Below are 72,089 nucleotides of genomic sequence, written 5' to 3'. Positions count from 1 at the left end.
AAGTCGAAGAGATTTCCATTCTCGGTCCTATATTTCTACACAATATGTTTCCCTTTGAGAGGTTCATGGGAGTATTAAAGAAATATGTTCGTAACCGTGCTAGCCCAGAAGGAAGCATCGCCAAGGGCTATGGATATGAGGAGGTAATTGAGTTTTGTGTTGACTTTGTTCCTAACCTTAAGCCGATTGGTCTTCCTCGATCACGGCACGAGGGGAGACTAAGTGGAAAAAGCACGATCGGAAGGAAATCAATGATATGTATGGATAGCCATTCTATGACTGAAGCACACCACACAGTTCTGACCAATTCCAGCTTGGTGGCTCCGTACTTCGAGAGAACACAAGAATATTTTACGCTCGGACAACCCGGGGAAGCCTGAATCCTGGATTAGAAAGACCCACATGGAGACTTTCGGCAGTTGGTTGAGAAAACATTTAATGAATGACAATGATGTTGGAGATCAGTTGTACATGTTGGCCAAGACACCATCTTCGACTATAACGACTTTCCAAGGGTACAAGATAAATGGGAATATATTTTACACGATCGCCGAAGATAAAAAGAGCACCAACTAAAACAGTGGTGTTCGCTTTGATGCGGCAACCGAGAATGGGCAGAAGCTCACATATTATGGTTACATAGAGGAGATATGGGAACTTGACTATGGTGGGTGCAACCGGGACTAAAGGTGGTTTTGTATCATCTAATAAAACTGTCGGTGGGATAAGGATGTTTGGGTAAGCTTTAGTCCCGGCTGGAGGGTGCAACCGTGACTAAAGCTATCGGCAGGATAAGGACGCGTGGGTGGACGCACTGCTCGATGAGATAAAGCATGTAGCTCACGACGCCATGTCGGAGGAATAAAACAAAGCAGAAGCGGCGCCGTGCCTATAAAAGGAACATCGATACGCCTTGGCAAGCAGACCAACAAGCCAACCTAGCAGGTAGGGAGAGTTTTATCCCCATGGATGGAGTAAAGGGTTGGAAAATCTCCCGTGGCGCAGCTTCTCGAAGATGTCTTCGGTGCACACGCCCTACGACATCTTCAGAAGTTGCTCCTCGGAATTTTTTTCCTGCAAGCCCGTGAAAGAGGGGGCAGGAAGACAGAGGCGGTCGGGAAGAACTGGCGGGAAGAGTGGGCGGGAAGACAAAGGCGGGAAGAACTGGCGGGAAGAGGGGGGCGGGAAGACAGAGGCAGCCGGGAAGAACTGGTGGGAAGATGGGGGCGGAAAGACAGAGGCGGGAAGAACTGGCGAGAAGAGGGGGCGGGAAGACAGAGGCGGCCGGGAAGAACTGGTGGGAAGAGGGGGGCAGAAGACAGAGATGGACGGGAAGAAATGGCGGGAAGAGGGGGCGGAAAGACAGAGGCGGGAAGAACTGGTGGGAAGAGGGGGTGGGAAGACAGAGGCGGGAAGAAATTTATTTTTCTGATTTTTGATATATTATTTGTATTTTTAAGATTTTGAAATGAATTAGTTTTATTTTTCTGAATTTTTTGATATATTATTTGTATTTTTAACAGTTACAAGTGAATTAGTTTTATTTTTATGAATGTTTTGATATATTATTTGTATTTTTAACATTTAGAAATGAAAAGATTTTTGAAAAAAGGCCTTTAGTTGCAGTTGGCCTCGCTTACCGCGACTAAAGGTCCTTTCCGCGGGAAGAATTCGGGCGAAAATGTCTCTAGTCGCGGTTGGTGTGGCCAACCGTGACTAAAGGCCCGACGGTATAAATAACGCGTGCCGCGGACGGCGGTTCATTACCGTCTTCTCCGTCGATCTTCTCGCCCTGCTCGCCCTACTCGACGACGCCGTCAGGCTGCCCGCCAGCCCTCTACAAGCCACCGCCATCGACCACTCGACGACTGCCGCCGCCCTCGAAGACCGCGCCGCCGCCGGCCCCGTACGTCGTCGATCTCTCTGCGCGCTGACGCCGGCCGCGCGCCGACGCCCGGGCAGCGCGCGCCGCGAACGCCTCCGGCCGCCTCAATCTCCGCGCCGCTGCACACACGCCGCCACACACCACGCGCGCGCCGCAGTACATGACCACCACGCGCGCGCGCCGACCGCCTCGATCCGCCGCCGCCCACCCTACCGCGCCGCGCGCGAGAGAGAGACGGCGGGGCGCGCAACAGAACACGGCGCCCCTGCATCTCTCTCGTTTTTTTGTTTTTTTTTCTAACTTAACAAATAAATAACATAACAAAAAATAACTTAACATGAATTAGTTATTTTACTTAGCAAAATGTCAGCAAATTTATAATATTAACAAAAATTAAACTTAACAAAAATGTTAAAGCAAGCGGAATCGGTACCCCGCGCTTATACGGAGGGGGTGGGGGCGGCGAGGCGCCGCCCCCGCCCCCTCCATATACGCGCGGTTTTTTTTTTTTTAGAGATAGAGAGAGAGACATGCATGTACACACCGACCCCGCGTGTATACGGAGGGGGTGGTGAGGGCCACCGCCCTTTCACCACCGCCGCCCCCCTTTCGCTACCGCCCTTTCACCACCGCCACCACCCCCCTTTCGCCACCGCCAGGATTAATTAGTTTTTACTACATGTTTTCAGGAGTGACACATATGGCGGACGATAGAGCTGACCCGATTAGGGAAAACTATAATGCGGAAGCTGAGGCACATCTTTTCGGCATCATAAACGGCGACATTACTTATGTGCCGACCGAAGAAGAAGAAGAGTATGTCTCTTCTTATCTGAACCTTGACGGTGAAGGCGAAGGTCGTAAACAAGGTGATGACGAAGGAACGGACACTGTCGATAGAGATCAACCGTCGACAAACGACGATGGAGATAAGCAATTAGCAACCACCTTCGGCGAGGTATATATATACATTGAGCTCCTCTGGTGATACAAATTTACTGATTTGAATAAATATGTGTATTAACGCAACTCTCTTTCTTATTTTAGCCCTCGGCCGGATCGTCAAAAAAATCGGTGAAGACAAAGCGTGGCAAAACCAAGACGCTGAAGCAAGGAGTAACATTTAACATCGATGTTATTAGTGCAACCGGCAGGCCGCTGGAGCCCGAAGCGACATATACCAAGTTCATCAACCAATGCGGGGTCATTGAGACAACGTCCCGATCACCGTCCAGGAATGGCATGAGCCAGTGAAGGCACGTGTTGGTTTCAGTTTTGTCAGCAAGAGAACGAAAAAGGAATGCTGGAGAAAGCTTATGGAGCATTTCATTCTACCTCCGGAATTCAACAAATACGATGAACAGGGGAACGAGGTAGAGGGAGGACGTCAGAGGAGGATGGTAGTCAAAGAGTTCGCTCTTCAGAAGATGGCCGAAGCATTCCGGACCTACAAGAAAAATTTAGCGGATAAATATGTCAAGAAGGGGAAGACTCCGGATTTCAATGGACAGTATGAGAATTGAAAGATGATTGTCCCGAATTTGTGAGGCAAAAGCAATCGGAGCAGTTCAAGGCCATATCGGAAAAAAATAAGGTAAATGCGGCCAAGAAAACGTACAATCATATTATGGGGCCAGGAGGATACCGCCTTTCGTAGCCTAAGTGGCAGAAGATGGAGGATGACCTGAGGCAGCGAGGAATCCCTCTAGGTACAGAGGGATGGGACCCAAGGCCCAAAAGCTGGTGGTACGGGCATGGCAGATCGCTAGACCCGGTGACAGGGGAGTGTGTTCACCGACAAAGTTAAAACCCACCGAAGCCCTTATTGACGCAGTGACCAAAGCTCAAGAGGGGAAGATCAGGTTCAACAAAGAGAACGACACGCTGACATTTGCCCTCGGGAATCCTGAACACGGAGGACGTGTACGAGGCAAATGCGCCATTCCGTGGAAAGTAGGGTTTTCCCAGGAAAATGACCCGTACAGTTACAGAAGCCGTAAGAGAAAGACGGATCGGGATGCAGATGTTGTGGCGCACTTGGCATCGGAATTCAATGAGATGAAGAAAATGTTACATGTACTAGTACAAGAAAGATCGGCAGCTGGGACGCATGAAAATCATCCAGCGGATATCGGAAGACAGCAGCGAAGAAGCAGCGTGGCTTCCACGGAGGCCCCATCGGCTGATGCTAATGCACCCTTGCTGGCCCCGGCTGGTGCTAATGCACCGACGATCGATATTACTGCACCGGAGCCTCCTCGCTACCCCGTGGACGATGTAAAGGAGATGAAACAATGTGATCTGCATTATCCAATGGGGAACATTTCCATGAAGGTAGCCATCGGCACTTCTTTACCCTGTATACCTGGAGCGCTCCACCACAACAACCCCTTTGAAGATGGTTATGCTCGTGTCACGGTGGAAGACATAGTCCAAGGGTTTGAGGACCTGGAGATTGACATAGCCACACCCGATGGGGAGAAAAGACTTGGAGATGTCAAGCGCCAGTTCATTCTATGGAAAAAGAAGTTCATCAATTTTCCAGGCGAGGCGCCAAGGCCAACAAGTCCACCCCCCTCCGGTGGTGGTGGTGGTGGCGGTGGTGGTGGTGGTTCACCTACACCTCCTTCACGTCAGCCGACGCCGCCCCCCAATCCACCTCCGGCGGGTAAGCAGACGCTGCCCCCAGTCCTCCTCCAGCGGGTATGCCGCCCCCCAATCCACCTCCGGCGAAGAAGCGGAAGCAGGCGGACAACAAGGCTACCTCCTCCTGGACTATTAACCTGGACCTTTATGTACCTAAGACCACAAAGGTACCGGAGCCATCACTGAAGAATCTCCTCCCAAGGCCTTGGGAACATAGTGTCGAGGAAACTGACGCGGCCGCGGCTGCTCAGTATGAGAAATGGAAGGCGGATATGAAGGCGAAAAGAGAGCCTGAGCCCAAGCTAGTATTTTCTGAGAAGGAAAAGAAGTGGGCTAAGTCATTTTTGAGCACACCATCCCAAGCCGAGAAGAATATGCCTGACGACTATGGACGTGAACTTCGTAGGCAAGCACTCATGTTGAAGGAGAAGAAAGACTTGGCGGAGGAGGAGAAGAAAGCCTTGGAGGAGGAGAAAAAGAAAGTAAAAAAAGCGGGAAACAAGTTGCCCAGCTCGGGGAACAAAATAAACAATCGATCCCCCTGCTCATAGTGAAAGCCGCCGGTCCGGATGCTGAACTAATGGACACCACTATCATAGCAGCTGCGGCTGCACATGGAATGACTATAACGGTTGCCAGAGAAAAGGCGGCCGAGATCGGTATGACTCTTCGTGCAGTGTTAGGCCTTGAGGAGGCGCCAATGAGTGAGGTAGCAATTACATATGTGCCGAATGGGCCTCTCGTCGAGCCTGCGCAGGAAGAGGATCTACCAGCACAAATGCAAAATCGGCTACGTTTGTACAAGGGTTACATAAAAAAATAACGCCGGCAAAGAATATATTTGATATGTGTTAGAAAGACACCCCGCCGGCGTGGAGCAAGACCTGTTTGATTTTCTTACAAAGCAGCAGCTCAGAAGTGAAATTCTATTTTCTTACCATTTTGGGTGAGTGTTTCTGTCTTGAGCACATTCTCTTTTGTTTACTCCATTCATGGTATGTCTAATCGATGAGTTGTGCATGTATCGTGTCCGCAGGTTCCACTGGATTCTGCTCATAATTGAATTTCACACCTCCAGAGTTCTCGTCATGGACTCTCTGAATATGGATCCAAAGCTTTGGGTCAACATGAGACATATGATGCAAAAGTAATTATTTTTAATCATTTGCGTTCTATATCGATCGGCCTCTTTCATTCATTTCCTAATATCAAGTAACTAATAACTCCCTTGTTAATTTAATTTTCTTTGCCCTGTAGGGTTTGGAGACGGTTCACAGATGAAACGGTCGGTGAATTCAAAAAACAGCTAGAATTTAAAAAGGTACTGTCTGGGGATGTTCAGCCACCGGGGACCAATCTATGTGGATACTATGTTTGTGAGTTCATCCGGAGATATACCTCTGAGCGGAAGCCGTCGGATAACAATGTCAAGAGGAATAACTTGCGGAAGATGCTTAGTCCAGAAGCTCGCTTCCGATCAATTCAAGAGGAACTAGCAGGATTTTTGATGAGGGAAGTCCTCCATCCTAATGGAGAACACTATTACGAGGATGTAGAACTTCTGATGCCGTAAATTATGTATGGAAACTTGTTCGAAATTGTATATGGTCATCCGAGATTGAATATATATTGTATGTTCCTATTGAATTCTTCTTGGTTCTAATTTCAAACTTGTTTGAAATTGTACATTCATATGCATGTATAAGCGTAGAATATGTGAAACTCCTTCAAAATTAAAATAAAACAAAAAATATATAAAATAAATTAAACAATACAAATTAAAAAGAAACCAGATTTAGGGGGGGGGGGCTAAAACCCTAAACCTGCGGCGGCCTTTAGTCACGGTTGGCTAGGAGAACCGCGACTAAAGGTCCTCCGCCCCGACGGACGGCTGGCGCCCACGTGGATGGGATTTTAGTCGCGGTTCGTAAGCAACCGCGACTAAAGGGGGGGGGGGGCGAAAGCAAGACACGACCTGAAAGTTTTGGGCATCAGGGAAGAGCTTCAGATCCCGGCGGCCCAAGAGGGACAGTCGGAGGAGGAGGCGGACGGCGGTCAGAAGCGCAAAAGGATTAAGCAGCCAGACTATTACTGTCCCCCCTCCTGCTTCACTTTTAGTCCGGCTGAGGTTGGTCAATTTTTCAATTGCCTTCTAGGAGTCAAAGTGCCCTTCGGTTACTCCGGGATAATAAGCAGATACATGGACCCCAAGAAACGAAACTTCAGCGGCATGAAGTCTCATGACTGTCACGTGATGATGACGCAGATTCTTCCGGTTGCAATCCGAGGTATGATGGATGACCATGTCCGTGCAACGCTGACTGAGCTCTGTAACTTCTTCGACGTCATAACTCGGAAGTCGATAAGCGTGAAGAAACTCGCAAATCTCCAGGAAGAGATCGTGGTGATCCTATGTGAGCTTGAGATGTACTTCCTGCCTGCATTCTTTGACGTGATGGTCCATCTGTTGGTCCATATCATGGATGATATCATCAGTCTAGGGCCGGCATTCTTACACAACATGATGCCGTTTGAAAGAATGAATGGGGTCATTAAAGGATACGTTCGTAACAGGTCACATCCGGATGGAAGCATCGTCCAGGGCTGGCTCACCGAAGAGTGCATCTCTTTCTGCACGAATTATCTAGACATCGAGGACCCTATTGGTTTGCCTCAAAACAAGCACCTCCGCAGGTTCGAGGGAGTAGGCCACAAAAATGGAAGGAAGGAACTGCACGTGCACATGTTTGGTCGGACTTCCGACTTTGACAGGGCCAACTTAGTAGCACTACAACACATTGACTTGATCGATCCTTGGTTGAAAGAGCACAAAACCATGATAGAGAACAGTGGCAAGCCGATGATGACAGAAGAAGAAATATACAGAGAGCACAACTCCTCTTTCGCGCGCTGGTTCAAAGACCGCATTGATGCTAATCCCCCACCAATGGATTCTGACAAGGATAAACTAGTATTGGCCTTGTCACATGGCCCCGCGCCCAACATCATGACTTACCAAGCGTACGATATCAACGGGTACACATTATACACGGAAGAAAAAGACAAGAACAATGTTTACCAGAACTCAGGGGTAACGATGGATTCCTGGACGGGTGACGTAAAGACTAGATACTACAGAAGAATCGAGGAAATCTGGGAGCTTAGCTACGCTGGGGAGAAAGTGCCGATGTTCCGTATCAGATGGGCTAAGAGCGTCACAAAAGAAGACCGGTATTTCACCACCATGTTTCTACCCAAAGCCAACAAATCAAAGTCCACGAACGCCACCGCACAGAATGAGCCATGGGTACTGGCAGAGCACGTGCACCAATGCTTCTTCATAACCGACCCATCCAGGCCTAGCCGTGTTATCGTGAGGAGAGGCAAGAGGACCATCGTCGGAATGGATGGAGTCGCCAACGAGGAAGACTTCGAAGGACAAGTCGGAGACCCAATGATGGAAGAATCTGAGGACGAAGACACAACATACACCACAAGAAGAAGCAGGGCCACGCTACCGAGGTCAGGTCGACCCTTCAAAAGAAGAAGTCACGACACGGGGCTAAATTATTCAACGACGAGCAAGAAAAGCAAGAAGAAAGCGAAACACTCTTCTCAATCGATGATGTAAAATTTTATTTGCAATCTATAACTCATATTTTGTGTAATTCATAACTACTCATATGGTCATGGCCAATATTTTATGTATGACTAATTAATATCGTGTTGGTCAATATTTTGTGTATGTATTATTTTGTGAAACACTCTTCATGTTTTTTTACATAACTCATGCATATTTCTTTGTTATTATCTTGAAAAGATAAGTAAAATAAAATAGTATAGCATTTTGGGTAAAATAAAATAAACATACAATAAAGAGAAAAGAAATAAATAAATAAATAAGTATAGGATTTTGTATAGCACGTATACTGCTACACATGTCCCAGGTTACAGCTGTGCCACGCTTATTGCCGGCGCACCACGTCCATGGTTCGCCGGGGGTATACGTGTCCCCGGCGAATGAGGGACCTGGTGCGCCGGCAATAAGCGTGGCACAGTTGTAACAATGACTTAACCGTTTTCTCTCTTCCTCTCCCCAGCCAAATCCCCCTCTGCCTACATCGAGCGCCGCCGTCGTTGGAGAAGAAGGAGCCGCGCGCGCCACCCCAACTCCCCCCTCTCGAGCGCCGCCATTCTGCCCCGCCACCGTCCTCCACCATCCCCTCCACCAGCCCCCACCACCTTCCCTGTACGCCGCCGTGGAGGACCCGAGAAGGAGGCCGCCGCACATCGAGGAGGAGGAGGCTGCTGCACCTCGAGGAGGAAGAGGAGAGGCTACCGTCGTCGCTACCGTCACCATCGGTGAGCTTCTCTCTCTCCTTCCCTCCACCTTCCCCCTCCCCTCTTCCCTCCCTCTCCCCTTCCCTCCACCTTCCCCCCTCCCGGCTAGGGTTCCTGCTAGTTACGGTTCATTGGAGTTCATAGTCTCTGTTTGCAAATTGAAATGCTTTAGGGTTCCTGCTAGTTAGGGCGAATTCTTCCCTCCCCTGTGATACACGTACAGCACGCGACCGTTGGGAACCCCAAGAGGAAGGTGTGATGCGTACAGCGGCAAGTTTTCCCTCAGTATGAAACCAAGGTTTAATCGAACCAGTAGGAGCCAAGAAGCACGTTGAAGGTTGATGGCGGCGAGATGTAGTGCGGCGCAACACCAGGGATTCCGGCGCCAACGTGGAACCTGCACAACACAAACCAAGTACTTTGCCCCAACGAAACAGCGAGGTTGTCAATCTCACCGGCTTTCTGTAACAAAGGATTAGATGTATAGTGTGAAAGATGATTGTTTGCAGAAAACAGTAGAACAGTATTGCAGTAGATTGTATTTCAGTAAAGAGAATTGAACCGGGGTCCACAGTTCACTAGAGGTGTCTCTCCCATAAGATAAACAGCATGTTGGGTGAACAAATTACAGTTGGGCAATTGACAAATAAAGAGGGCATAACCATGCACATACATATTATGATGAGTATAGTGAGATTTAATTGGGCATTACGACAAAGTACATAGACCGCTATCCAGCATGCATCTATGCCTAAAAAGTCCACCTTCAGGTTATCATCCGAACCCCTTCCAGTATTAAGTTGCTAACAACAGACAATTGCATTAAGTATTGCGCGTAATGTAATCAGTAACTACATCCTCGAACATAGCACCAATGTTTTATCCCTAGTGGCAACAGCACATCCATAATCTTAGAGATTTCTGTCACTTCCCTAGATTCACGGAGACATGAACCCACTATCGAGCATAAATACCCCCTCTTGGAGTTAAGAGTAAAAACTTGGCCAGAGCCTCTACTAATAACGGAGAGCATGCAAGATCATAAACAACACATAGATATAAATTGATAATCAACATAACATGGTATTCTCTATTCATCGGATCCCAACAAACACAACATATAGAATTACAGATAGATGATCTTGATCATGTTCGGCAGCTCACAAGACCCGACAATTAAGCACAATGAGGAGAAGACAACCATCTAGCTACTGCTATGGACCCATAGTCCAGGGGTGAACTACTCACACATCACTCCGGAGGCGACCATGGCGGCGTAGAGTCCTCCGGGAGATGAATCCCCTCTCCGGCAGGGTGCCGGAGGCGATCTCCTGAATCCCCCGAGATGGGATTGGCGGCGGCGGCGTCTCTGGAAGGTTTTCCGTATCGTGGCTCTCGGTACTGGGGGTTTCGCGACGAAGGCTTTAAGTAGGCGGAAGGGTAGGTCAGGGGGCGACGCGAGGGGCCCAGGAGACAGGGCAGCGCGGCCAAGGGTGGAGCCGCGCCGCCTGCCCTCCTGGCCACCTCGTGGCCCCACTTCGTTGACTCTTCGGTCTTCTGGAAGCTTCGTGGCAAAATAGGACCCTGGGCGTTGATTTCGTCCAATTCCGAGAATATTTCCTTACTAGGATTTCTGAAACCAAAAACAGCAGAAAACAGCAACTGGCACTTCGGCATCTTGTTAATAGGTTAGTTCCAGAAAATGCACGAATATGACATAAAGTGTGCATAAAACATGTAGATATCATCAATAATGTGGCATGGAACATAAGAAATTATCGATACGTCGGAGACGTATCAGCATCCCCAAGCTTAGTTCCTGCTCGTCCCGAGCAGGTAAACGATAAACAAAGATAATTTCTGGAGTGACATGCCATCATAACCTTGATCATACTATTGTAAAGCATATGTAGTGAATGCAGCGATCAAAACAATGTAAATGATATGAGTAAACAACTGAATCATATAGAAAAGACTTTTCATGAATAGTACTTCAAGACAAGCATCAATAAGTCTTGCATAAGAGTTAACTCATAAAGCAATAATTCATAGTAAAAGTATTGAAGCAACACAAAGGAAGATGAAGTTTCAGCGGTTGCTTTCAACTTATAACATGTATATCTCATAGATATTGTCAACATAGAGTAATATAACAAGTGCAATATGCAAGTATGTAGGAATCAATGCACAGTTCACACAAGTGTTTGCTTCTTGAGGTGGAGAGAGATAGGTGAACTGACTCAACAATAAAAGTAAAAGAATGGTCCTTCAAAGAGGAAAGCATCGATTGCTATATTTGTGCTAGAGCTTTGATTTTTGAAAACAAGAAACAATTTTGTCAACGGTAGTAATAAAGCATATGTATCATGTAAATTATATCTTACAAGTTGCAAGCCTCATGCATAGTATACTAATAGTGCCCGCACCTTGTCCTAATTAGCTTGGATTACTGGGATTATCACAATGCACATGTTTTAACCAAGTGTCACAAAGGGGTACCTCTATGCCGCCTGTACAAAGGTCTAAGGAGAAAGCTCGCATTGGATTTCTCGCTATTGATTATTCTCAACTTAGACATCCATACCGGGACAACATAGACAACAGATAATGGACTCCTCTTTTATGCATAAGCATGTAGCAACAATTAATTTTCTCATTTGAGATTGAGGATATTGTCCAAAACTGAAACTTCCACCATGGATCATGGCTTTAGTTAGCGGCCCAATGTTCTTCTCTAACAATATGCATGCTCTAACCATAAAGGTGGTAAATCTCCCTTACTTCAGACAAGACGAACATGCATAGCAACTCACATGATATTCAACAAAGAGTAGTTGATGGCATCCCCAGGAACATGGTTATCGCACAACAAGCAACTTAATAAGAGATAAAGTGCATAAGTACATATTCAATACCACAATAGTTTTTAAGCTATTTGTCCCATGAGCTATATATTGTAAAGGTGAAGAATGGAAATTTAAAGGTAGCACTCAAACAATTTACTTTGGAATGGCGGAGAAATACCATGTAGTAGGTAGGTATGGTGGACACAAATGGCATAGTGGTTGGCTCAAGGATTTTGGATGCATGAGAAGTATTCCCTCTCGATACAAGGTTTAGGCTAGCAAGGCTATTTGAAACAAACACAAGGATGAACCGGTGCAGCAAAACTCACATAAAAGACATATTGAAAACATTATAAGACTCTACACCGTCTTCCTTGTTGTTTAAACTCAACACTAGAAATTATCTAGACTTTAGAGAGACCAAATATGCAAACCAAATTTTAGCATGCTCTATGTATTTCTTCATTAATAGGTGCAAAGTATATGATGCAAGAGCTTAAACATGAGCAAAACAATTGCCAAGTATCACATTATCCAAGACATTTTAGCAATTACTACATGTATCATTTTCCAATTCCAACCATATAACAATTTAACGAAGAAGAAACTTCGCCATGAATACTATGAGTAAAGCCTAAGGACATACTTGTCCATATGCTACAGTGGAGCGTGTCTCTCTCCCACACAATGAATGCTAGGATACATTTTATTCAAGCAAAACAAAAACAAAAACAAACCGACGCTCCAAGCAAAGCACATAAGATGTGACGGAATAAAAATATAGTTTCAGGGGAGGAACCTGATAATGTTGTCGATGAAGAAGGGGATGCCTTGGGAATCCCCAAGCTTAGACGCTTGAGTCTTCTTGATATATGCAGGGGTGAACCACCGGGGCATCCCCAAGCTTAGAGCTTTCACTCTCCTTGATCATGTCGTATCATCTCCCTCTCTTGATCCTTGAAAACTTCCTCCACACCAAACTCAAAACAACTCATTAGAGGGTTAGTGCACAATCAAACTATACATGTTCAGAGGTGACATAATCATTCTTAACACTTCTGGACATTGCACAAATCTACTGAAAGTCAATGGAATCGAAATATCCATCGAACATAACAAAACAGGCAATGCGAAATAAAAGGCAGAATCTGTCAAAACAGAACAGTTCGTATTGACGAATTTTATTGAGGCACCAGACTTGCTCAAATGAAAATTCTCAAATTGAATGAAAGTTGCGTACATATCTGAGGATCACTCACGTAAATTGGCATAATTTTCTGAGTTACCTACAGAGAATTTTGCCCAGATTCGTGACAGCAAAGAAATCTGTTTCTACGCAGTAATCCAAATCTAGTATGAACCTTACTATCAACGACTTTACTTGGCACAACAAAACACTAAACTAAGATAAGGAAAGGTTGCTACAGTAGTAAACAACTTGCAAGACACAAAATAAAAACAAAGTACTGTAGTAAAAACATGGGTTGTCTCCCATAAGCGCTTTTCTTTAACGCCTTTCAGCTAGGCGCAGAAAGTGTGTATCAAGTGTTATCGAGAGATGGTGCATCGTTATCATAAGCTCCTCCATCTGTAGTGGTACTAAGGGCTTTGTCAATTTTAGGCCTATAATAATATTTCTTTGGTTTGGGCACTTTAGAGACATACATAAACTTTTGCTCCTTACCCACATAAGCTTTCTCCTTATATTTAAGAGAAGAAAATGTTGAACCCAAGGTTCCCATAGCTTTTTCAAGTTCGCCAATCCTATTGGTTTGATCATCATGGACAACACAAGTTCCTAGGATACTAATTCTTTCATCAATTCCTCCTAAGGATTTATCAAGTTCATCAGTTTTATCAAGTAACATTTCCAATTTAGTTTCAATACTTGGAAAATTTTTCTCTAAGGTTTCCAATTTTTTCATAACATCTTCAAGAGAGATTTCAATTTTAACTTCATCAACAGGGGGTATTCCAAATAGACCCTCAATAATGCAGCTAGCTTCTAATGCAGGAGTACTTAGGAAGTTACCTCATGCGAGACAATCAAGAACATACCTATTCCAGCTAGAGATACCAACATAAAAATTCCTGAGTAAAATAGTGGTGGAGCGTTTCTTAGTGCACCTATTATGGGCGTTACTAATTCTATACTAAGCATCTCTTAAGCATTCTCCCCCTTGTTGCTTAAACGAACGAACTTCAACTTCAGGATTACTCATTTTAACAGTAGTAAATAAAGCAAACTAGATATAGTAAATGCAAGTAACTAATTTTTTTGTGTTTTTGATATAGCAAACAAGATAGCAAATAAAGTAAAACTAGCAACTAATTTTTTTGTATTTTGATTTAGTGCAGCAAACAAAGTAATAAATAAAACTAAGCAAGACAAAAACAAAGTAAAGAGATTGGGATCTGGAGACTCCCCTTGCAGCGTGTCTTGATCTCCCGGACAACGGCGCCAGAAAACAGTCTTGATACGCCTACAACACGCGACCGTTGGGAACCCCAAGAGGAAGGTGTGATGCGTACAGCGGCAAGTTTTCCCTCAGTATGAAAGCAAAGTTTAATCGAACCAGTAGGAGCAAAGAAACACGTTGAAGGTTGATGGCGGCGAGATGTAGTGCGGCGCAACACCAGGGATTCCGGCGCCAACGTGGAACCTGCACAACACAAACCAAGTACTTTGCCCCAACGAAACAGCGAGGTTGTCAATCTCACCGTCTTGCTGTAACAAAGGATTAGATGTATAGTGTGGAAGATGATTGTTTGCAGAAAACAGTAGAATAGTATTGCAGTAGATTGTATTTCAGTAAAGAGAATTGGACCGGGGTCCACAGTTCACTAGAGGTGTCTCTCCCATAAGATAAACAACATGTTGGGTGAACAAATTACAGTTGGGCAATTGACAAATAAAGAGGGCATGATCATGCACATACATATTATGATGATTATAGTGAGATTTAATTGGGCATTACGACAAAGTACATAGACCGCTATCCAGCATGCATCTATGCCTAAAAAGTCCACCTTCAGGTTATCATCCGAACCCCTTCCAGTATTAAGTTGCTAACAACAGACAATTGCATTAAGTATTGCGCGTAATGTAATCAGTAACTACATCCTCGAACATAGCACCAATGTTTTATCCCTAGTGGCAACAACACATCCATAATCTTAGAGATTTCTGTCACTTTACCAGATTCACGGAGACATGAACCCACTATCGAGCATAAATACCCCCTCTTGGAGTTAAGAGTAAAAACTTGGCCAGAGCCTCTACTAATAACGGAGAGCATGCAAGATCATAAACAACACATAGATATAAATTGATAATCAACATAACATGGTATTCTCTATTCATCGGATCCCAACAAACACAACATATAGAATTACAGATAGATGATCTTGATCATGTTCGGCAGCTCACAAGACCCGACAATTAAGCACAATGAGGAGAAGACAACCATCTAGCTACTGCTATGGACCCATAGTCCAGGGGTGAACTACTCACACATCACTCCGGAGGCGACCATGGCGGCGTAGAGTCCTCCGGGAGATGAATCCCCTCTCCGGCAGGGTGCCGGTGGCGATCTCCTGAATCCCCCGAGATGGGATTGGCGGCGGCGGCGTCTCTGGAAGGTTTTCCGTATTGTGGCTCTCGGTACTGGGGGTTTCGCGACGAAGGCTTTAAGTAGGCGGAAGGGTAGGTCAGGGGGCGACGCGAGGGGCCCAGGAGACAGGGCGGCGCGGCCAAGGGTGGGGCCGCGCCGCCTGCCCTCCTGGCCACCTCGTGGCCCCACTTCGTTGACTCTTCGGTCTTCTGGAAGCTTCGTGGCAAAATAGGACCCTGGGCGTTGATTTCGTCCAATTCCGAGAATATTTCCTTACTAGGATTTCTAAAACCAAAAACAGCAGAAAACAGCAACTGGCACTTCGGCATCTTGTTAATAGGTTAGTTCCAGAAAATGCACGAATATGACATAAAGTGTGCATAAAACATGTAGATATCATCAATAATGTGGCATGGAACATAAGAAATTATCGATACGTCGGAGACGTATCACCCTGCCATCTCCCTCTCTTCATGGTTAAAATTTGATGTGCTCTGGTTTAGTTCACCATGGTTGAATGCTCATATGTTGATGCTCACTGGTTGCAAATAAAGATTTTGAAATGCTACTGCTCATGCTCATGCTCACCACCAAAAAAGGAAATGAAAATATTTTTTTTATCCTTGCAGTACCTAAAGAATTTGATATATAAAATTCATCAGTTGATATATAAAATGAATTGCTGGCAGTGTAGGTGTTGCATGCTCATGGTCATGCAAAAATGCTGAATCATTTGATGAATACCCTCCCTGGTTTAGATTCATTTGAATACCCTCTGGTTTCATTTGATGCAAAAAATGCTGAATTCATTTGATGTAAAAATGCAAAAATGCTCATGGTCTCTGGAGTAGCAGTACAAGGAAAATGCATGAATACCCTCCCTGGTTTAGATTCATTTGATGCTTCCCTAAAAATTGTAAATGCTGGCCAAGTTGGAGGATTCATTCTCTGGTTCATTTAAAAAAATGATGAAAAAATGGTCATGCTACTCCTACTGGTTGATTTAGTTGGTTAATCAAAATGCTTGGTATCTCAAGTTGAGATTTTGCATGCTTTGGTTCATTTTTGCATGCTCATTTTTGTACAGACTAGAATACATGGTGAAAAAAGAAAATGAAATGCTTGTTGGAGAAGAACTAGGCACTAGGCAGTATGTTAGTTTTTCATTTGATTGCTAAAATTGGTTCTCTGGTTTAGTTGATAAAGTGGTTTAATTTTTTGAATGCTAAAATGAAAAATGCTAGCACTAATGCTAAGTTGTTGCTGGTTATATTTGATGTGTTGTTGCAAATTTCTCTGGTTATATTTGTCTCTGGTTGGAAATGTTGTCTCTGGTTGCAAATGTTGCAAATAAAAATGAAAATAGTTGTCTCTGGTTATATATGATGCATGTGCCGTTGCAAATGTTGTCTTTGGTTAATTTCATTGCTGAAATATTTGAAGTGCGATTACTCTTGCTACTAATTTCTGAAATATTTGAAGTGCAGTTTCTTGCTATTGCAAGGTAATTAATGCTATGCTACTGCTAGCTCATATTCATTAGGTATTTAGTTCATTAGGTGGAGTTCATTGCTGGTTAGTATTTAGGGTTTCAATTTATGTTTCACTAGGCAGTACACTAAAATGAATTTGTTATGCTACTTTGCTAGTTAGTGCTAGGTAATGCTATGGTATTGCTATATTGGCAGAGACTAAAGTGGTCAAGTTCTATTGTCTCTGGTTATATTTGTGATGTTTTAGTTGATAAAGTGGTTCTTCATTTAAATGCCTACTGCCAAGAATTGGTTGATATATAAAATTCACTATGTTCATTCTCTGGTTTTAAATGGATGCTGTCAAGTGTTCACTATCAATGAAAATTGGTGCTATGTTCATTCTCTGGTTCATTTAAAACAAAATAAAAATTAAGATTTAGAACATTCTCTGGTTGTACACTGTTATTTTTATGCTGACGTAAAATGCCACTGTAATGTATATGCTGAAATGCTACTGTAATTTATATAGTGATGGTTATGGTGATCGCATGGTTATGGAGATGGTTATGGTTATGGTTGAGCTCCGGTGAAAATGTATATGTTTGCATTTCTGTTACAGGGATTGAGTTCTATTGAGTGCCGGAATGTCGATTCATTTCCGTTCCGGCAATTCTAGCACTCGGCATGACCAATTTTTAGCAAAGGTCATGCCGAATTTTTCCGTGAATTCTAACTCTTTTTCATCTTCTATTAGTGCAAGCCACCAAGGCGTCTCAAGAACAGTTAGAGGAGCACTACAATAGGCACTTCTTTAGGACGGAGGAGGATGCCGAGGCCGCTGGTGTTGGCGGCGACGAGGACCATGAGATGGAGGATGCCGCTGGGGGTAGTGCCGACGAGCCAAGCGGCAACGAGGCAAGTGGCGTCGCCGGGGGTAGTACCTACGAGCCTAGCGGCGATGAGGCAACCGGCGCCGCCGGGGGTGGCGGCGAGACAAGCGGCGACGATCCTAGCGGCGCTGCCGGGAGTACTGCCACCGGGACAAGTGGTTCCAATAGGCCGCGGAAGGCAAGGCGCCAAAACACGGTCGCTACCGGCAGAGACACGGTCAAAGAGGTGGACCCCGCCAGTGGTTTGTCGGTGGAGCCTAAGGATGTTGCCAAGGGGTACGACAACCAACTGGCATGTATCCTCCGAGAGGTCATCAATCTCAACGAGATGGATCTCCGAGCTGAGAAAAAAGCGCATTTGCGAGCCCAGCTCATTGCGAGGTTGCACTCACGATACAAGTTCCTAGGCGACTATGCTTCCACTCATGAAACCAAGAACATTGTGAACTCACAAGCCCTCCTGAAGTTCACCAAACACCTCAGCAGCTATAAGTACTCGGGGGTGGAGCCAGTGAGCCTTGGTGCGACGGCCACAAGTATCAATCTCTTGTGCATCCTACCTAGCCTCACTGACTCCATCCCTGGATGTTAATATTTGTTTCGACCGACAAAGTATGAGGCACGCTATTTAATTCGTACTACTTGTCTTTTATTTGGAGTTCACCGATGATTAGAATGTTCGGTCACTCGTACACTCGGGGGTGGAGCCAGTGAGCCTTGGTGCGACGGCCACAAGTATCAATCTATTGTGCATCCTACCTAGCCTCACTGACTCCATCCCTGGATGTTAATATTTGTTTCGACCGACAAAGTATGAGGCACGCTATTTAATTCGTACTACTTGTCTTTTATTTGAGTTCGCACTTCTTAATTGCATTGGCCGATGATTAAAATGTTCGGTCACTTGTACACTCCGGGGTGGGGCCAGTGAGGCTTGGTGTGATGGCCACACATATCAATCTATTGTGCATCCTACCTAGCCTCGCTGACCCCATCTCTGTATGTTATTATTTATTTCGACCAACAAAGTATGAGGCACATGCTATTTAGTTCATACTACTTGTCTCTTATTTGAGTTGGCACTTGTTCATTGCATTGGTACTAACGTTTTACTTGTCTTGTGAATGGAGATGCCGATGACATATGTCGTGTACAAGGGGAGGGTTCCTGGAGTCTACGACGACTAGGAGGACTGTCGGAGACAGGTGCACCGTTTCAGCGGCAACAGCTACAAGGGATACCCCACTAGGGTGGAGGCGGAAGGAAGATACGCCCGTTATCTAGCGGGAGAGATGAGGGACATGAGGAGGAACCGGATGAAGACCATGGCCTTCGTGATGATGGTCATCATGACCATGTTGGTCATGTTCTATGTGATTGTAGTTTAGGTTAGGACCTACATTGTGAGGTGTATGACGATACTTGTGACGACTATGTACCGAGACTTCTAACTTTGTGAAACTTCGTCGTTCGGTGTTGCATATGCACATGTCTTGTATGAATCAACACATTCCGAAACGAGACTTGCGTATTTATGCATTGATAACGAAATGAAACTTGGCTCTCTATGTGCTTCTCATATTGCATGTACTGTTGTCTAAATATCTATTGTATTTCATGGATTGTGAAGGTATTGTAATATGCTGGAAAATGCTGTAAAATTTGAAATTTCGGATTATACCGCCGGCGCACCTCTACCCCCTTCTGCCGGCTCACAGCGACGCGCCACTGCTGACAGCATCTACTGCCGGCGCAGCACCACGTGCGCCAGAGCTACAACTCATTGCCGGCGAACACAGACAAGTGCGCCGGCAATAACTGAGCTACCGCCGGCGCACAGGTGTTATCACCAGGATTTGACCGGATCAGAGGTGGGCCGTAATTAAGATGGGCTTGAAGAATATACACGGAAGATATACGTGAATCGGCCTTGTACACGAAGTTTGGGCTAGTTTGCCCCTTGTATCTGTAAATATAGTAGGATACGTGTCGGTTAGGTAGAAATTGGCTCGTACACGGTTGGGATTATTCCCACGTTAGAAAGTCTACGGACTATAAATATGTATCTAGGGTTATTGAGAAAGACAACAATCACGTTCACAACAAACCAATCTAGGCGCATCGCCAACCCCTTGTTTCGAGGGTTTCTTCCGGGTAAGCATCATGCTGCCTAGATCGCATCTTGCGATCTAGGCAGTATACGTTTATTCGTTGTTCATGCGTTGCTCGTGCTGAAGCCTTGTTGATGGCGAGCAACGTAGTTATCGTAGATGTGTTAGGGTTAGCATTGTTCTACCACGATATATGCTTTTATCCATGCTGCCCTTAGACGTCTAGCTGCCTTTACATCTATCTTAGGTGTAAGGGCAGCACCTTCCTTGATCCGTGTTTAGTAGATCCGATCTGTTATGATTGCTCCTTGTTCTTCAAGGATTAGTTTAATATCTGCATAGTTAGGCCTTGCAAACGGGTTGAAGGATCCAGTAGCACGTAGGGTGTAGTTTGCTAGCCCTAGATAAGATGTTCCGGGAATCAACTCCATGTTGGTTTTTAGGCCTTATCTAGGGCTGGCTTATTATCATCTTGCGTGGCTACCAGGATCAATCACGTGTAGGATGTTCCGATTATGTGGTGAAAACCCTAAATCGTCGTAGGTCGTTTTAGCTTTATATTGATCAAGCAGGACCACCATGTGATCGTAGACCTCATACGAATCATGGGTGGATCAGCTCCTTGAGCCGATTCACAGGACAACCTGAGAGCCGATCGAGGCTCGTATTTAATGTTTACGTGTATGCCATGTAGGAAACTAAGCAAAGCAATCCATCACCTTCCTGACCAGGTATAGGTCAGGTGGCACGCCCTTGCACCAGCATCGGGACGTGCGTGCCGGAGCTTTGCGGGCCGTCGCACGAGGGACCAGGGCCAGCCGCAGTCCTGGGAGCCTCCCGTCTCTACGTGTTGCCCGTCGCTACTCGCCGGTGGGTTTCGGACGCCAACACATTCTGGCACGCCCGGTGGGACAGTCTTCGACGTTAACTGCATCGCCATCATCCTCATCAGAGATGGCGGAAGATCCAGTCACGTACGAAGATCTGACTGAAGAGCTCAAGAAGAAGTATGATGATGTCAAAGCTATCTTCGAAGCCGACCTCATCGGCTCTTTCCAGAGAACCCGCTCACACGGCATCAGGTGGAAAGGGTTCTCACCTGAAGGCGCGCTCGATGGAGTGGACTTGTCTACTCCTTCAAAAGAACGCACCAGGTCTCTGCGTCAGGAGGTTAATCACATGGTAGCTCATTCGCTACACCGCCATTCTGAGAGCCTGGTGAACGCTTTGGAGCGTGTCGCGCTTCGGGTGATCCAGGAAATCATGAGACATCAGTACTCTCCGTCAGGACCTGCTCTAGGGACTCACCAAGGAGAGATACCACTCCAGACCCGACCACCGCTGCCGTTCGCGCTGGCAGCACCAGAAGTGCCGAGTTCACCGGCATTCATCGTCTACAAGATCGGTGGCGATCCTAGTGATTACCAGTTCTTGTATGAGGCGCATAAGGAGATCCCTCACGGATACACGTGCACATACGTGCCAGACTGCAGTAATTGGGCACTCACGAACCGCATCGCAACGAGGGACTTCTGGAACAGCAGGAGGGGCTTCTGGATTAGATCTTGAAAAGCAGGCGTGGCTAGCTAAGTATGCCACTCCAACAAATCTTCAAAGCTCAACTCCTGCAGCTAGCTCAGATCTTGAGAAGCAAGCGTGGCTAGCTAAGTATGCCACTCCAGCGAATCTTCAGAGCTCGACTCCTGCAGCTAGCACCGCGGATCAGATCAGTACAATCTTGAGAGACCAGTTCGGCATGGTGCCGAAAAGGAGGGCAACCGGCTATTCCAAGCCGTACCCCAACGAGTACGATTTGATCCCACTACCACCCAAATATCGGCTCCCTTAATTCTCCAAGTTTAGTGGGTCAGATGGCTCCAGTTCAATCGATCATGTGTGCCGATATTTGGCGCAGTTGGGCACGATCTCAGCATCAGACGCACTACGCGTGAGGTTCTTCGCACAGTCCCTCACAGGATCGGCTTTCGGGTGGTACACCTCGCTGCCACCAGATTCAATCCGGACTTGGAAGCAGATGGAAGAGCAGTTCCACATGCAGTATCACTCAGAGGCTTCCGAGGCTAGCATTGCCGATCTAGCACAAGTACGACAGAAGCGCGGAGAAACAGTGTCAGAATACATCCAGCGCTTCAGGACCATCAGGAACCGATGCTATTCGGCTCGTTTGACTGAAAAAGAAGCAGTCGAGTTGGCGGTGGTGGGTCTCGCATCGCCGATCAAGGATATGGCTTCCCAAGCAGAGTACGCTTCATTGGCGCATATGGTTTAGAAACTGTCATTATATGAACAGCGCCACCCAGAGTTGTACCAGGACAAGTTCAAGCGTGCGGTAGTCCTGGTAGAGACAGAGGAAGATGAAGGCTCTGCAGGAGATCAAGAGGTAGCAGTGGCTAAATGGGCTCGGGGGGCAAGCCCCGTGTCCTGCAAGTGGGTTAAGCCACAAGGTCCTCCAAGAGGGTTTGACTTCGACGTGACCAAAGCTGAGCAAATTTTCGACCTCTTACTCAAAGAGAAGCAGCTAAAGTTACCCGAAGGCCACAAAATCCCCATGGGACAGGAGCTGAACGGAAAGCCATACTGCAAGTGGCATAACACGTTCACCCATACCACCAACGACTGCAGGGTGTGGCGTCAGCAGATCCAAATGGCGATAGAACAAGGACGTCTAATTTTCAGCCAGTACGCCATGAAAGTCGACACGCACCCCTTCCCCGCCGTTAACAAGGTGGAGTGCGCTTACCCCAGGAGGTGCCAGCCAGGTTTCTCGTTCAGCATTAACATGGTCGGGCCTGTGCACCACCCTGGTAAGAACAGAGACGAGGGCAGCCGCTCTCGTGGTAAGGACAAGGAGGAGGCCGTTCCACGCGATCGGTCCCGACACGATGGCAAGCGCTACATCACAGAGGGAGAAGTGAAGAATGTGCGATATCAGCGACCTCTCTCTGATCATCTCCTCAACAAATATAAGCGTCAGTACGACCAACGCCGGCGATACAACGACGACGACGAAAGAGATCGTCGGGCTAGCAGGGACGCCAGGAAATATCGTCAGCATGATCGGGATGATGAAAGATATGAGTGCCATGCCAAGGAAAAGTCAAGAGAGCAGGATGACGTGGACAGGCACTGGGATTGTCCCTTCTTCAAACACTGCTGGGATTCAGGAATGAGCCGATTGCCCACAATCGACAACTGTCCAGAATGTAGACAGAAGAAGAAGGGCACAGGAGATGTATCAGTGTTCAAGCGTCTAGGACCTCTCCCATCTCGGAACAAGCAAGCTGAGTCCTCTCGGGTGGAAGATCCCGAGGAGTTAGAAGACGAAGAAGAAGAGGAAGAAGAAGATAAATACCACCGTCCAAGGTGGTGCCCTGATGGACTCAGCCACTCCCAAAAACGTAGGGTTCAGCGACTACGTTGCTTAGAGGAAGCCGAAAGGTTATACCTGCATACGTTGAGGAAAGCGCGGCCTGATCTGGCCGCGAAAATTCAGCGAACTCTGGACGAGGAGGGACGGCCACAGAAGAAAGAGTGGCGCCCCAAACAGAAGAAAGCCGATGATGAGACATCGGCTGGCACCAACATGGTGTTCATTCTTCCGGCGGAGTTTTGTGCTCCTGGAACCGAAGAGGCACCTGTGGCACAACTTGACTGCGGCCCAAGGCCGGTTATCTTTGAGAAGCCACGAGAAAGAAGTTACAGACACCTGAAGGCCCTGTACTTACGAGGTTATATCAATGGGCAGCCGGTCAACAAGATGCTGGTCGACACCGGAGCGGCAGTCAACATCATGCCATACTCCATGCTACGTCGTCTGGGACGCTCTAGCTCGGATCTGATCAAGACCAATGTCACATTGAGCAATTTCAACGGCCAAGCATCAGAGGCACAAGGTGTTCTGAACGTGGATCTGACCGTAGGAAGGAAGACCATCCCTACGACATTCTTCATTGTCGATAGCAAGAGCACCTACGCTGTCCTGCTAGGGAGAGATTGGATCCACGCCAACAGCTGCATTCCATCCACGATGCATCAATGCTTAATACAGTGGGATGGAGATGAAGTAGAGATCATCCACGCAGATGACTCAGTCGAGATCTCAACGGCTGGCATGAACGTTTGGGAGACGGTAGGCCAAGAGCCACTCTCCGGCATCACTTTGGATGACTGTGAGCGCATCGACGTGACAAAAAACGGGGTGAGGCTGGTCTTATCCACCGGCCTGACCGTGTAACAAGAGCAAAGGCTATGGACGTACGTGACAAGGCCGATCCCTGCGATCGGCCCCAAAAAATAAAAAGTGATGATCTTGTCTCAAGCATGTCACGTAGTCATAGTAAAGCACGAACGAGATGTAAACCTTCATTGAGCAATACAATCAAAATGGGGGCCGATTCTGGCAATCGGCCCATACTATCCTCACCATATGTTTTGCCTGTGTTCAGCGTCGATCTAACAGGTGACGGAAAGCTAGGGTATGGGTTTACATCGGCTGATGAGCTAGAAGAAGTCGACATTGGTCCTGGGGATAAGCCACGACCAACTTTCATCAGCAAAAAGTTAGATCCACATCTCAGGAGCCAGATGATAGCTCTGTTAAAAGAATACCCAGATTGCTTTGCATGGGATTACACAGAGATGCCTGGGCTAGATAGGAGCATCATTGAGCATCGGCTCCCTCTCAAGAAAGGATTTCGGCCATTCCAACAACGAGCACATCAGATGAAGGCCGAAATTCTGGAAGAAGTCAAGAAAGAGATCGAGAAAATGTTGGCCGCCGGGTTCATCAGGCCATGCAGGTATCTTTGAATGGATCTCCAGTACCGTACCTGTAGAGAAAAAGGACGGCCGATGGCGTGTGGCCATAGATTTCCGAGATCTCAACAGAGCCACTCCAAAGGATGAATATCCAATGCCTGTGGCAGAAACATTGATCAATGCAGCTGCTGGCCACAAGGTGTTAAGCTTCATGGATGGCAATGCCGGCTACAACCAAATCTTCATGGCTCCAGAAGATATACACAAGACTGCATTCAGAGTACCAGGATCGGTGGGCTTGTTTGAATATGTGGTCATGACTTTTGGGCTGAAGAATGCCCGTGCAACATACCAACGAGCCATGAATTACATTTTTCATGATCTGATCGGCAAGTTGGTGGAAATTTACATCGACGACGTGGTGGTCAAGTCTGTCTCCATAGAAGGACACTTGGATGATTTGTGACGCATCCTAGACCGAACTCGAAAATTTGGGCTGAGAATGAATCCAAAGAAGTGTGCCTTTGGTGTGACGGCCGGTCAGTTCCTAGGTTTTTTGGTTCAGGAACGAGGAATTGAGATCGGCCTGAAAAGTCAGGAGGCAGTACGTACCATGCAGCCGCCTACCACTAAGAAGGAACTCCAACGTCTTATCGGCAAGATCAACTTCGTCCGACGGTTCATCTCTAATCTGTCAGGACGAATTGAGCCGTTCATGGCGTTGGTGAAGATCAAGTCTGATGACGAGTTTCACTGGGGGGCAGAACAGCAGTGAGCGTTTGACGAGATTAAGCGGTATCTAACAACGCCGCCTGTGCTAGTTCCACCTCAGCAAGACAGGCCGTTCTATATCTACTTATCAGTAGCTGACACGTCCATCGCTTCAGTGGTGGTGCAACTCTATGAGGGTGTTGAAAAGGTCGTTTTCTACCTCAGCAGAAAGATGTTGGATGCAGAGACAAGGTACCCTGAGGTCGAGAAGTTATGCATCTGCCTATTCTTCACCTGCACCAAGCTTCATCACATCCTTTTGACGGCGGAAATCATCATCATATGCAAGTCAGACGTTGTCAAGCACATGCTGTCGGCTCCTGTTTTGAAAGGCCGACTTGGTAAGTGGATGTTTGCGTTATCGGAATTCGATCTCCGGTATCAGCCTGCGAAAGCAGTCAAGGGACAAGCGTTGGCCGATCTCATAGCTGAACGGATCAATACTAATATAGCAGCACTATCTGTACGTGCATGGGCTATGTTCTTCGATGGATCGGGTTGTGACGATGGTTGTGGCATCGGCATTCTGCTCGTGTCGCCTCGGGGGGCAACATTTTCCTTCTCCATCAGGCTATCTACCCCTTGCACCAACAATGTCGCTGAGTATGAGGCAATACGCAAGGGAATGGAGTTGCTTTTGGAAGCCGGTGCGGAAGCGGTGGAACTTTTTGGGGACTCGAAGTTGGTGATCTCCCAGCTCACGGATGAATACAAGTGCGAGAGTGAGTCACTCTTCCCATATTGGATGGAATGCCGCGAGTTGATGGCACAATTTCGGTACATCAACTTCAATTGGGTCCCAAGATCTCAAAATACCGAGGCCAACGATCTCGCATAGATGGCGTCAGGCTACAAGGACATACCAGACGGGTCAGAAGTTCAGGTGCAGTTCCTGGAACAGGATGATTGGAGAGCCGATATCTTCAATTACTTGAAGGATCCGGCTCGGGGGGCACCTAAACGGATAAGGTACAAGGCCATGAAATATGTCCTTATAGGCGATGACATGTTCTACAGGACGTTGGAAGGGTTACTGCTCAAGTGCCTGGGACCAACTGAGTCTAATCGGCTCTTACATGAGGTGCATGAAGGTGCCTGGGGAACTCACCAATCGGCTCATAAGATGAAGTGGCTGATCAGGCGATCAGGGTTTTATTGGCCCACCATGCTTGAGGACTGCTTCAAGTACTACAAAGGATGCCAAGCGTGTCAGATGTTCGGGAAGATTCAGATGGTACCCACATCAGCAATGAACCCCATCATCAAGCCTTGGCCATTTCGAGGTTGGGGCATGGATATGATCGGCAAAATCCATCCTGCGTCGAGTAAAGGCCACGAGTGGATTTTGGCCATTACGGATTACTTCACTAAATGGGTGGAGGCCGTCCCTATGAAGAAGGTAAAATCAGAAGATGTTATCCAATTTGTGAAAGAACATGTCATTCATAGGTTCGGGATTCCTCAAACCATCACGACCGATGGAGGTTCGGTCTTCATCTCTAAAGAGTTCAGAAAGTTCTGTGATGACATGGGAATTAAGCTGATCCGATCATCTCCATACTATGCTCAAGCCAACGGGCAAGCTGAAGCGTCCAATCAGAGCCTGATCAAGCTGATTAAGAGGAAAATTGACGAGAACCCTAGGGTTTGGCATGAAACATTGTCAGAAGCTTTGTGGGCCTATCGCATGTCATGCCATGGAGCTATAAAAACTTCGCCATACCAGCTCGTCTATGGGCAGGAAGCCGTATTGCCTTGGGAAATTACGGCTGGATCGAGACGTGTCACGTTTCAGAATGATCTAACAGCTGAAGAATATGCAGCCCTGATGAGTGATACTATTGAGGATGCAACGGAACTTAGACTTTGGTCCTTAGAGAATATTAAAGAGAACAAGGCCAGGGTAGCTCGCGCATACAATAAGAAGGTGAGACCAAAGGAGTTTCAGGTTGGTGATCTAGTATGGGAAGCCGTGTTACCATTAGGAACTAAGGATAAAGCATATGGCAAATGGTCTCCTAATTGGCACGGTCCGTACAAAGTCGATCAGGTATTGAAGGGCAATGATACATGCTCGAGCAGCTGGACGGTGTTAAATTCCCAGTAGCCGTCAACGGTCAACACCTCAAGAAATATTTCCCAAGCATGTGGGACGATGGACAGTGAAACATGGGGGCCGATGTATAAAATCGGCCGGTAAAAAACAAATTTATATGCAAATCACAGCCGATGCACAGACATCGACTTTAGGAACATGGATACCAGTACAGCCGATGCTCGGACATCGACTTTAGAATAATGAAAAAGCCGATGCATGTTCGTCGACTCTAGAGGAACAAGCTCAGTTGAGCAGGTTAACAGATCAGTTTCAGGCCAGAGTCCATGGCATTTGAGATGATTCTCCCATTGGATTTGCTGAGGAGTTGAATCTGTGCGTTTGAGATTGGAGGATGGCGTGGACACGGATTGAACCTGTTGTGGCCTTAAATCGCGTTTTTGAGCAAAAGCCGATGCCCTGCCATCGGCTCTTTGCGCGTTGACTTCGTTTGGCAATCGGCAAAAATTGACAAGAAAGCAAAATCAATAGAGGAATATTTTCTTCATTAATAAAAGGGATTTCTTACAAAGGAAGAGCCGATTGCTCGAGGAAGGAAGAACAAAAGAAAGGTCTATTGACCAATCTGCTAGACCTATACTAGTAGACGCTACCCTATGGGCCGTCGCTGCCCTCGTCGTCGCCATCGGAGCTCTCGTCGGCGCTGCTGCCGGCGGGCTCCTCGTCGCTGCTCCAGTAGCCCTCATTGGGGGCCTCCTCCTCTTCATCATCGTCGTCGTCGTCATCATCATCCGACCCGGCGCGGAAGCGCTTCGCCGGCGGGTAGTCCTCGAGGGAGTCGTCGTCCTCCTCTTCTTCCTCCTCCTCGGAGGAAGTGTAGTCGTCCCAGGAGAACGAGTCGTCCTCGCTCTCCGCCTCCAGTTCCCTATCGGCAAGGAACTGGAGGTCCTCATCTCCGCTGGTCAGGGACTTATCGTCCTCAGACCAGACAGAGGATTTGTGCTCCTCCTGGTCCCATTCTTCGGGGGCGCGCTGGTTGTGCGCCACCGTCAGAACATACTCCGGTGTGGGCTCGCGGGAGGAGGAGGACGAGGAAGAGAAGGATTGGGAAGAAAGATCCAACGAGGTGGAGGAGGAGGAAGAGGACGACATTGCTACATGAGAGGGGGGATTTCTGGTGCCGATGGCTAGAACAGAGCAAGGGGATGAAGAGGCAAACTGTTCGGTGCCGTTAAATAAAAGGGGATATAGTGGATTTAATGCCACAGCAGTTTCCGAGGAAGTGGTGCCAAAAGAAAAAAAACAACTGTCAAATCACGCGGAGAAGTTGAGAAGGCAAGGCATCATGATGAAGGATACTGCGGCGGTTTTACCCTGCCACGACGTGACCCAACGAAGAAAAGGCAGAGTGGTTTTGGAATTATCATTTCCAAAACCAGGGGGGCATGTGTTATCACCAGGATTTGACCGGATCAGAGGTGGGCCGTAATTAAGATGGGCTTGAAGAATATACACGGAAGATATACGTAAATCAGCCTTGTACACGAAGTTTGGGCTAGTTTGCCCGTGTATTTGTAAATATAGTAGGATACGTGTCGGTTAGGTAGAAATTGGCTCGTACACGGTTGGGATTATTCCCACGTTAGAAAGTCTACGGACTATAAATATGTATCTAGGGTTATTGAGAAAGACAACAATCACGTTCACAACAAACCAATCTAGGCGCATCGCCAACCCCTTGTTTCGAGGGTTTCTTCCGGGTAAGCATCATGCTGCCTAGATCGCATCTTGCGATCTAGGCAGTATACGTTTATTCGTTGTTCATGCGTTGCTCGTGCTGAAGCCTTGTTGATGGTGAGCAACGTAGTTATCGTAGATGTGTTAGGGTTAGCATTGTTCTACCACGATATATGCTTTTATCCATGCTGCCCTTAGACGTCTAGCTGCCTTTACATCTATCTTAGGTGTAAGGGCAGCACCTTGCTTGATCCGTGTTTAGTAGATCCGATCTGTTATGATTGCTCCTTGTTCTTCAAGGATTAGTTTAATATCTGCATAGTTAGGCCTTGCAAACGGGTTGAAGGATCCAGTAGCACGTAGGGTGTAGTTTGCTAGCCCTAGATAAGATGTTCCGGGAATCAACTCCATGTTGGTTTTTAGGCCTTATCTAGGGCTGGCTTATTATCATCTTGCGTGGCTGCCAGGCTCAATCACGTGTAGGATGTTCCGATTATGTGGTGAAAACCCTAAATCATCGTAGGTCGTTTTAGCTTTATATTGATCAAGCAGGACCATCATGTGATCGTAGACCTCATACGAATCATGGGTGGATCGGCTCCTTGAGCCGATTCACAAGACAACCTGAGAGCCGATCGAGGCTCGTATTTAATGTTTACGTGTATGCCATGCAGGAAACTAAGCGAAGCAATCCATCACATTCCTGACCAGGTATAGGTCAGGTGGCACGCCCTTGCACCAGCATCGGGACGTGCGTGCCGGAGCTTTGCGGGCCGTCGCACGAGGGACCAGGGCCAGCCGCAGTCGCTACTCGCCGGTGGGTTTCGGACGCCAACAACAGGCTGGTGCGCCGGCAATAGCCAGTTATCACCGGCCTGTTCCCACCGGCGGGCTCCAGTGCGCCGGTAGAAGCCCAAATAGGTGCGCCGGCAGTAAGGGTTTTCCTAGTAGTGTTTATTCCCGCATATTTAATCCCGGTTGCGCAACCGAGATTAATGGCAGTTGCCAACCGGGATTATTGGCCCTTTTTCTACCAGCGATGGTCCGACACCAAGTCCGGAAAGCGGTGGTGAAGGCGCCGTCAGACATTCCTTCATGGGGTTGAACCCCAGCCCACCGCAACGGCCTATGGCATCCCGCCGACCGCGGCTGCGTCACTCGGCAAACATAGCACCATGGTGGACGACACCTCCATGGCCGAACTGGCCTCCCACGAAGCACAGGATCTAGGAGGCCACTACAACATCTCATCGACAACAGAGAAGGCACCAACTTTGCCGCCGAAGCAAGCATGGCGAAGTAAAGACCGCTGCTCCAAGGCGGTGCCTCCAACGAGGTTACGACGCAGCACCACCACCACCGCCTGGTCTTGGTTTTCACCCGGAGCAAGGACTTGGGGAGATGAGGTGGAGCCACGTCATCACCCACAAGAGGGGAAATGACACCATGGACGTCGTCAATACTATAACCGACATCGTGAGCATGAGCTTCGCTGGGCCACAACACCCATCAACCTCGAGAAGAGGAACTAGCTCCAGCCTCCTACCACGAAGATGTTGGTTTGTCTCTTGTGAAGGATACTATAAACTACAACTTCCACCAAAAAAAAGAGAGAAAAAATCGATTAAGCTGGCATGCATAAACAAAACCGAGTCAAAACGTGCACTCCGACGGATATGCATCGTGTTTCACTATTGGCCACAAATGCGAGGGCAGCCTCCCCTGCCATGATGTCCCTCCGTAAGGTTGCAGAGATCGACATGCTATATCACCAATGTTTCAAAGTAAGGTTGCAGAGATCGACATGATATACCTCGTGGTTGCACAATTCATGCTCGCAATGATCATGAGAATTGAAAGCACTTATGGTATATTTAAGGAATAATTGCTTAGTACGACCATAAAAGGAAAAAAAATGCACGCACGGTATGAGCGGACATCACAAAATTTCTTGCTGAAAAAAAAATATTCTCTATATTGCTTAACTTGTTGGCTATCACTCGCATCCATAATTTCCTCTACCGCCCATCTCTGATTAATTAAGCTTGGCTGTTTGAACCCAACCGAAGCTAGCACTTGAATATTTTCTATTTTCCTGCAAGCCGGGCATCGGACACAAAAAATCAATCCAGTGCAGAAGAACCATTGGTAATATACTTTCTCTAAACAAGCAATTAATGTAATTGATTATCCATACAGACTAAGAAATACCATCAGCTATATACATACTGTGCATGCACACGAGCAGGTAAAACACAGAAGTAAAAGAAGAAAATGTGCATGAACATGAAATGGTCCTGCAGAATGCAGATATATCTATCTAGCTAGCCAATTGCCTCATGGTGGTACCTAATGATTCTTCAGGAGCACAAAAGATACAGTAGTTTAGCATACCTAATTGAACATGTAAGTACTAAATGCCAGCTGCAACATTTCGACTCATGTTTGTAATTAGTTAGCACTAAATAGTAGTAATACTAATTCATTTTTTTCATAGAAGAACAACGGATATATGCATAATAAACTGATTTATCCTTCAAACACTTTGTGTCTAGGGCAGCCAGGTGCATGGACCAATTTGTCCAATGTGCTTGTTTTTATATGGAATTTTCACATAGATAACTGCAGAAAGAAACTGAGTATATGTAGATGGCTGACCTTCAGTATTGTAGTTGATACTGATCTTACTGCTAGGTATGCCCAAGTCACTGAACAGTTTAAAAACTTCATCAATCCTTGTGTCAAAATATACCACCGGTTCGTAATAATAAGGTGGACGGTTCCTGATCTCCACTGTCTTAATGTGCTCAAAGTTAAGAATAGACTGTTCTGATGTATTATCATTTCCTTCTCCTTCCACCTGGAGTGTAGGGCAGTTCTACATGAAAAAGAAAACACGGGTTAAAACTTAAAATCTTATGTGTCCTAGAGAAGTTGAAAATTGGATATGGCCACCTGTGTTATCTTTTTAATGGTGTCACATGTGTTTATGAAGTACTCCCTCTATCACAAAATAGGATGCCTATAATATTTTGATAAAGTTAAAATTCTCAAAGTTTGACCAACTGAATACAGAAAGTGTCAACATTTATAATCCCTGAGCAATATTTTTGGAACCATCATAAAATATATTTTCTTATTATATGCATTTAAAATTTTACATATTAATACTTTTTTGTATAAAATTTCTTAATTTTTTTTTGGCTTTGATAAAAGACTATAGGCATCTTAATTTAGGATGGAGGGAGTATGACATATAATCATGTAGACATAAAACAATCTAGGGATTATCTTATATTTCTCTTTGTCGACATATATGGGAGTTAATATAAGACTTGAGAAACTTACTCCGTCCGTTCCATTTTTCTTGTCATATAACAACAAGAATCATGGAACGGAGGGAATGCAAGGTAATCACAATAAAACAAATGAGAAAACTTGAACTTATAGTACCTTAAAATTAAGTTGCAGAATGAGGCTCTCCAATCTTGGCGTGTGCCGTAGAAGGCACTCAATGGCACTTACATCATCATACACACACCACTCATTAAGTATCAAGGTCTTTAACTTTGGGAATGTAGGGCACCATGCCAAATCCCTTAGGAAGATTGTCTGCATGGAGTATGAACTATTGATAACAACAACCTTTTTTAAAAACTAACTAACTGAGTATAGCAATTAAGTACGCAGTTCAAGCTCAATACAGATTTATTGTTAGCCTAGTTATTAGCTATTTGGCATGTAGATAAAAGGTCTAAATGGTCTTAGATATCTTCCCATGTTTTCTTTACATTTGGTAGAGATCTGAACCAATTGTCTTAAGAACAGGGAGTACTTAGAATGTGCGAGAGAAAAAGACAAAAAAATATGCAGATAAATGATTAGAAATCAAGTGCATGGACTTGATGCAAAGTGCAAAATTAGTTGTTGACCAACACGTTTCAAAATAACAAGTGGCAACTTAATTAGCTGGTAAAAATAAATAGCTCTAGTTTGTCTATACTGATTCGACTAAATTCATAATCTTAAATTTAGCAAATCAAGGTTTCCTATTGATGGCAAATTATATTTATCTAACAACAATGTACGACATATATACAGTAGTTGGTATTGGGCGTGCCTGACCTAGCTAGTGTGGAAGCCCCAAACTTTATTAAAATTGGACAAAGTGACACAAGAGGAATTAAATCTACCGGCCGGCCGGGTGCATGCATAGTGCAATTTTCCTCTAACTAATGATGCATGCGAAGGTAAAAACAAAGATTGGATTTGACAAACCCTTCCATCGTTCATCGTAGCTATGAGCTGCAGGCTGGTGGCTTCCGATAAGCCATGGAGAATCAAAGAGCGGCCGGCGCCACTGCCATCACCAACGCCACCCAAGATTAAGTCAGTAAGCTGGATGATTGCATTGGTTAAGCAAGGCATGGTGTCGAGAGACGACGGTGCAGTACAGAAGCCCTGGTGGTCACCGGATAGCTGCAGATGACGGAGGCTCGGGGTGGAAATCCTGATCGGTGATCCTGATTCGCAGTCCATGATATGGAGGCGCTTCAGCAAGGGCGACACGATGGCGTCGGCATTGAGGCGGCAGGCTCTGAGACTGAGGTGGAGAAGCTTCGGCAAATCGAGGCTGCCGTGGTCGAGAATGACCCCCCGGAGGTGCATCGTCGTCAGGTGCGGGGAGGCGAAAGGTAGCTTCTGCCTGGGAGACCACATGATCTTTTCGTGCCAGAACCTTTGATCGTCGAAGCGGGCGATGAGGGAGCGCGCACGGCACGTTGACACGGCGTGCCTGATCCAGAGGTCGACGTGAGGGTCGACCTCGTCCCTTTCCTCGCCTATCAGCAGGTCGGCGTTGATCTCAAACGAGCGTAACGGCGAGGCGGCATCACGGAAGAGCAGCAAGCTGTTGACGAAGAGGCGAAAGTAGTTGCCTGAGCCGTGGACGCGGACGGCGGGGTGGACCTCCACAGGTAGCGCCAGCGGCGAGCGAGCACGGCCGTCTTCACCGCATCGCGAGACGGCAGGAAGGAGAGCACGCGCTGGACGAGATGGTCCGGCAGCGCTCCAAAGAGATCGCCGCCGCTCATGTCTTGGTCCGCCGACCGTGCTAGGGATGGATTCAGATCTTCTAATTCGAGAGGCTGGCTGCCATAGTACTTATATTGCTAGGGTTCTCTGGCGTTTCTTTCTTCTAAGGCCCTAAACATGGCAAGAAGATCTTGATTCATCAACACAAAAGCAGAATATCTGGCCCACATATTGGGTTGGGCTCTCCTGCAGGAGCTTAGGGATCGCCTCCCTTCTGGGGTGGAGGTTGCGAAGAGGCACGGACCGGGCGACGGGCTTTGTCCATTGTGTGCGGTCCCGGAGACGACGACCCACATAATGTTCTCTTGCCCTGCGGCCCGCTTCCTCTGGAGCTTCCTCCAGGAGGCGCTGGGGCCTGAGTGGCAGGCCTCAGTCCTCGGTGAGTTTATTGAGGCCCACGCGAACAACACCGGAAGGAGGAGGCGCCTCTTCTGGCTGGTGTTCGCGGCCTTAACCTGGACTCTATGGACTGTGCGTAATAAGATGGTCATTGAGCGTATCTTCCCTCGACGCGCTTCTGACTCCTTATATACTTTCTTGGCTTTGTTGCAGCAGTGGTACCCGTTGTGTAGGCAGCGGGACAGGGAGCGCCTGGACGGCATGTTGGAGGATCTTCTTGCGGCTGCCCGTCGCCTTTCTACGTCGTCCAGCCTCTGAGTGACCCTTCTCTTTGGGGTTGTATCGTTTTTCTAGTTCGTTTGGGCATGTTGTGCTGTTGCCCCAGCAGACTGTTATTGAGTGTGGAGTTCTCGTGGTCTTGTATCTGAACCTTGTATGGATGTGGTTGCTTTATTTATAAAGCGGGGCGAAAGCCTGTTTCGAGGAGGTTGGGCTCTCCTGCAGGAGCCCTGCACGCACTATCCTGCAGGTCCAATAAATAAAAGACACCTGTGCTGGCAGGCCCCACCTCTCAAATAATGTATTTTCGTTTTTTCTTTTCTGAAACTTTCCTTATCCCCTCACTTTTGTTCTGACTGCTCAAAAGATCCCCTGCAGACATAGCTACACCGAGCTGAGCTTCGTGAGAAAATGGCGACTGCGGCCTCGGTGATTGAGCTCGCGGCGGCGGCCTCGACGGAGCTCGCGACTGCGTCCTTGGCGATTGAGCTCGCGGCGCGGCCTCGACGGAGCTCGCGATGGCATCGTCGACGAAGCTCGCGACGCGGCCTCGGCGATTGAGCTCGCGGCGCGGTCTCGACGGAGCTCGCTGCAGTGGCGGCGGCCTCGACGGAGCTTGCGACAGCGGCCTCGGCGATTGAGCCTGCGTTGCAGCGTTGTCGATTGAGCTCCCGACCACGGCAAGTGCACTGTCGATTGAGCTTGTCGGGGGCCAAATCGTTCTGCGCTCGCCGCCTGGAGGCGGGAGAGGCCGTCGCTGTGGCAAGGAGGCGCACAAGGAGAGGGAGAGCGGGCGCTAGCTACTGACTGCAGGAGCACGGAGCTCTGCTCGCCATCGACGTGAAAGGTGAGCGATAGTTCATCGCTTAATTAACCATGCACGGCTTTCTCTCTGTAGAAGGATAGAGGGATATGTGGAATATGATGGATATTGTATTAAGCCTCTCGGACGAGTATATATAGTGATACAGACTTGGAGGCTAAGATAGTGTTGCGGTCAAAACCCACCGGCGGGCAGCGACGGGCAACACAGTAGAGCCGGGAACAACTTAGGGCTGCGGCTGGCCCTGGTCCCTCCGAGCGACGGCCCGCAAAGCCTCTGGTACACACGTCCGATGCTGATGCAAGGGCGTGCCACCTGACCTATACCTGGTCAGGAAGGTGATGGAGATGCCTCGCTTAGTTTCCTGCATGGCATACACGTAAACATTAAATACGAGCCTCGATCGGCTCTCAGGTTATCCTGTGAATCGGCTCAAGGAGCCGATCCACCCATGATTCGTACGAGGTGTACGAATATATGGTGGTCCTGCTTGATCAAGATAAAGCTAATGCGATCTACGACGATTTAGGGTTTTCACCGCATAATCGGATCATCCTACTCACGATTGGGCCTCGCGGCCACGCACGGTGATCGTAAGCCGATCCTAGATAGGGCCTAAAAACCAACACGAGGTTGATCCCCGGAACATCCTGTCTAGGACTAGCAAACGACACCCTAAGTGCCGCTGGATCCTCCAACCCTTTGTAAGGCCTAACTATTGCAGATATTAAACTAATCCTTGAAGAACAAGGAGCAACCGTAACGGATCGGATCTACTAAATAATGATCAAGCGGGGTGCCGCCCCTACACCTAAGATAGGTGTAAGGGCGGCTAGATATGCAAGGGTTGCACTACGATAGCATGTTATACGAAGAACTATGCTAACCCTAACACATCTATGATAACTACGTTGCTCGCCATCAAAAAGGCTTCAATACGAGCAACGCATGAACAACATGAAGCTTATGCTGCCTAGATCGCAAGATGCGATCTAGGCAGCATGATGCTTACCGGTAGAAACCCTCGAGACGAAGGAGTTGGCGATGCGCCGAGATTGATTTGTTGGTTGAACGTTGGTTGTTGTTTATTCCATAAACCCTAGATACATATTTATAGTCCAGGGGACTTTCTAACGTGGGAATAATCCCCACCGTGCACGAGACAAACTCTAACTTTTAATCTAAGATGCGATCTACCATAACTAAAGATACACGGGCAATCTAGCCCAAATTCTTCGTGCAAGGCCGTTTCAGAGATCTTCCACGTGTAATCTTCCAAGCCCATCTCCCTTACGGCCCACCTCCTGATTTGGCCAAAATCTGGTGATAACACATGCCCCCCTGGTTTTGGCAATGATAATTTCAAAACCACTCTGTTTTTCCTTCGAAGGGTCATGTCGTGGCAGAGCAGGCCTGTCGCAGTATTCTTCATCATGATGACCTGCCTTCTCAACTTCTCTGCACGATTCGATAGCTTTAGCATCACCTCCTCGGAAACTGCAATGGCATTAAAATTCCACCAGGCTTCTCATTATTTATCCGTGCCGATCGATTAGCCCTCTTCATCCCCTTCCTCTGTTCTAGGTATCGGCACCAAAAAACCCTCTTCTTCCATAGCCATGTCGTCTTCTTCCTCCTCTTCCGTTTCTCTCCAATCCTCTTCCTCAAGCGAGTTGGTTCCAGAGCACGACCAGATGGAGGCGTACAACCATCGTGCTCCCAAGCATTGGGACAAGCGGGAGTGGGACTTCGACTTCGTGCCAGAGGGTGAGGACCTCGTCTGGTCAGATGAGGCCATGCCTCTGACCGATGGGGAAGATGACCTCCGGTACCTGGTTGACGGAGCACTGGAGGCGGAGAGCGATGACGACGACCCTCCCTTCCGGGGTAAATTCACCTCCATCACCAAAGAAGAAGAGGATGACGAAGAAGAAGACGTCTCCTCCGACCTGAAGAAGGAACAGGAGGACGACACCTCCTCCGACGAACCACCACCAAAGCGCATCCGGGGCTGGGCTTGGTCAGACGAGGACGATGATGATGACGTGGGAAGAGGCCTCTGCTGAAGGTCACAGTAGCAGCAACGAGGAACTCGTCGACAGCAGCAATGACGGCAGCTACCTCAGCGACGGCGAAGACAGCAACAACCCTTAGAGTAGGGATTTACTAGCATAGGGTTAGCAGTAGTAATTTGTTCCCTTTGTTGAGCAATCGGCTTCTCTTTGTAAGAAATTTTATTATCAATGAAAACTTCTTTTGATTTTGCCGATGTCCTGTATGTTGATTCAGCCGATTTTTCCTCATCTGACTTTGTCGACCGTTAGCCCAATCAATGTTCAATGACTGATGGCAACGCATCGGTCTCTCACGATAATCTACGAGACAGGCCAATTCAGTCATCCTTCCAAATTAGCCAGTCTTACCGATGACGATAGCACGGCCGATCGCAGTAAGCCGGAGGTTTGGTCTTGAGCAGGTATCTTTACAAGGACCCTGGAACTGTCGCTGAATCAGCTTGGATGCTAAAGCTGATACCTCTGTAACAAAAGCACCTCTCTTCAGAACAGTTGCGATGTAGAGCCAGCCGATTCCAACCAAATTGGCTCTCCAGAACCAAGAAACTTTCGGGCGAGTTGCCCCCCAAGCCTCACCCAAGGCGAGAATACCGGCAAGGATGCACAGATCAAACAAAAAGGCTTCTGACCTTAGGTAATCTGGTAATCCGAGATAGCCACCATGAAAAATCAGCCAGACTTGCCCCCATTGATCAGTTTCCTTCTACTGAGCGCCGATGTTGTAGATGAAACACCAACAGCTTAACTGACGCAAAGGGTTGTTGGCTCATTGCAGCCGAACTGAAAACCATCTTGGCGACAATGTGAGCCCTGAGCACATAGCCGGTAGGTCTTGGTCTTGTGTAATTGTACTAGAGTCGATGGCTGCGCATCGGCTTCGCTTCTTAATTCTAAAGTCGATGCCCTTGCATCGGCTGTATGTTATGAAATTTTTTTTTACTGGCTGATTTTTCCTAATCGGCCCCCAATGTTTCACTGTATACATGTTTGTCTGCACATGTTCATCTGATTAGGTGCCCAGAGCAGATACGTCGGGGTAGCTTTGCAGATATCGGCTCTGTAGTTTAGCCAAGGCACTGTATTTGCACGTCGACTCCGGTAGGACCAAGGTTGATTTAGCTCATCAGCCGTCGTAACACCGCTGCCAAGTAAATCGACGTTGCATGTAAGCAGAACATGTGGTGAAGATAATTTTGGCCGATTGCTGGAATCGGCCTCCATATTGATTGAAGTGCTCAGTGAAGGTTCTGTAATGCCCCTTCATAGATTTTTGGGAGCCGATCCCAAGGATCGGCCTCGCCATACCTGCTCATTGGTTTGTTCTTGCTACTCGGTCAGGCCGGTGGACAAGACCACCCCAACCCCATCCTTTGTCATGTCGATGCACTCGCTGTCGTCCACCTTAAGTGCATCGCTTAATCCTGGAACGCTAATCTCCGAAGGAAGGATGAACACCATGTTTGTGCCAGCCGATATTTCATCATCGGCTTTCCTTTGCTTGGGGCGCCACTCCATTTTCCGTGGACGACCCTCTTCGTCCAGGGTTCGCTGAACTTTCGCAGCCAGATCAGGTCGTGCCTTCCTTAGCGTATGCAAGTATAACCTTTCGGCTTCCTCCAGGCCGCGCAATCGCTGAACCCTGCGCTTTTGTGAACGGCTGAGTCCATCAGGGCACCACCTCGGCCGGTGGTACCTGTCTTCTTCTTCTTGTCCCTCGTCTTCTGAATCCTCGAGATCTTCCCACCGAGGGGACTCAGCGCGCTTGCTTTGTGGCGGGAGAGGCCCTAGGTGCTTGAACACGGACACGTTGGCTGCCTCCTTCTTCTTCTGGTTGCATTCTGGGCAATTGCCGATTGTGGGCAATCGGCTCATTCCTGAATCCCAGCAGTGTCTGAAGAAGGGACAGTCCCAAAGGCCTATCGCCGCTGTCGTCTTGCTCCCTTGATTTTCCTTTGGCACGGCGCTCGTGCTCCTCCTCATCGCGATCATGCCGACGATATCTTCTGGCTTCTCTAGCCAGACGATCTCTTTCATCATCATCGCTGGATCGTCGGCGTTGATCATACTGACTCACATACTTGTTGAGGAGGTGATCAGAGAGGGGTCGCTGATATCTTATGTTCTTCACTTCTCCCTCTGTGACGTAGCGCTTGCCATCATGACGGAGCCGATCGCGTGGAGCGGCCTCCTCTGTGTCCTTGCTACGAGAGCAGCTGCCCTCGTCTCCATCCTTGCCAGAGTGGTGCCCAGGTCCTACCATGTTGATGTTGACAGAGGATCCTGGCTGGCAACCTTCAGGGTAAGTGCATTCCACCATGTTAACGGCGGGGAAGGGTTGGGTGTCGACCTTCATGGCGTACTGGTTGAAAATCAGACGTCCTTGTTCTATCGCCATTTGGATCTGCTGACGCCACACCCTGCAGTCGTTGGTGGCATGGGAGAGCGAGTTATGCCATTTGCAGTATGGCTTTCCGTTTAGCTCCTGTACCGTGGGGAATTTGAGACCTTCGGGTATCTTCAACTGCTTCTCCTTGAGCAGGAGGTCGAAGATTTGCTCGGTTTTGGTCACGTCAAAATCAAACCCCCTGGGCGGACCTGGTGGCTTAACCCATTTGCAGGCTACGGGGGTTGCCCCCCGAGTCCATTCAGCCACTGCTACCTCTTGATCTCCCGCAGAAACTTCGTCTTCCTCTGCCTCGACCAGGACTACCGCACGCTTGAATTTGTCCTGGTACTGACAATAAAAAGTAAAAGATAGTGATGATGTGATACCATGGCACTCCCCCAAGCTTGGAACAAACCAAGGGGATGCCAATACCGATGATGAATTACTCCTTCGGCGATGGTGGTGATGAACTCCTCCCGCGCTTCTTACAGATCTCCTTCAGCTTCAGTTTCTCAGCTTGGCAATTCTGCACTAAGACTCGAAGAGATTCATTGTTATCTGAAGTTGGAGATGATGACCTTGTGATGGGAATCGAGTAGTATTCCAGCATTCTATGGAGACGGCAATTCTCCTCCTGGAGTATCTCCACTTCTCTTCTTAGAGCCCGGTATTGATCACAAAACTCATCGGTAGTCCGTAGAGCTTCTTCCAACACGGGGAAAGAGTTGAGGCTAAGAGCGGGTGGTAAGGATCCCTGCAAATTATGAGAGAAAGAACGTCGGGTGTCAACAGATCCCACCAAGATTTGCTTACTCCCAACGGCTTGCTACTCTTGTTTTGATGGCACCCTCTTCACTTCTTCTTCCGAAAACCCCTTGCCCTTGTTGTTGGAGGCCATGGCGTTTCTAGACCGAAAACAGATCCTGGCAGAAACAGCTCGAAACAAAACACGTCGAGAAAACGATATACGGACCTCCAGGGGTCCGGGGGATTATATAGCAAAAATTTTCACGATAAAAGGAAAGTACCAGGTCGAACCAGAGTCGAAAAGGGGAGACGAGGCGGCCAGCACATAGGGCGGCGCGGCCTAGCTGGGGCCCGCGCTGGCCTATGGCGGCACGCCCTCGTGCGTCTCCTCCACTCCGTTTCGATCTCGTAATTTTTCATATTTTTCAAAAACAGCAAAAATATTGTTCGGAAAGTAAATTGCGAACTTTTCATTACCAGTACTGTTACCTATTCAAAGTCGAGTTCTGGCGGACTGTCAATTTGTCCTTTGATGAAAGCCTCCGGTGTTTCCACTCGAATAATATCAACATCAACATTATAAGAATCACCTGAGATATAATGCTTGAGTCTTTGTCCATTTACCACTTGTGTGGCATTGCCTTGGAGAGAGCTAATTTTAATTGCTCCTGAACGATACACCTCCTCAACAACATATGTCCTTCCCATTTCGAGAGTAATTTCCCTGCGAAAAATCTGAGACGAGACCGATACAATAGGACTTTATCCCCAATATTAAATTCTCTTTTGATAATCCTTCTATCATGCCATTTTTTAACTTTCTCTTTAAAGAGTTTAGCATTTTCATAAGCTTCACTTCTCCATTCATCTAGAGAACTCAATTGCAACAACCTCTTATTGCCGGCAAGTTTAGGATCTTTATTTAATTCTCTAACAGCCCAATAAGCTTTGTGTTCTAGTTCTAAAGGTAAATGACAAGCTTTCCCATAAACCATTTTATAAGGTGACATTCCCATGGGATTTTTATAAGCAGTTCTATAAGCCCATAGTGCATCCTTCAATTTACTAGCCCAATTCTTTCTAGTTTTATTAACAGTCTTTTGCAAGATAGATTTAATCTCTCTATTTGATAATTCTACTTGCCCACTAGTTTGAGGATGATAAGCGGAAGCAATTCTATGATTAATACCATATTTAGCAAGAGTTTTTCTAAAACCACCATGAATAAAATGAGAACCTCCATCAGTCATAATATATCTAGGAACTCCAAATCTAGGAAAAATAATATCTAAAAGCATTCTTAAAGAGGTCTCACCATCAGCACTTTTTGTAGGTATGGCTTCCACCCATTTAGTAACATAATCAACAGCAACAAGTATATGAGTGTTACCTTCTGAAGAGGGAAAAGGTCCCATGAAGTCAAATCCCCAACAATCAAACGGTTCAATAACAAGATTATAATTCATCGGCATTTCATTGCGTCTGGAGATATTACCAACCCTTTGGAATTCATCACAAGATAAAATAAACTTTCTTGCATCTTTGAAGAGAGTTGGCCAATAAAAACCTGATTGCAGAACCTTTTGCGCGGTTCTTTCTCCGGCGTGATGTCCTCCATAAGCACTACCATGACATTTACTCAATATCTCTTGTTGTTCATATTCGGGAACACATCTTCGCAGAATACCATCCACTCCTTCTTTATATAAGTGTGGGTCATCCCAGAAATAATGCCTCAAGTCATAAAAGAATTTCCTCCTTTGCTGAGCTGAAAAGGTTGGAGGCAAATACTTGGAAACAATAAAGTTAGCATAATCAGCATACCAAGGACTGTCTCGCGAACTTACCTTTATCGCAGCCAATTGTTCATTTGGAAAACTATCATTAACAGGAACAGGATCATAAGCAATATTTTCCAATCTAGACAAATTATCAGCAACAGGATTATCAGCACCTTTCCTATCTACAATATGTAAATCAAATTCTTGCAACAGAAGTACCCATCTAATAAGCCTTGGCTTAGCATCTTTCTTTTTCATAAGGTATCTGATTGCAGCATGATTAGTATCACTACAAGAAAAGTTCTGATAGACAACGTCTCAAAATCGTCCGCTAAGGGGTATTTTTCGTCGCCTATGGGCCTAACCCGACGATATGGGTTCTGTTGTGGAAACTGCGTCAGGCAAAGTCCTACGACGATTTTTTCGGTCCGTCGCGCTTGGGCGCCCTTCCGCCACGGAAAATCGGACCGTTGCCCAAGTGTTTCCGGGAGCCCGTTGACTAACGACGTCATGCAAAGCGACATGTGGCGTACGCCGTTAATCGCGCGATTAACGGCGTTAACCGAGCTGAAACCCCGTGGTAGATGGTAGGCCCACACGAGGCTGCCACGTCTTAGCGGGCCGGGCCAGCTGACATAGTTTGACCGGTCAACTATATAGCTGGGCTGGTCCATTAGTTACGTGGGCCGGGCCTAACCTCTAAGGTTGACTGGTCAAAACTTAAATGGGCCGGCCCATTTAACATGTGGGGTCCACCTTACAGCAACTGGGCCGGCCCAAGAAGCAAGTGGGCCGGGCCAAAACACAGGTGGGTCCCACTTTCCTGTTAAAGGGCTGGCCCATTTAGTGTGTGGGGTCCACCATATAGCAAGTGGGCCGGGCCAAAAACACAGGTGGGTCCCACTTTCCAGTTAAAGGGTCGGCCCATTTAGTATGTGGGGTCCACCATATAGCAAGTGGGCCGGCCCAACAAGATAGTGTGCCGGGCCAAAAACACATTTGGGTCCCACGATCCTGTAAAAGGGCCGGCCCATTTGGTGTGTGGGGTCCACCATATAGCAAGTGGGCCGGCCCAACAAGATAGTGGGCCGGGCCAAAAGCACAGGTGGGTCCCATCTTCCTGTTAAAAGGCCGGCCCATTTAGTATGTGGGGTCCACCATATAGCAAGTGGGCCGGCCCAACAAGATAGTGGGCCGGGCCAAAAACACAGATGGGTCCCACTTTCCAGTTAAAAGGCCGGCCCATTTAGTATGTGGGGTCCACCATATAGCAAGTGGGCCGGCCCAACAAGATAGTGGGCCGGGCCAAAAACACAGGTGGGTCCCACCTTCCTGTTAAAGGGCCGGCCCATTTACCATGTGGGACCACCATATAGCAAATAGGCTGGCCCAACAAGATAGTGGGCCGGCCCAATAAGCATGTGGATCCCACTATCGTGTAACCGGGCCAGCCTACTAAAGAAGTGGGCTGGCCCAAAATGAAAGTGGGTCCCACACACATGTAAGTGGGCCGGCCCAATCTGTTGTAGTGCCCTACTTGTTTGACTAGTCAACTTGCATTACATTTCATCAGCCTAAAATCTGATATCAATGATACACACAATTACATACACAAATAAAACAGGTAGGAAAATTACAAGGCAATTAATGTGCCCAAACAAAAAAATTACATAGAATCATTGAGGACTTCTATTAGCATCATCAATAACACGTTGACATTTGGCAATCGCCTTGATTGAATCTTGTGTACTCTTTGTCAACATATCAGCTACAGATCTTAAAGCAGCAATACCATGTCTTTTATAAAGTACAGCCTTGAGATATTTACTGTTTGATGAAAGCAATGGTCTAGGTTGACGGCTATGAGAAGATGCATCAGAAGAAATATCAGAACTTTTTGTGGGCCTCACTTCTAATGAAGATTGCTTCATCACAACTGCATTCTGATAATAATGCAAAAGAGTTAAACGATGAACTATGCAAACATTTATTATGCAATGTAGATATAAGATAATAACAAGTTGCATAAATAAGACAATGTATGGAACTTGTACTAAGCACAAACTTACATCATAATGTTGCACAGGGTCGCTACAGATCTTTTTTGGCGACTATCTTCTAATGATGACTGCTTCATTAAAACTGCATTCTGGTAACATTGCAAACATAGTTACAACAATTAACTATTCAAACATGTATTACGCAATGTAGAGATCAGATAACAGCATGTAGTAGAAATAAGCACAAGATAAGATAAGATGCATGTACTAGGCACATACTGGCTCGCTGCAGGTCCTTCTCTTGCGTGCACTAGTCGTGGTCAACATGCCTGTCATTTTAGGTTCAGCCATCAAGTGAAATGCTAATCCTCCTGCTCCATTGTCCTTAATCTGTGTTTAGATATCACATTTAAGACCAAGTCAGCTGGTTTCAAATAACAAAAAACTTGAGCTGCCAAATGAATAAGCCAATATTTACCAGATATCAGATTAAAACCAACTAGATGTTGCTTTGCATGAGATACGAATTTCAGACATTCAGATTTAGAGTAGGGTAATGCCAAGGTTTTCCACATAAAGTAACTGGCATTAAGAATGACCAAATGTCAGGTTCAAATCACCTTCGCAGTTTCTCCAAGACAAGCATATCAAATAGGCAGAAACATAGTAAAGCATGAATGGCATTGCTATGGCAGGGTTCCAAGTGTTAATCTCTTGCATAAGGAACAATGCATATAGGTTATAGATAATAACGGAAGTAAACTGCCAAAATTACCAACCAAGAACTCAGATTCCAACCTTCCCTAGCGTCCCCGCTGTTAATGTTGGATGTTCTGATAAGTGGTTCGCATGATCAATCCCTAGGAAAAATAACATTGACAAGTCAGTCTACGATAATACAAAGACCAGACATGCACGCAGCAATAACTATATAAGCTAAAGACGAGGTATAAGAGCAAGCAGATTGGAAATGCACATAGCATGATTATAAAAGCAGTGTGAGAATAGCAGACACGAGAAAAAAGCTAGCAGCTAGCGGTGAGCTAATGACGTGGTATAAGAACAAGCAGATTGGAAATGCCCATAGCATGACTATAAAAGCAGTGCGACAATAGCATGCAGTACAAAAACAGTAGGCAGCAAATGAATGGGTATAAGGCTATAAATATGTGGATGCACACAGGTGTCAGTAGAATGAACAGGATGGTAGCGACCGGATAATGCTTTTGTACTGTACAATATTTAAACAAACTTCATGCGAAGCAACACATCAAGAAAGTTAACGGCATATGAGATCTGCAAATAACTACACAAAACATGGCTAAAGAAACACCGCGATCTAACGAGCCAGCGTACTAACCAAGCTGCGGAGGGGTGGACGGGGGCGGCAACTTGCATTCCAGCGGCGGCGAACGCGGGAGACGATGAATCGACCCTGTTTCAGTAGAAGCGGGTGTTAGTGAAGCAGATCTGGTTGGCTGGCAAGGGATTCGGTGAAGTTGATACAGCCGCTGCGCCGAGGTAGTCGGTGGCGAGGTCGGCGGTGAAGCAGATCCGTCGGTGGCGAGGTCGGCGGTGAAGCAGATCCGTCGGTGGCGAGGTCGGCGGTGAAGCAGATCCGTCGGTGACGAGGGCGGCGGGGGAGCGGATCAGGTGGGTGGACAGCCAACACGATCAAGGCTACGCCGTGGAGGAGTATGCCGGCGGCGAAGCAGATCTAGTACTGTAGAGAGTCAGAGCTTTGGCGTGTGAGAGTATTTTTGAGCTAATGGGGCGAATGGTTGGTGGGTGGGTGTGGGCCTGTGGGGAGGGTTCGGGATCTAGGCAAGATATTTCATTGTTACCGAATGAGCCCTCCATGGTCGGTGGGTTGTAGCTTAGGACCAGGGTTAAAAGGGTAAAACTGGTCACGGGATTTTCGAATGGATGCGGCGGGATGATTTGGCGCGCGGCCGAAATTTTCAGTTTCAAGCTACGAGCAGAACGACAAAAATAATGTTCTTCCCCAGGGAGCTCTCATTTCTTCCTCTTCTCTTTCTCTCTCGAGTCTCTCCCACTCCCCCGGCTCCTCTCCCCCTTCTCTCCGGCGGCCTCGCCGGCCGGAGACGAGGCCGACTTCTCTCTGTATATTGTAAACCCTCCGAACTAAATTAATTGATTCAACTTTCCTTAGACGTGTATGTATCTAGAGTAAAAACATGTGTGGATACATCCATATTTAGATAAGCAAAGTTGAGTCAGCTAATTTGGATCCGAGGGAGTTAGTGTTGTTGTAAGCTTAGATCCAGTGTTTCCCATGAGCAGAATGGCGCAATGGAGTCGGGGATCTCGTCATCGGCTTCAGATCTGGCCTATGGTGAATCTGGCGGATCTTGCCGGCCAAACCCCGATCTGGTGCCATCAATGTGATGGCGCTAACGGTGAGGCTTGCTTTGGTCAGTGCTTCAGATCTGGTCAATGGGGAAGTCAAGCTGCTAAAGTTCACAAGCTCGGGGCATACGACGGCGTCATCCATCTTGCCCGTGCACATCTTGGCCTTTCAGCGGCCCTTCTCAGAGCCAATATGCCGTTGCTGAGGCCCTTCTTCTCCTTCGTCCTGGCGACTACCGGCGACACCGTCCCAAGTGGTGCGTCCCCGGCGACGGAGTGGCTGGAAAGGATGCGGAGCAGAGATCTGATGTGCGGTCGAGAAGGACTCGATTGATTTTCTTCTATATGTTTTGGGGTCCTTTTTGTAAAGTTGCAGGTTCTATTAGTTATTGTCTAGTACTTTTGGTCCTCTATGTAATTTTTTGGACTAGTTTCCATTGGCACTGATAAACTTGAATTTTGACAAGTTCACAGGGAAAAAAATCCTTTGCACATATGGCCTATCATGTATAAACATTCTTGAGATTTAAACTATATGTAATGTGCCATGCATTAACCCTAAACCATATATATGTAACTAACCCTAGCTGATCAAACCCAACTTAATTAAAACAAATAACCCTAAACTATACGCATGCACTTTATGCGCATAGGCGCGGGTGCCTCTAATAATGTGTGTGCGCACTCGATCGATGATCCCTAAACCTTATACAACCCTGAAACCCTAATCCCTAATCCCTAAACCCTAAACACCCTAAACACTAAACCCTATACCCTAAACCCTAACCCTAAGCCTAAACCCTAATTAAACCCTATATATAGGCCAACGACACTTAATTGTGCATCAAGCAGGCCAGGGGTGCCTCGCGGTCCTCTAATTAAATTAAATGTGCCATGCATTAACCCTAAACCATATATATGTAACTAACCATAGCTAATCAACCCTACTTAATGAAAACACATAACCCTAAAGTATACTAGCTATAACCCGATCTAATAAAAACATGCTCTATATATAGCAGCTAGCTAGCAAACCTTAGATTAACACCAATTAATATATACATGGCCTATATCGATCATGTTGTATAACATATCCACGAGATTCATTAATTAATTATATAATTATCGTGATAAATTAATTAACTCTAATTTTGACAAGTTCTCTCGAATGAAAACACATTTGATTAAGTTGCCTCATAATATATATATAATTAGTGTGCATGCATGGCCTACCATGCATTCGTGCATATATTTTAATGTATATTTGAACATATTCTTGGGGATTTCAATCTCTCTCTCGATCATCTATATATCATTGGTGGCCAAAAAACACACATATATATGCATGCAATTTATGCGTAAAGGCGCGGGTGCCTCTAATAATGTGTGTGCGCACTCGATCGATGATCCCTAAACCTTAAACAACCCTAAAACCTTAAATCTCTAATCCCTAATCCCTAAACCTAAACACCCTAAATACTAAACCCTAAACCCTAGACCCTAAACCCTAACCCTAACCCTAACCCTAACCCTAAACCCTAGCTAACCCTAAACCCTAATTAAACCCTATGTATAGGCCAACGACACTTTAATTGTGCATCGAGCAGGCCAGGGGTGCCTCGCGGTCCTCTAATTAAATTAAATGTGCCATGCATTAACCCTAAACCATATATATGTAACTAACCCTAGCTAATCAACCCTACTTAATTAAAACACATAACCCTAAACTATACTAGCTAGCTATAACCCGATCTAATAAAAACATGCTCTATATATAGCAGCTAGCTAGCAAACCGTAGATTAACACCAATTAAAATATACATGGCCTATATCGATCATGTTGTATAACATATCCCTGAGATTCATTAATTAATTATATAATTATCGTGATAAATTAATTAACTTGAATTTTGACAAGCTCTCTCGAATGAAAACACATTTGATTAAGTTGCCTCATAATATATATATAATTAGTGTGCATGCATAGCCTACAATGCATTCGTGCATATATTTTAATGTATATTTGAACATATTCTTGGGGATTTCAATCTCTCTCTCGATCATCTATATATCGTTGGTGGCCCAAAAAACACACATATATACGCATGCACTTTATGCGTAAAGCGCGGTGCCTCGATCTAATAATGTGTGTGCGCACTCGATCGATGATCCCTAAACCTTAAACAACCCTAAAACCCTAAATCCCTAATCCCTAATCCCTAAACCCTAAACACCCTAAACACTAAACCCTAGACCCTAGACCCTAAACCCTAACCCTAACCCTAACCCTAACCATCTGCCCTAGCTAACCCTAAACCCTAATTAAACCTTATGTATAGGCCAACGACACTTAATTGTGCATCGAGCAGCCCAGGGGTGCCTCGCGGTCCTCTAATTAAATTAATTAAATGCGCCATGCATTAACCCTAAACCATATATATGTAAATAACCCTAGCTAATCAACCCTACTTAATTAAAACACATAACCCTAAACTATACTAGATATAACCCGATCTAATAAAAACATGCTCTATATATAGCAGCTAGCTAGCAAACCGTAGATTGACACCAATTAAAATATACATGGCCTATATCGATCATGTTGTATAACATATCCCTGAGATTCATTAATTAATTATATAATTATCGTGATAAATTAATTAACTTGAATTTTGACAAGTTCTCTCGAATGAAAACACATTTGATTAAGTTGCCTCATAATATATATATATAATTAGTGTGCATGCATGGCCTACAATGCATTCGTGCATATATTTTAATGTATATTTGAACATATATATTCTTGGGGATTTCAATCTCGATCTCTCTCTCTCGATCATCTATATATCGTTGGTGGCCCAAAAAACACACATATATACGCATGCACTTTATGCGTAAAGGCGCGCGCGGGTGCCTCTAATAATGTGTGTGCGCACTCGATCGATGATCCCTAAACCTTAAACAACCCCTAAAACCTTAAATCCCTAATCCCTAATAATCCCTAATCCCTAAACCCTAAACACCCTAAACACTAAACCCTAAACCCTAACCCTAACCCTAACCCTAACCCTAACCCTAAACCCTAGCTAACCCTAAACCCTAAACCCTAGACCCTAAACCCTAGACCCTAAACCCTAACCCTAACCCTAACCCTAACCCTAACCCTAAACCCTAGCTAACCCTAAAACCCTAATTAAACCCTATGTATAGGCCAACGACACTTAATTGTACGTGCATCGAGCAGGCCAGGGGGTGCCTCGCGGTCCTCTAATTAAATTAAATGTGCCATGCATTAACCCTAAACCATATATATGTAACTAACCCTAGCTAGCTGATCAACCCTACTTAATTAAAACACATAACCCTAAACTATACTAGCTAGCTATAACCCGATCTAATAAAAACATGCTCTATATGTAGCAGCTAGCTAGCAAACCGTAGATTAACACCAATTAAAATATACATGGCCTATATCGATCATGTTGTATAACATATCCCTGAGATTCATTAATTAATTATATAATTATCGTGATAAATTAATTAACTTGAATTTTGACAAGTTCTCTCGAATGAAAACACATTTGATTAAGTTGCCTCATAATATATATATATAATTAGTGTGCATGCATGGCCTACAATGCATTCGTGCATATATTTTAATGTATATTTGAACATATTCTTGGGGATTTCAATCTCTCTCTCGATCATCTATATATCGTTGGTGGCCCAAAAACACACATATATACGCATGCACTTTATGCGTAAAGGCGCGGTGCCTCGATCTAATAATGTGTGTGCGCACTCGATCGATGATCCCTAAACCTTAAACAACCCTAAAACCCTAAATCCCTAATCCCTAATCCCTAAACCCTAAACACCCTAAACACTAAAACCTAGACCCTAGACCCTAAACCCTAACCCTAACCCTAACCCTAACCATCTGCCCTAGCTAACCCTAAACCCTAATTAAACCCTATGTATAGGCCAACGACACTTAATTAATTAAATTAATTAAATGCGCCATGCATTAACCCTAAACCATATATATGTAACTAACCCTAGCTAATCAACCCTACTTAATTAAAACACAGAACCCTAAACTATACTAGATATAACCCGATCTAATAAAAACATGCTCTATATATATATAGCAGCTAGCTAGCTAGCAAACCGTAGATTAACACCAATTAAAATATACATGGCCTATATCGATCATGTTGTATAACATATCCCTGACATTCATTAATTAATTATATAATTATCGTGATAAATTAATTAACTTGAATTTTGACAAGTTCTCTCGAATGAAAACACATTTGATTAAGTTGCCTCACAATATATATATATAATTAGTGTGCATGCATGGCCTACAATGCATTCGTGCATATATTTTAATGTATATTTGAACATATATATTCTTGGGGATTTCAATCTCGATCTCTCTCTCTCTCGATCATCTATATATATCGTTGGTGGCCCAAAAAACACACATATATACGCATGCACTTTATGCGTAAAGGCGCGCGCGGGTGCCTCTAATAATGTGTGTGCGCACTCGATCGATGATCCCTAAACCTTAAACAACCCCTAAAACCTTAAATCCCTAATCCCTAATAATCCCTAGCTAATCCCTAAACCCTAAACACCCTAAACACTAAACCCTAAACCCTAACCCTAACCCTAAACCCTAGCTAACCCTAAACCCTAAACCCTAGACCCTAAACCCTAGACCCTAAACCCTAACCCTAATTAACCCTAAACCCTAGCTTACCCCTAAAACCCTAATTAAACCCTATGTATAGGCCAACGACACTTAATTGTACGTGCATCGAGCAGGCCAGGGGGTGCCTCGCGGTCCTCTAATTAAATTAAATGTGCCATGCATTAACCCTAAACCATATATATGTAACTAACCCTAGCTAGCTAGCTAATCAACCCTACTTAATTAAAACACATAACCCTAAACTATACTAGCTAGCTATAACCCGATCTAATAAAAACATGCTCTATATGTAGCAGCTAGCTAGCAAACCGTAGATTAACACCAATTAAAATATACATGGCCTATATCGATCATGTTGTATAACATATCCCTGAGATTCATTAATTAATTATATAATTATCGTGATAAATTAATTAACTTGAATTTTGACAAGTTCTCTCGAATGAAAACACATTTGATTAAGTTGCCTCATAATATATATATAATTAGTGTGCATGCATGGCCTACAATGCATTCGTGCATATATTTTAATGTATATTTGAACATATATATTCTTGGGGATTTCAGTCTCGATCTCTCTCTCTCTCTCGATCATCTATATATCGTTGGTGGCCCAAAAAACACACATATATACGCATGCACTTTATGCGTAAAGGCGCGGGTGCCTCTAATAATGTGTGTGCGCACTCGATCGATGATCCCTAAACCTTAAACTTAACAACCCCTAAAACCTTAAATCCCTAATCCCTAATAATCCCTAATCCCTAAACCCTAAACACCCTAAACACTAAACCCTAAACCCTAGACCCTAAACCCTAACCCTAACCCTAACCCTAACCCTAACCCTAAACCCTAGCTAACCCTAAACCCTAAACCCTAGACCCTAAACTACCCTAGACCCTAAACCCTAACCCTAACCCTAAACCCTAGCTAACCCTAAACCCTAATTAAACCCTATGTATAGGCCAACGACACTTAATTGTGCATCGAGTAGGCCAGGGGGTGCCTCGCGGTCCTCTAATTAAATTAAATGTGCCATGCATTAACCCTAAACCATATATATGTAATAACTAACCCTAGCTAATCAACCCTACTTAATTAAAACACATAACCCTAAACTGTACTAGCTAGCTATATATAACCCGATCTAATAAAAACATGCTCGATCTATATATAGCAGCTAGCTAGCAAATTAAACGGTAGATTAACACCAATTAATATATATGACATGGCCTATATCGATCATATGTTGTATAACATCTCCCTGAGATTCATTAATTAATTATATAATTATCGATGATAAATTAATTAACTTGAATTTTGACAAGTTCTCTCGAATGAAAACACATTTGATTAAGTTTCCTCATAATATATATATAATTAGTGTGCGCACTCGATCGATGATCCCTAAACCTTAAACAACCCTAAAACTCCCCTAAACCCTAAACACCCTAAACACTAAACCCTAGACCCTAAACACCCTAAACACTAAACCCTAAACCCTAGACCCTAAACACCGTAAACACTAAACCCTAAACCCTAAACCCTAAACACCCTAAACACTAATTAAACCCTAAACCCTAGACCCTAAACACCCTAAACTAAATCCTAGACCCTAGCTAAACACCCTAAACACTAAACCCTAAACCCTAAACCCTAGCTAACCCTAAACCCTAAATAAACCCTATATATAGGCCAACGACACTTAATTGTGCATCAAGCAGGCCAGGGGTGCCTAGCTCGCGGTCCTCTAGTTAAATTAAATGTGCCATGCATTAACCCTAAACCATATATATAACTAACCCTAGCTAATCAAACCCTAGTTCATTAAAACACATAACCCTAAACTATACTAGCTAGCTATAACCCGATCTAATAAAAACATGCTCGATCTATATATAGCAGCTAGCTAGCAAATTAAATGGTAGATTAACACCAATTAATATATACGACATGGCCTATATCGATCATATGTTGTATAACATCTCCCTGAGATTCATTAATTAATTATATAATTATCGATGATAAATTAATTAACTTGAATTTTGACAAGTTCTCTCGAATGAAAACACATTTGATTAAGTTTCCTCATAATATATATATATATAATTAGTGTGCATGCATGGCCTACCATGCATGCATTCGTGCATATATTTTAATATATATTTGATCGAACATATTCTTGGGGATTTCAATCTCTCTCTCTCTCGATCATCTATATATCGTTGTTGGCCAAAAAAACACACACATATACACATGCACTTTATGCGCAAAGGCGCGTGTGCCTCTAATAATGTGTGTGTGCGCACTCGATCGATGATCCATAAACCTTAAACCTAATTAAATAAACATAATCCCTAATCCCTAAACCCCTAAACACCATAAACATTTAACCCTAGACCCTAGACCCTAAACCCTAACCTCCTAACCCTAAACCCTAAACCCTAATTAAACCCTATATATAGGCCAATGACACTTAATTGTGCATCAAGCAGGCCAGGGGTGCCTTAGCTCGCGGTCCTCTAATTAAATTAAATGTGCCATGCATATATATATGTGTTTAATTTGGGGATTGCAATCGCTCTCTCGTATGTAGATCTCTCTCTACCTCTCTCTCTCTGTCTCTCTCTCTCTCTCGTTAATTGGTGGCCAACAACACACACATGCACTTTGTGCGCAAAGGCATGCGCCTCTAATAATGTGTCTTGTGATCGATCAATCTAGTTTTGATTAATCATAGCACACAAATAAAGAAGTTGTATTTGAATCCACACAACCTAATCTAAAACACATAACCCCTAACATGGCCTAATTAATTAACCCCTTCTCTCTACCTAATTAGTGGAAATTGCACAAAATCAAAAGGGGTCCCTCACTAATTGTGCATATCTGCTAGATTGTGATAAACTTTTGCCCCATATATATTTGGTGGATGGGTGCATCTTGGCATGTAAATCAATTAGTGTTTGCAAATGGCGTTGTCAAAATTTATGTACAAATGATTTCTTTCCATCCAAAGTGCATAAAATGGGAGTTTTAATGAAGAAAGTACAAATAAAACAGCTCAACATGCTTCCACACCCCGATTTCCACACGAAGTAGAGCATATTTAAAGGATAATTCCAGAGTTTTACTATTTTTCAAGCAACTTTGCTAATTTTCCCCCACTCACATGACTTTATGTCGATTTAACGAAAATATGGCGAATTTAAACTACATGGGCGGGATAGTTTGAATTGTGCGCGCGGCAAAGGGAACCGCCTATTCCTCAACCTTGTGCACGGCAAATTACACACGCAACTCCATTAAACGCCACCTACCGACCTTAATTATCACCCCGGCGGCCCGGCCGCATGACCCCCCACCCACCCCTACACAACTTATCCCCATCCGTGCGAAGAGCTTCCCCTCCCCGTCCCGTCCGTGCGAAGAAGAAGCTTCCCCTCCCCGTCGTTCTTCTCGAGACGCACCGGCGGTCAAGTTGATCCACGGTAGGGCTGCTATCTCTAGCTCAATCATGTATTGGGCAAGACGGCCTAACGATTTATATTTTCTTGATGCTGCTAAAAAAATCGTCAGTATGCTCGAACTAATTGGCACTTTATAGTTTTCCGCTCGATTTGTCATCGATCAATTTGTTCATTTGCGTGGGCATATAGAGTCAGTTCTGCACTCGATCCGTTAATTTGCTGAAATGCCATGGCAGAGTTTTGTACACGATCTGTTTGCTAAAATGTCGATGGGCATTTTTTGTTTTGTACTCGACATGATTGCTGAAATGCATAATCATGTAGTATAGTTTTGTACTCGATGGATATACATTTCCTACTTCGCCTTAAATTAATCACCAACCACTGTATCTCATAATTAAACAGATGGACAGAACTTGGATACTGCATGGACACTTATGTCCCCCTTCATATATAAATGGTGTTCAACCCTTTATGGGGTTTATTAGAGCTCATGAAGGTCACAACCTGGACGTGTATTGCCCGCGCTGCACATGTATGAATGGTGAGAAGAGGCCTCACCATGTAGTGCCTGATCATTTACACATTTTTGGGATGGACCGCACATATGTTAGGCGGGTTTAGCATGGTGAACCATATAATGATCCTTTAGCAGGAGAAGCAGATCTTGCTCACACTGTATGTGTGCTGGCATATGTAGTTAATTATTTATATTGATGCTGCCGCTGTTTCAATCAATAGTTTGCATTGCTGTGCAAGGTTCTGTACTCAAATTTAACTTGTTGCAGATGGATGGACGGGAAGGAGAGAAAAAGCGCTTGCTTCAGGAAACGGGTTTCAGCTACGGGACATGTCTGTGCAGGATGAGAAGGTAAATCTGTAAAATGGCATTTGTTCAGGTTGCATCCCTTAGATGTTTGTCTAATCGGTTGATGTACTAATTGCAGAAGCATAGAGTTGAAGAGGTCTCTCAGTTTGATGGGAGATTTGAAGATGAATCTCAGTTTGATGCACCTGTGGATGGTACTAATGACGAGCCTTTCATAGACGAAGGTCCTGCACCTGAGATTATCCAGCCTACAGAAGGAGGCCGTGGACCGAGTACACAGCTTTGCGTTGAAGTGGATGCACGCCCGGAGATCATCAGGGGCGTCCGGGTAGTCTCAAGACCACCCAGCCCTGATGCACCTGTGGATGGTACTGATGACGAGCCTCTCATAGACGAAGGTCCTGCACCTGAGATTATCCAGCCTACAGAAGGAGGCCGTGGACCGAGTACACAGCTTTGCGTTGAAGAGGATGCACACCCGGAGATCATCAGGGGCGTCCCGGTAGTCTCAGGACCACCCAGCCCTGATGCAAAATGTTGAGCTACTTTATGATTCGTACTCTTATGTTCTGGTGCTGTAGTATGTTATGATTTGTACGCCTTTGGCGCTAGATTAAGCATTCAGTGGATGATCGCGTTGCAAAATTCGACACCCACACAATCAGTTCATCGTATGAGTAGTAGCACAATTACTTCTACAGCGATTCCTGCCCGCGCATTAGTTGGTAGCATGAAACACTTTCAGGTACTCCCCTCTGATTCATATTAATTGACTCAATTCTGTCTAGATATGGATGTATCTAGATGCATTTGTTAACTAGACTAACAAACTTGAGTCAGTTAATATGAATCCGTGTAAACCGCCCTTGATCCTCGAGCAGCTAGTTTATTGACTCTGGACTCCAAGCCTCTCGCGGCAAGCCATCGACGAAGCTTTGACCAGATCTTGGCCCGCAATTTTTTGTGTGTGGCGAATAGCAAAGCTTTGACCAGTTCCTCTCGGGATGCAGCACGCCGGTGAGCTTGCACGGTTGCCATGAGCACTTTCCGGCGGAACTTCCTCTTCAGCGCCCTCAAGCCGCTGCTGCGAGACAGCACGCAGTGCCTCGAGGTGGACGGAATTCTGGATCTCAGGGCGGGGGGTCCGCATCGTCCGGAACGATCTCCAGCGGGTTAACGAGGACATGCATGGCGGCCAGGGGATTTGTTTTTTTCTTTGGTTTGAGCTTGGGATTTGGGGTTTTTCGGATAGGGGAGGAGGAACCGAGGAAGAGGAAGGAACAGCCGCATGCTTGGCGCGTGGCGGTGTGCTTGAATTTCGAATTTTTGTGAAATGTTTCATTTCCCCGCTACAATTCGGGGGTTTCTTGACGCGCCAATGCGTCCCGCCGGGCAGCTTCAAGTGAATTTGGGGTGCCACGCTATGGGCCCTAGTTTCAGTGAGACATGTAATGACTATAGTCACATCAGTAAGTTCACTGTGTAATAAAATATGTTACCCCTCCCCTTTATGTAGCACCCCTTCTCTCCCGATCGAGTGCCGATTGCCGACGGATGCAAGCCGCTAGCTCGATCCCCTCCTTTCGCCTCCACCGTCCAGGCATCCAGCTTGGAGGGGCAAGCTGCATCTAGACCAAGCGGATTAGGTAGGACTAGTAATGTTCTTTCCTTTCTCGAGATCGGTTCTTTTTTCCTCTCCTCGATATCTTGCGCATCTCTTTCCTATTCTGGGCGAAGGGGTGTCTTTCTGGTCACCCTCGAGCTGGGAGTGATTGATGGGGGTGGGGGCGGGGGCTACCTTTGCTTGGATTGGGGTGTTCTTCCTTTATTTGTCGACATTTGCAATCTTTGTAGTTTCTGCTGATCCTCAATGTATCTTTTGTCAACTTGTACAGGAAAGGTAAGACCTCGGCGGTGGGGGCAATGGAGCGTAAGGCCACCACGCATGTGGGCAGTTGGCTGAGCCTGAGCTGCGTCCCCAGCCCCGCGAAGCAGGTACTCCATTTGCTTATCCACTCTTTACCTTTTAAGTGTCTCTCTGCATCCTCAATCTGTTCCTGTTCTGGAATATGCTTAAAGTAGCACATGTCTTCAGGTGTTTGTGCGTAAAGCCTCTGTGACACCATGCTCTATATTCTCTGTATCAGGTTGGTACCTCGTGCTGAGGCTATGGGGAACGAGAATAGCGCCCCACCTGCTGCAGGAGCATGGCCCGATCTGCAGCACAAGAAGCGAAATGCCACTGCCGAGCTGGGCAGGGACCGCCCAGGGGTAATTTTTAACCAACTTACCATGATGTAGTCTGAATCTGATACTCCCTCAGATCCAAATTAATTGACTCAACTATCTGTAGATACGGATGTATCTAGATGTGTTTTAGCTCTAGATACTACTGCCTCCATCCCAAAGCTTTGGGCTTATATTATTTTTAGAAAGTCAAACTATACCATGTTTGACTAAGCTTTTACCAAAAATCAGTAACATGCAAAATACAAAATTAATATCATTAAATAGATAATAAAATATATTTTCCTACGGTATCTACACAGTATTATATTTGTTGATAGAATGTTCTAAAATTTTGGTCAAACTTTGCTTGTTTTGATTTCTCAAAAATAAATAAGGCTTAAGCTTTTGGATGGTGGTAGTACATTCATATCTAGACAAAGCTGAGTTAACTAGTTTTTTGTCTGTCCATAGCTAGTGTTCACGCTGCAAAAGGCTAAGAGCATCCACTATATGCATCAGTCTATCTCATACAGTAATTCAATATCACTGCTGAGGTCTGCCTTTTGTTTTGCTATTCATATGCAGACTGAAACTTTAGGGCCTTTACTCAAAAGGAAGATCAAAACTGCGGCTGATCAGGCTGCCAGTATGTTGATGCCGCCCCCATCTTCTAAATGCCTCTACAAGCACAAGGCTACGCACCAGCTGGGTGGTGATCTTTTAATGAATATGGTATATTTTCTTAATCCACAAAACATGCCTTGATTTTTCTCTGTTTATTGTCGGTTTTTTCTATGCTTGCCAAAAGTTTACAACAACAACAACAACAACCAAGCCTTTCAGTCCCAAACAAGTTGGGGTAGGCTAGAGTTGAAACCCATAAGATCTCGAAGCCAAAAGTTTAGAAACACCAAATTCGTTTGCTTACAATCATCATACAGTAATGTTCATCTACTCCAGTTCCCCTAACCCAACAAAAAATTATGTTAATTACGATTTTTAGATTAAAAGAGCACCATTAGGCGCTGTTAATTACGACTTTGAGATTAAAATGTCATTTGCAATAGTTAATTACAATTTTGAGACAAATGGTTAGTTTAACATCGATCTCTTCTGCTCTCCATTTATCCCAACCGAACAAAAATTTAACCATTCCATTCCTCTGAAATGGAACCATTCCATTCCATTCCACGCTGTTTCAGAACCGAACACACCCTTGCATTGTTGTGAACTGTTGTCCATACACGGCCATACCCTTCCACTTACATCCAGCACTATATGCATCAGTCTATCTCAGAGTCATTCAATATCACTGCTGAGATCTGTTCCCATTCTTATGCAGGCTGAAACTGCTACGCCTTTACTCAAGTGGATGCAAAATGAGGCTAATGAGGCTGCTGTGAGGACGATGGTGCCGGCACCATCTTCCAAAAACCTCTACAAGCACGAGGCCATGGGCCAGCTGGGTGGTGACCTTTTAATGAATCTGGTATATTTTCTTAATCCACATACATGATTTCATTATTATCTGTTTAATTACTGTTGGCTTTGTCTAATGCTTACCAAAAGTTCAGAAACACTGCGTTTGCTTACAATCATCATACACTAATTTTTCACTTTTCAGTCTGTCTCATCCAGTATATAAACTGTTGATTTCCATTGGCTTGTTTTGTAATCATTTGCATTGTTGTCGACTGTTCTCTATGCACAACCCTATTCTTCCACTTACACCCGCACTATTTGCATCAGTCTATCTCATAGATTTATTAAATATCAATGATGAGTTCTGTTGCTATTCATATGCAGGATGAAACTTATGTGCCTCTACTCAAATGGATAAAAAATGATCCTGATGAGGCTGCTGTGAAGATGATGGTGCCGCCACCATCTTCTGAAAACCTCCTCAAGCACAAGGCCATGGGCCAGCTGGGTGGTACCCTTTTCGATGCAGGTATATTTTCTTAATCCTCATACATGATTTGATTTTTGTCTGTTTATTGCCGGCTTTGTCTAATGCTTACCAATAGTTCAGAAACACACACACCTATTCTTACACTTACATCCAGCACTATATGCATCAGTGTCTCATAGATTCATTTTATATATCAACTGCTGATGTCCGTTGCTCTTCAATTTTCATATGCGAGATGAAACTGCTAACCCTTCATTGGTCAAAAGGATTGCAAGCTATTCTTTGATGAGGCATCTGCAGAGGCTGCCACCAAGTTAATGTCAGCCCCACCTTACGGATGCTTATATAAGCTCAAATCCAAGGACCAGTAGGGCCGTAACCATCCAAGGGTTCGGGTATATTTTCTTAAGCCACATATACATGCCATGATTTATGTCTGATATTATCACCGGCTCTGTCTAATGCTTTTTGGAATTCGGAAACACCAAATTAGCATGCTTATATTCATCATACACTAATTTTTCACTGTTCAGGTTGTAACATAGTGTTATGCACTCGCTTGTCAACATTTGCATTGCTCTGAACTATGCACTTTACACAACCTAATTCTTCCACTTACATTCAGCGCTACGCACCAGTAGTACCTCCCATGTTTCCTTCACCATCCCGATGCCGAGCTTGCGGAATATGGCGGGCCCATGTACATACCCCGCATATAACACCTCCTATGGCTCTATCTACCTTTCTAGTAGCTCCTTCACGAGTTACAGGTATGTATTCTCGGTGGTTTAGCATGAATTGGCATATAGTAAAGTCTTGTTTTTAGTCTTCCTGCTTCTTACATTTGTATCAATTTTCACATGCAGACTGTACCTTGTGAACTTCGTCCAATGATTAACCAGATGTGTCCGCATGAAGGGTCTTTCACTATGCATGACAATGGCAAATTGATGAACACCTACACGGTCTATGAGGTGTATGTCTACAAGACGCAGGCCATCACATATTTGTATGGACATGATTGGAGAAAGTTTGCTTTTGACTACGGTGCGAAGAAGGGCGACGAGTGAGGATCGAAACTCAAACGGGCGGATATACGTAGCGCTTACGAGTTGGAGACACTTCCAAATATATAATATGTAACTTTTTTCTACTCATATCTTTTGATAAGCTGTTACGAGCGGTTGTTCTAAACCATTCCCTCTGTTCTAGCTTGCTGGGTTTAACATGATCAAAGCTGCAGATCCCCTGATGGAACATGAGCGGATGTCACAAAGGGCAACCACACCAGCACCGGCACCGGCTTCCCACTCTCCTGCATCAGCACCGGTTCTGTACCAGCTCCGTTCATCGCATCTACCTAGCAGTCCCCTACATCAGCATTGGTTCTGTAGAGGCCCCATATACTACACCTGCCCAGCAGGCTCTGCATCAGCCTTGGTTCCTCTAGCTGCACCGTTCGCACCTGCCACTTATGATCTCTGCATCAGCACCGGTTCCTCTAGAGGCACCGTTCTTGCCACCTGCCCAGCAGTCTCCTGCATCAGCACCAGCTCGTGTACCAGCCCAGGCTCCTGCACCTGCCCCAGCCAGATCACCGAGGTCTCAGCTCATTGCTGTGGCCACCCGTGTGGTGACCAGGACGCATCTGAAGGCTATGTTTGTGAGTATATGACAGCATAACTGCTCTTATCTTGATGTCTTCTCTGCTCAAAGTCTCACATGGTTCAGTGCATTGGTGCCATTGACTAATTTTTGGTGGTATCTCTTGCTTTGAATCAGAAATTGCCTAAAAGTATCTCCAAGGATCTCAATGCTGGCCGAAGGGGCAAGATATCCCTCGTCATGGAGAGTGAAGGTCTCACCGTGGAGGGACGGTACTCGTCGGTCCACAGAGATGGCCGCTTGGCTGTTACTTCCAGGTGGAAAAAGTTCATTGACGGTGCCAAACTTCGCATTGGATCAAAGTTGAAGGTCAAGATCTTTCGATGCCACTGTGACATGCTGGTCATAAAGTTCGCGGTTGTTGTCAACACCCAGATTTTTAAGTCCAGATGCCTATTATGCCGTACATCGCCATCCCAGGAATAATGTTTTTGCGAGACATAATAGTAAGTAGCATAGAGTCATCATTTATTACAACACATATTGTCTTACAACCATAGATCACATGATCCAATATTACATGAATATATTGTTCAACATCACAAATAGTAGCGGAAGCGAAGTAGTAGTGGACGATCTATTCCACAGGCAACGCTTGACGTTAGAAGACGATCCTAGTTATCGTAGACGTCCTGTTGTCCGTCATCCTGATACTGGTGCTCTCCTTCATAGTCTGGCATTTGAATAGCCAGGGCAAAGCCATGAGTACTTTTAAAGTACTCGCAAACTAACTCTAAGATAAATACTCATTAAGTATAAGGGGGTGCTAAGCTCTAGGTTTATTTGCATAAAGCCAAGTTTTAGTTTCATAAATCTTTGGTAAAAGCCTAAATCATGTGCTAGACTAACTCAAGTGGGAACATTAGTGTCATTCCCACAACTCATTATGGTTCACCATAATGTCACCTTTCAATCCACCATTCATTTCTAGAATCAAAACATTTTAATGATAACGGAGATAGTATGGCCTTTTCCAATCGTCCGTAACCGTGGACACGGCTATTCGAATAGGTTTAACACTCTGCAGAGGTTGTACTCTTGTGCCACAACTTTTGATTTCATCCGTCGAGGATAACCCCGAATCATCGTAACACAGTACGCGGATCATCAATCGAAACCTTTCACTTATATATGCCAGTATGAGCACCTCTCCCCATGAGCTTGGCCTCCCGGTGGAAACCGCAATCAACCCGGAGGCTGCACAGGGCTTGGGTCGTACATTCACCTCATTTCAACATCAATCCACAAGTAACGGAGGCAGCCGCAGCGTAACCCCTATGATGTTTGTTAAGAGGGAACCCATACTAAAATACACAAGTTTCTAGTTAAGCCCTACCCATAATCAGGTATTGTGGGGGTACTTGTATAATTGGAAGGGTATCGCATTCAAACTCAATCATCTATTTTATCAAAAATCACCATCTTCTCTTGTTCAAATCCACCTCCACTTTACTTTCTTTCAAAGTCATTTCACTTCACCCTGTTCCCATCTAGAGTAGTCAATTTTAATTGATTAGCACTAGCAACTATATGAGGGGTGCTATCTAGCTTTGAGTGGTGCTAATCTATTCCAAGTATTTTTCTACTCTAGACCAAGTGAATCATAAATAAAAAAGGTACTTTGAAATAAATAAGCAAAAGTAAAAATAAGTAAAAACATGGGATAGGTAATACATAAAAGTAAAGTGTGATGGTGCCTTTGCTCTTGTAGAGCTAAGCACTTGTGTTTAGCAAGGGTTAGCTTGCCTTGAGCTGGGTAGTTATCGAAGTTCTCTTCTTCTTCCTGAGAGTAGCCCTCCTCCTCTTGATATTCCTCGTTACTAGCGTCTATATACGAATACGAGGTATAAATACTAAACCAAGCTCACATACTATACTAGAAACACTCCAAAGGGTTCACACACTAGTCCTAGTATCAATCAAACATGGCATGGTGGATTATTTGATTTGTCTTTATTTGAAAGAAAAATTATTTCCTCTCATTATTCCTATTTCTTAAATTTGGTATGTAGGTCTTTTAAAAGAATTCATTTCTTTTCATTACCTCTTATTAAGATTTAATCTCTTCATATAATAATAAGGTATGAAATATAGGTTGACCCAAAGTCAACATTTCATATCTATTATATGTGAGTTCAATTTAATTGAAGTGCTACACTTCACATAGTTTTAAAACTTAACATTTGAATGAATTAAAATCTCTAAGTAATAATTCTCAAGGGTTCATTAGCCTAAGTCATTCCCCCTGGTTATTAGTACTTAGGATCAAAATTTAAATGAGAGGTGACTCTCATATTAGGGTTGAGTTTGAATTCTACTTTCACTACTAGGGAAAAGCCTATAGGTGGAGGCAAGTGGTGCCGGCGCACCACCTTGGACACGCGCCGGTGGAAAGGATTGCCGGCGCGCCACATTTCAGACGCGCCGGCGATGAAGGACTACTGCCGGCGCACCTCGGGTAAAGGCTCGCCGGCGCTATTTCCTGGCATGGCCCCGGCCGATTCGGGCCAGGCCCAAGAATCATTGCCGGCGCACCGGCCCAGTGGTGCGCCGGTGGAAAATTTGCTATTGCCGGCGCACCCCTGGGCCGGTGCGCCGGCAATGATTCTTGGGCCTGGCCCGGGGGTGATATAGCCGAAAGGGGTATATGTTGCCAGCGCACCATGGTCCAGGTGCGCCGGCAATAACCTGGGAGTTATTTCAGCCACCAACCAGCACACTCACTCACACACTCACTACACTCCACTTCTCCACACAAACCCAAGCCTTCTCCCAACCCAGCTCATTTTTGCCCATTTCTATCCCCAATTTCACCAATTTGACCAAACAAAATCATATTTTTTGAACAAATCTTCCCTTCCTACATGCATCTCCCACATCCCCCTATGTAGATCTAGATCTACTATCCCGCATTGACCGCTCAATCTAGATCTAGATCTAGAAAGTCGGCTTCCATACGCCATTGTCGCGGCGCGTCGTCTCGATCTTATCGACGAATATATCAAACAAATAGGTGATTAATGAACAAATTAAGGAATGTAATCAATGTATGTTGGACATTTGAAGAAAAGCTCACGTGTGTGGCATATATATATGTTGTGCTTGTGCTTGTGTGTGTGTTGGCGTTGAAAATGAGTTGCCAACATTGCGCCGAAATGTTGATTCTTCAAGTTTCCGTTTCGGCACATTTCTGGCGCTCCTATGTCCTACCGTGTAGGAAGGTCATGCCGAAATTTTCCGTGAAAACTACCGACGGATGCATGGTTCTAATGAATTATGTAATCTTACCATGCAGGCGATAATGGTTATCGAGATGAGTGAAAGCATCGTGATGAGATATCTGAAACACGCGATCATCGACATGTATGAAAATAACCGCACGGAGGTATTGTGTCCGTGCCGGAGATGCAAACGAGGGAAATGGTTTGACCCGTATTCAGGCAAATTGCAGGGGCACCTGCTCACTAATGGTTTCATGCATGGACACACTCAATGGATGAGTGATGATGGCGCGGAGGTCAATGGGGCGACGGCGTCAGTTGGTAAAAATGGCCGGCAAGAAGGAGGGCATCATGATACTGATGACGATGAAGAGTTTGTCGCACATGACGATAACCTTGACGACGGCAATAACCTTGACGACGACGAAGAGGTGCCGCTAGCTTCAGTCGTGCGGGACCCTCATCTTCAAGATCTGCTTCTCGAAAAGACGAAAGGCGCCAAGCGGAAATCAAAGCTTGAGCAACACGAGATAGACACGAAAACTCCTATCAACGACTCAGGTCGCGGGTTGGGGAGTCTCGCTTGAGAGTAGCTCTCGATGTGCTGCGAGATGAAGGCGAAACACGGATGGACGGACACAAGCGTCGACGACATCCTGGAATACGTGAAAGATCTCCTTCCTGCCGGAACACGTGTCTGGTAGTCTAGCCGAGGCCAAGAGAATCACGTGCCCTCTCGACTTACCCCACGAAAAGTATCACGCTTTGCATCAACGACTGTATCATGTATCGCAAGGAGCACATGGACAAGACCAAATGTCCTGTGTGTGAAGCTGAACGGTACAAGAAAGGGAAGAAGAAAGCTCCTCGGAAAGTTGTGTGGTACTTCCCGCTCGCCCCCGGCTTCAACGGTTCTACGTGGACCGCAAGGAAGCAAAGCTCATGCGCTGGCACGCAGAAAGAAAGGAGGCAGTGTTGAATGATAAAGAGCGGATTGAGCACCCAGTGCTGACGCACCCTTCGGATGCAAGCCGGTGGAAAGCATTAGACAATGAATTCGGAAGTTTTGGGGCAGATCCCGAAACATCGGGTTGGGTGCGAGCACGGACGGATTCAATCCGTTCGGAAACCAGAGCAGCACACATAGCACATGGCCCGTGTTTGTATGGATCTACAACCTCCCGCCCTGGCTGTGCATGAAGAGGAAGTACATACAGATGAGTATGCTAATTCAAGGGCCGACACAGCCAGGAAACGATATCAACATGTATCTCGAACTATTAAAGGAGGAGCTTGAAACGTTGTGGGCGGAGGAAGGGGTAGATACATGGGACGCCGTCGCGGAAGAATATTTCCCTTTGAGAGCCGCGTTGATCACGACGGTGCAGGACTACCTCGGATACGGTTACAGTTCGTGCCAGGTGTGCCATGGACACAAGGCATGTGTCAGGTGCATGGAAGAGACGATGTTTTTGCAGCTTGGTAAGGATGGCTCTTCGAAAACGGTTTACATGGGGCATCGAAGGTGGCTACGAGAAAACTGACCCGTGGAGAAAGCGTGGAGATACGGTCGATGGTACAAATGAACCCCGAGGACCTCCACGTAAGAAGAAGCGGCGAAGAGATCGATACATTGCGAAAGGTTGGAAGGAGTGCCCTGCGCCGGGAAAGATTCGTCAAAAGCACGGAGAGAAGAAGAAGAAAAAGGAAACGACGCCGCTCATTGGTGTATGGAAAAGGAGGTCCGTGTTTTGGGACTTGCCGTCTTTGGAAAATTCTCGATACACCTCACTGCCTTGATGTCATGCATATTACAAAGAACGTGTGCGAGAGCTTGCTTGGCACTCTTCTCAACATGCCGGACCGGACCAAAGATGGGCGAAAGCAAGACAGGACCTGAAAGTTTTGGGCATCGGGGAAGAGCTTCAGATCCCGCCGGCCCAAGAGGGACGATCGGAGGAGGAGGCGGACGGCGGTCGAAGCGCAAAAGGATTAAGCAGCTAGACTATTACTGTCCCCCTCTGCTTCACTTTTAGTCCGGCCGAGGTCGATCAATTTTTCAATTGCCTTGTAGGAGTCGAGTGCCCTTCGGTTACTCCGGGCTAATAAGCAGATACTGGACCCCAAGAAACGAAACTTCAGCGGCATGAAGTCTCATGACTGTCACGTGATGATGACGCAGATTCTTCCGGTTGCAATCCGAGGTATAATGGATGACCATGTCCGTGCAACGCTGATCGGGCTCTGTAACTTCTTCGACGTCATAACTCGGAAGTCGATAAGCGTGAAGAAACTCGCAAGGCTCCGGAAGAGATCGTGGTGATCCTATGTGAGATGGAGATGTACTTCCCGCCTGCATTCTTTGACGTGATGGTCCATCTGTTGGTCCATATCATGGATGATATCGTCGATCTAGGGCCGGCATTCTTACACAACATGATGCCGTTTGAAAGAATGAATGGGGTCATTAAAGGATACGTTCGTAACAGGTCACATCCGAGATGGAAGCATCATACGGGCTGGCTCACCGAAGAGTGCATCTCTTTACGCACGAATTATCTAGACATCGAGGACCCTGTTGGTTTGCCTCAAAACAAGTACCTCTGTAGGTTCGAGGGAGTAGGCCACAAAAATGGAAGGAAGGAACTGCACGTGCACATGTCTGGTCGGAGTTCCGACTTTGACAGGGCCAACTTAGTAGCGCTACAACACATTGACTTGATCGATCCTTGGTTGAAAGAGCACAAAACCATGATAGAGAACAGTGGCAAGCCGATGATGACGGAAGCGTAAATATACAGAGAGCACAACTCCTCTTTCGCGCGCTGGTTCAAAGACCACATTGATGCTAATCCCCCACCAATGGATTCTGACAAGGATAAACTAGTATTGGCCTTGTCACATGGCCCCGCGCCCAACATCATGACTTACCAAGCGTACGATATCAACGGGTACACATTCTACACGGAAGAAAAAGACAAGAACAGTGTTTACCAGAACTCAGGGGTAACGATGGATTCCTGGACGGGTGACGTAAAGACTAGATACTACGGAAGAATCGAGGAAATCTGGGAGCTTAGCTACGCTGGGGAGAAAGTGCCGATGTTCCGTATCAGATGGGCTAAGAGCGTCAGAAAAGAAGACCGGTATTTCACCACCATGTTTCTACCCGAAGCCAACAAATCAAAGTCCACGAACGCCACCGCGCAGAATGAGCCATGGGTACTGGCAGAACACGTGCACCAATGCTTCTTCATAACCGACCCATCCAGGCCTAGCCGTGTTATCGTGAGGAGAGGCAAGAGGACCATCGTCGGAATGGATGGAGTCGCCAACGAGGAAGACTTCGAAGGACAAGTCGGAGAACCAATGATGGAAGAATCCGAGGATGAAGACACAACATACACCACAAGAAGAAGCAGGACCACGCTACCGAGGTCAGGTCGACCCTTCAAAAGAAGAAGTCACGACACGGGGCTAAATTATTCAACGACAAGCAAGAAAAGCAAGAAGAAAGCGAAACACTCTTCTCAATCGATGATGTAAAAATTTATTTGCAATCTATAACTCATATTTTGTGTAATTCATAACTACTCATATGGTCATGGCCAATATTTTATGTATGACTAATTAATATTGTGTTGGTCAATATTTTGTGTATGTATATATAACTCATATTTTTTTGTAATGCCTAATTAACTCATATTGCTTGGTTATTATCTTGAAAAGAGAAGGAAATAAAATAGTATAGGATTTGTGGGAAAAGAAAAGAAACATAAAAGAAAGTGAAAAGAAATAAATAAAGAAAAGAATAAAAAGAAATGGCCAGCCAGGTTGGGGGACAAGTCCCAGGTATAGCTGGGCTCACCTTATTGCCGGCGCACCACATGTTTGGTTCGCCGGGGGTATAGTTGTCCCCGGCGAACCAAACATGTGGTGCACCGGCAATAAGGTGAGCCCAGCTATACCTGGGACTTAACCGCTGCGCGTGCTATCTCTCTCTTCCTCTCTTCCTCACATCATTCTTCCCCGTACCGACGACGACGACCACCCGCCAGCGCCGCCACCCGCCATTCTGCACCAGCCTCTGTCCACCACCATCCACCTCCACCAGCCCCCCACCACCTGCCTCCGCTGTCGAGGAGGAGCCGCCGCCGCCGCTGTCAGATCAGGTCCAGGAGGAGCCGCCGCCGCTGTCGGATCCACCGCCGCCGTCGGATCCGCCGCTCGCCAGCCGCCACAGAGAGGAGGAGCAGGAGCAGGAGACCCGTACCTGCCGCTAGCCGCCGCCGTCGACCCCTGCTGGTAGTCAGGTAGGTCCACCCCCTCTGCCCCCAATCCCCCTCCGCCCCCAATCCCCCTCTGCCCCCATTGCTTTTTCAATGTTAGGGTTCATACAGAATGAACAAACAGCAATCAGGCTTTTCCAATACCAACCATCATACTGACCAATAGCACTAAAATCATCAATTTGAAATTTTCTGGTTTGAAATTAAATGATGAAATGCAGTAGCAAATGATGAAATGCAGTAGCAAATGATGAAATGCACTCATATTCATTCTATGGTTTGAAATTTTGAGAGAGCACTACAATGAATTCATTCTCTGGTTTGAAATTAAATGATGAAATGCAGTAGCAAAAAATGGGGATTTTCAGTGCTTCTTTTCATGTTTTTCTTTTCTTTTGCCTCTCTGGTTAGATGAAATGCAGCTAGCTAGGTTCATGTTTCTTAGGTATGTTCATAATAATATGATGGTTCTCTAGTTAAAATAATTTAGTAGGTTTAGTTAATAAAATTTGCTAGCAGTACATGGTTCATTTAAATGAAATGAACACTAGTTGGCAGTAGCAAATGCTACTACTGGTTTAGCCATTCTTGATTCATGTTTATTAAATTTTTAGGGTTCATATATAGCAAGAATGCATTCTCTGGTTCATTTAAATGCCTAATGAAATGCATTCTCTGGTTCATGCTAATAACAAGAATGAAATGCTGATATACAAAATGAATTGCTGCCACTGTAGGTGTTGCATGCTCATGCTAATAATATGAATGAAATGCAAAATTGCTTGCTCATGCTCATGCTCCTAACAAGAATGAAATGCAAAAATGCTGCCATAAATTGCTACTGGTTAAAAATGCTCAATTGTTTAGTTCAAAATGCTCATGCATGCTCACTGGTTGTAAATTAATTTGGTTCAAAATGAAAATGCATCATTACCTACTGCCAAAAAAAGAAAATGAAATAGAGGTTTGGCTCAAAATTCATTGGTATTTGCTTCTTATTTTTTGAATAAATAAAAACTAATTAAGCATCAAATGCTACCAGTAGCAAGTGTTAGGGTTATGCATACCTCACATTTATTCACTAGCAGTAGGTTTACTTTATTTAAAAAGAACAAGTGATATGTTCATTCTCTGGTTCATTTAAAAAGAACAAGTGCTATGTTCATTCAGAGAACTAGTATACATTTAAATTATATAGATGTTCATGCTATTCTATAAATTCTATAGATGTTTGCTGGCTAAAATTCTGGTTCAATTCATTCTTTTAAATTCATTCTCTGGTTCAATTCATTTATGCTTGTTTGAGAATTTGAGATATGGTGGTATGGTGGTTCAATTCATTCTCTGGACAAAAGAAAATGCCATTGCAGAGAAAATGGTCCCCTTAACCAGAGAAAATGGTCCATGCTATTGTAAAATACATGTTATTCTCAACATTTATATGTTCCCTTAACCAGAGAAAATGCTCTCTGCCATTTATATGTTGTATGAAATTTTGTATGTCAGCATTTCCATTTTTATTTTAGTGTTTGGGAAATCTGTCTTATGATAGTAGTGATCTTGCTGCTTATTCTGTATCATTCATATCTTATGTTGCACGAGCACTAAGCGAGTTTGATGTAGCTTGCTTATTAGTAGGTTTAGTTGATAAAGTGGTTCTTCATTTAAATGCCTACTGCCAAGAATTGGTTGATATATAAAATTCACTATGTTCATTCTCTGGTTTTAAATGGAGGTTGTCAAGTGTTATTTTTATGCTGATGTAAAATGCCACTGTAATGTATATGCTAAAAAGCTAGCTACTGTAATTTATGTGGTGATGGTTATGGTGATGGCATGGTTATGGAGATGGTTATGGTTATGGTTATGGCATTTATATGTTTGCATTTCTGTTACAGGGATTGAGTTGCTATTGAGTGCCGGAATGTCGATTCATTTCCGTTCCGGCAATTCTAGCACTCGGCATGACCAATTTTTAGCAAAGGTCATGCCAAATTTTTCCGTGAATTCTAACTCTTTTTCATCTTCTATTAGTGCAAGCCACCATGTCGTCTCAAGAAGAGTTAGAGGAGCACTACAATAGGCACTTCTTTAGGACGGAGGAGGATGCCGAGGCCGCTGGTGTTGGCGGCGACGAGGACCATGAGAGGGAGGATGCCCGGCCCAGGGGTAGTGCCGACGAGCCGAGCGGCAACGAGGCAAGCGCCGCCGCCGGGGGTAGTACCTACGAGCCTAGCGGCGATGAGGCAACCGGCGCCACCGGGGGTGGCGGCGAGACAAGCGGCGACAATCCTAGCGGCGCCGCCGGGAGTAGTGGCACCGGGACAAGTGGAGCCAAGAGGCCGCGGAAGGCAAGGCGCCAAAACACGGTCGGCACCGGCAGAGACACGATCACGAGAGGTGGACCCCGCCGGTGGTTTGCCGGTGGAGCCTAAGGATGTTGCCAAGGGGTACGGCAACCAAGCGGCATGTATCCTCCGAGAGGTCGTCAATCTCAACGAGACGGACCTCCGAGCAGAGAGCAAAGCGCCATAGCGAGCCCAGCTCATAGCGAGGTAGCACGCACGATACAAGTTCCTAGGCGACTACGCCTCAGGTCATCAAACCAACAACATTGTGAACTCACAAGCCCTCTGAAGTTCACCAAACACCTCGGCAGCTATAAGTACATGGTGCGGAAGCTGATTGCTGAGGGCAAAGGTTTCG

The 72,089-nt window shown here is 45.6% G+C and overlaps 1 protein-coding gene and 1 long non-coding RNA gene across 2 annotated transcripts; both read right to left on the bottom strand.

Annotated features, from left to right (window-relative positions):
* Positions 1-31,044: 31,044 nt before the first annotated feature.
* On the bottom strand, positions 31,045-32,812 carry LOC127318401 (uncharacterized). Its single transcript, XR_011749388.1, has 3 exons — positions 32,605-32,812; positions 31,810-32,029; positions 31,045-31,246 (listed from the first exon to the last, which is right to left on the bottom strand). It is a non-coding gene; the product is annotated as an uncharacterized lncRNA (long non-coding RNA).
* A 679-nt stretch (positions 32,813-33,491) lies between these two features.
* Positions 33,492-34,244, bottom strand: LOC139833819 (F-box protein At5g03100-like). The gene is made up of 3 exons (XM_071824170.1): positions 34,120-34,244; positions 33,606-34,060; positions 33,492-33,511 (listed from the first exon to the last, which is right to left on the bottom strand). The coding sequence occupies exons 1-3, from the start codon at positions 34,242-34,244 to the stop codon at positions 33,492-33,494; spliced, it is 600 nt and encodes a 199-aa protein (XP_071680271.1).
* Between the last annotated feature and the right edge of the window lie 37,845 nt (positions 34,245-72,089).

This window comes from Lolium perenne, chromosome 7, assembly GCF_019359855.2.
Source record: "Lolium perenne isolate Kyuss_39 chromosome 7, Kyuss_2.0, whole genome shotgun sequence".
NCBI lineage: Eukaryota > Viridiplantae > Streptophyta > Magnoliopsida > Poales > Poaceae > Lolium > Lolium perenne.
The sequence above is the reverse complement of the archived record's forward strand: the minus strand, read 5'-3'. Positions and strand labels throughout refer to the sequence as shown.

What these genes read in the sequence shown, in the direction of transcription:
- LOC139833819 (XM_071824170.1), bottom strand. Translation starts at nt 34,244, where the DNA reads ATGAGCGGCGGCGATCTCTTTGGAGCGCTGCCGGACCATCTCGTCCAG. An exon ending in CGCTGGCGCTACCTGTGGAG is followed by an intron (nt 34,061 to 34,119) that starts GTCCACCCCGCC and finishes CTTCGTCAACAG; the next exon opens with CTTGCTGCTCTTCCGTGATG. An exon ending in CGGTGACCACCAGGGCTTCT is followed by an intron (nt 33,512 to 33,605) that starts GTACTGCACCGT and finishes TGGTGATGGCAG; the next exon opens with TGGCGCCGGCCGCTCTTTGA.